This window comes from Molossus molossus, unplaced genomic scaffold (assembly GCF_014108415.1).
Source record: "Molossus molossus isolate mMolMol1 unplaced genomic scaffold, mMolMol1.p scaffold_m16_p_10, whole genome shotgun sequence".
NCBI lineage: Eukaryota > Metazoa > Chordata > Mammalia > Chiroptera > Molossidae > Molossus > Molossus molossus.
Window position 1 is genome coordinate 16858906 of NW_023425345.1, and position 72089 is coordinate 16930994.

The 72089-nt window shown below is 43.2% G+C and overlaps 1 protein-coding gene and 1 non-coding gene across 2 annotated transcripts; one reads left to right on the top strand and one right to left on the bottom strand.

The window, feature by feature from the left end:
- Positions 1-18578: 18578 nt before the first annotated feature.
- Positions 18579-18641, top strand: LOC118624845. Its single transcript, XR_004958509.1, has one exon. It is a non-coding gene; the product is annotated as a U7 small nuclear RNA (small nuclear RNA).
- A 40613-nt stretch (positions 18642-59254) lies between these two features.
- Positions 59255-59701, bottom strand: LOC118624361 (ferritin light chain-like). Its single transcript, XM_036252559.1, has one exon. It carries the CDS (start codon positions 59699-59701, stop codon positions 59255-59257), a length of 447 nt encoding a protein of 148 aa, XP_036108452.1.
- Positions 59702-72089: the final 12388 nt, after the last annotated feature.

Below are 72089 nucleotides of genomic sequence, written 5' to 3' on the forward strand. Positions count from 1 at the left end.
CCAGGTATGTGCCCCTTGACTTGGAATCAAACCCTCAACCCTTCTGTCCGCAAGCCAATGCTCAACTGTTGAGTCAAATCAGCCAGGGTAGAATATGTTTATTTTTTAAAAATTTAAAGTGTGTCATTTTTATTTTCTTGTAATAGTGATTGTGATAGTGTTGGTTGTCTTTCTTAACAATAGTTTCCTTCCTGTGTTCTGATTTTAGTTTGCAGGCCTTCTTGAATGGAAGATTTTATTCCTTTATTATTCTATCCTCTCCTCCCCACCCCCATACACCTTCTAGCAGTGCTGAGGTTTGTCTTTGCCTGGTCCATGGGGTCCCAGGTCTGGTATTGGCCGCTTGGTGCTCCCACTCCACAGTGATGTTGGGGATGTCGCACAGACAGCTGCCGAGCCCTTCGGTGACCAGTGTGGAACCCAAGGGGAGAGGCTGAGGCATGCCTTCCTAAGCTTTCAGCATCCCGAAGCCGTGGTCTCAGGCAGCCATCAGTGGCAGCCTTTCTCAGCCTCCTTTCTTGATCTGGGAGCCTCACATCAGCCCATGGTCTGGAGCCAGGAGCCCAGCCTCCTGCAGGGTATTCCTGTTCCTGTGGCCAGGAACAGCAGTCAGCCAGTGTGCTCTGGAGTGGCCCTATTGTGAGTTTACAGTCAGAGTCTGATCTAATTGGTTGCCGAATTTATTCTCACTAGTGGGTGTCTGTGCGAAGCTAGTCATTACTCACAGATGCTGAATTCCTAGACATCTCAGATTGCTTCTGACCTGGAGCCCAGAAGGCCAGGAGCTTCCATCCCATTTACTACTTTGCATTTTTGTTCCAGTTCTGGGCATATGTTCATTTTGGTTTAGAGCATGGCTATGATTTCCCCCCCTATAATTTATCTCTTATGCAAAGAAGCAGAGGAGAGGACCTAAAAATAAATACTATGTCATTTTGACAAGAAGTTTCTTAAAGATGTCATCCAGATTATTCAAGACATACATTAAAATGAAAATTAGGCCCTGGCCGGTTTGGCTCAGCAGTTAGAGTGTCGGCCTGAGGTCCTGAGAGACCCGGGTTCGGTTTCCGCTAAGGGTACGTACCTCGGTTGCAGTTTGTCCCCGGCCCTGGTCGGTTGTGCAGGTGGCAGCCACTCGATGTGTCCCTTTCACATCGATGTTTCTCTCTCTCTCTCTGTTCCTCTCTTTCCCTCCCACTCTACCTGAACAAAAAATGGAAAAATGTCCTCGGGTGAGGATTAAAAAAAAAAAAAGAAAATTAGAATATGAACAAGTTGGTGGAGAGTGCTGAAATTATTAAATAAAGTAACTGATTGGCTAATTGTAGATATTTACAAACCTGAGTAAATGTTAAAATTCTTTAAAATGAATATGTATTATTAAAATATATTTTCTAATAATGTAGTGTTATAATGTAATATAATAATAAACACTAGAACATGGAGATTGGTGAAAAGAAACAAATGCTACATAATTAATATACACATAGCAAGCGAAACCTAATGCACTTAGAAATGGATAAAAAAGAGGAAGAAATAATTTATTTAAATAATTCCTGGTTTGAAGTGGAAATTAAAAATCACAATTACAGCCCTGGCTGGTTTTCTCAGTGGTTAGAGCGTCGGCCTGCGGTCCAGAGAGACCTGGGTTCGGTTCCCACTAAGGGCATGTACCTCGGTTGCAGTTTGTCCCCGGCCCTGGTTGGGTCATGTGGGTGGCTGCCACTCAATGTGTCCCTTTCACGTCAATGTTTCTTCTTCTCTCTCTCCCTCCCACTCTGTCTGAATAAAAAATGGAAAAATGTCCTTGGGTGAGGATAAAAAAAAAGAAAAAGAAAAATCACAATTATAGATTATTTAGAAAATATGGATAATGAGAACACCCTAAGGGATGAGGCCAAAGTTGTATTTAGAAGCATATTGATATTCTCAAGGGAATTAATTATTTAACAAGCAAGCATTCAACCCAAGAAAACAACTGAACCAACTGGAAGAAAGCACTAGTAGAAATGAAGTATTAAAAAACTATTAACAGAATTCTTTGAGCTCAAAACCAGATATGCAGTAGAACTGATACAGTAATCTAAAAGTTGATTCACTGAGAAATCAGTATTGTTGTCAAGAAAAATTTCAGAGAAGAAAAGACAAAAAAAAAAGATAAAATTATAGACATAGACGATATTAAACTTTTATATAAAAAGTTCTTTTTTGTGGGAAGAATTACAGAAGTTTATATGGATGGGATAATAGAAAGTCTGAGATTAGTTTTAGAATATAGTGCTCCTTGGTTATAAGGTGAATAAGGTCTGAGGATCTAATGTATAACATGGTGACTATAGTTGATAATACTGTATCATATAATTGAAATTTGCTCAGAGAGTGGAACTTAAATGTTCTCTCACACACACAAAAAGTATGTGAGGCGATGGATGCATTAATGAACTAGATGGGGGATCCTTTCAGAATGCATGTGTACATATGTCAAATCATCATGATGTGCACTTTAAATGCCTTACAATTTTATTTGTTAAATGTACAACAAAACTGGAAAAAAAAATGATTCATTTAAAAAAGTGATAGAGAAATAAGTGAAGGAATATTGGCAAAAATGTTGGTTACTGTTGAAGCTGTGTAATGGATTGAGGGGGTTCATTGCACTATTCCCTCTCCTTTTTTATACGCTTTAAAATATTAATAATTAAAATTTGAGAAGTATATATAAGAGAATATTATGTCTGACTCAATGCTAATATATCTCGAAATCTTCATAATAAAGGGATGGTTTTCTGAGAAAACATATTACTAAAACAGACTCAAGAAGTGGAAAATGTGACTAGAATAACAACCCTGGAAGAAATTATAAAAGAATTACCTCCGAAAGAGACTCTAGGATCTGATTCTTATGCTCTGTAAAACACTGTCAATAAAAGGCACTGTCAAAAATTATTTTATAAAGTTAGCACAGCCTCACCACTAGGACCTGATATATGAACAATAAGAATATCAAAGTAGAGAACAGTTTTATGTGCAAATATATATGGGAAATGTCTAAGTGAAATGGAGAAATTAGTTGCATTCAGTTGAACAATCTCCACTTAAGCCATCAGATTAAGGAGAGTTCATCATTTCCTTTATAAAACACACTGTCTGATGTCCACAGAAGGATGAAAGCTCATGACCAATTTGCTCTGTGTGTTCTTGCAGTTTTGTTCTGATAATAACAGGTTTCTAAACGCGTTCTGGATCAGTTATGTAGTCTAATTAAATATTTATGTACACTGATGAAATATGAGTATAGAGAAAGGATTAGTCCTGTGACAGTTCAATTGACCATCTTGGAAGAATTCAGTACAAGTGACTCACTTAGGAGAAGATGACACAACTATAGAATTTGGAAAAAGTCACAAAAATATAGAAACATTCTGCAAGCATATTGCTTTATGAACAACTTACAATTATCTTCTTTAAAAAAACTAAATGGGAAATAGCAATGCATTATGGATTTAGGTAAAAAAGATGGTACAGAATTCTAGTTAGTGTACTGATGCTCAAAAGAAAAGGCAACACTGTGTATTAGGTAAGGAAACATTAGCTAGTTAAAGCAGCACTAGTTGCTGTAATAACCGCCAAACCTCAATGGCTAATACATGAAACAAAACAAAATCTTATTCAAACCAGTTTAACAATAAAGGACTCTTATTGGCACATATAAGGATGCTATTAAAAATATTTAACAACCTGTGCAGCATGGGTACTGAGCAATCCCTGACTAATAAGAATGGATGCAATCCATGTATAACCAGGATGGCCACTCCAATGAGTATATGTGAATATATATGACTGGGCTCATGTAATTGAAAATCCCAAAGCAGGCTTCCTTCAGGAGGCTTGATCTGGTAGCTCAACAATATTCCAAAATACTCGATCTCTCTGCTCTGCTTTTTTTTTTTCAATCCTCACCTGAGGATATTTTTCTGTTTATTTTCAGATAGAGTGGGAGGGAGGGAGCAAGAGGGAGGGAGAGAGCAACATCGACAGAGAAACATCTTTGTGAGAGGGACACATGGCTGCCTCTGGCAAGAGCCCTACCAGGGCTGGGGACAAACTGCAACCGAGGTATGTGCCCTTGATTGGAATTGAATCTGCAACTCATTGGTCCACAAGCTGACACTCGAACTGCTGAGCCAAACCAGCCAGGGCTCACCAGAAAATATTTTTATAGATTTTGGAGAGAAAAAGAGAGAGAGAGAAACATTGATGTGAGAGAGAAACAATAACCAGTTACCTTCCAAACATGCCCTGACCAGGGATTGAACCGCATTTTAGGTATCTGCTCTGACTGGGAATCAAACCTACAACCTTTTGGTGTACAGGACGATGCTCCAACCAACGGAGCCACTGGCCAGGGCAAGATACCAGGGAAATATAACAAAAATATATAGTGTTGACCAGAAACATTTTTGACTGTCACACTAGAGTTAAAAAATGCATAATATTCTATTTTTTTCCCACTGGAGATTCTATGCCTACATTGTTACAGGTAACCTAGCTGAAGACTTGGAGACCAACAGGAAAACTGTCACTCCCTGATCACAATTTCGGTGGCAATCTTTGAAATACATCTCTGTGCCTGCCACCCTGCTTTGAGGACTAAAACAACTGCAACCTGAACATGTCATGTCAGTGTGAATACTGAGGCCATCTTGTGGCCACTTAGAAAAGTTTCCAGTTTCTGACACCCAGTATTGTCTGTGTTCCACCACCGCAACCCCCCCCCACCTCGCTGAGGCATGACCTTGAAAATGAAGCAGCTACAGAGTGGTGAGGACCTTTGGTATTTCCTGAGTTAGATATTCTGGAATGAGTCCAAGAGTCAACTGCCAAATCCAAATTCCATCGTATGTGGGCTGGTTAGTGGTGTAGGAGTTCACGCTAGGCAAACTTGAGAACGCTACACTGTGATATTCACAGCCTGTGCTTGTCTACGTGGTTAGTGTGTATGCACAGTCGCGTCCTGCCTGTCACCTGTTTACAGACACACCCCGTTAAAGCAGAAAGTTGTAAAACACAGATTCTGCTGGAAACATAGTAACAGGGCCCTGTAACAGAAGCTGGGCCAGACTGGAAGGACAACACAGAGAGAAACATCTCTCCGGACTCTTCCTCATCTTCTCAGTCATTTGTGGATAATTTACACAGTCAGCTCCCAGAACATATTAACCCCTATGTGGATTAAAGAGAAATGTTATTAAAATGTAAAGAACAAGGTGAGTTGTATTTTTCTAAGAATTTTACTCTTTCCCTGGGCAAAGCCCTAGACAATGATGAAAATCTACTAGACTTATGACTTGTATTGTGATAAGCAAATTGATCTTTACTTAGCAATGATTTGCAAATACTGGGAACATCTCTTTGACCATTTTATCTCTCTATGCTGTGAACTCACACCTTCTATTTGACTCTCCATCCCTAATTAGCTTTATAAATGTAATTTTTTTTCAACCATTCTTAAATGCAGAAGGTAGAGTTTTCCTTTCCAGCTTTCAAGTTTTCTTATTTTACTGTTTATCTTCTCTTCTAAATTAAAATGTATTTTTTTTGTAGATTAGAGAAACAAAAAACAAAAAATATATTTTGAGCAAAAAGTGTTTTCCCTCCTTTCAGTCACGTAAGCTTTCTTGGACTGTCTTTTTGGGTTGAAATAGCACATACTGGCTTGAATAACTGTGAGTTATGAAACAAATGCAGACCTGTTCTTTGGCTACTTTGAGCTTGTGCAGGGAGATCAAAGGAACCCAAAGAGAAAACAAAAACCAAAGAGAATTGCAATGCATAGAAATCTGTCTGAAAGACAGTATCCAAATCCTAGAAAGCTGCACTGTGATATTAACAACCCGTGCTTGTCTGGCGATTTCGATTTAGTTTCTAAAGCACTTTCATGTCCAATCACTCAGGACCACCCTAAAGAGAAGGGCAGAACAGGCATTTTTGTTTGTTTGTTTCAAAGAAGAGCACAGACTTGGAAAGACTAAGTTGTAACACCTGTCCCCCCCCCCCCCCCATGAGATTGATAACTGGTATTTGAAGCTGGGTCAGCTGACCCCAAATCTTTCTGCTTCACTACAAATCCCACTGGCTTTGGTTAACCCTGGAAAGGGTCACACCTTCAGCTAGTAGGACTCAAGGCTTTTGATCTTGCATTCCTGGGTCCCCTCCAGCCCCACACCCTCCATCTGTGTACTGCAAATGCTTTTTCCGTGGAAGAACTTCAAATGGGGAAATAGTTTGGAACTGGTTAAATGCCAAACCCTACTTGTCATTTCTGCTTAGGCAATGAGGATTAAAGGTTTGACAATTTGACACGAAGGGTGACAGTTGTGAGTCTGTTTGTCATCCCTTCTTGGGGCAGCGGGGATGGGGATGGCAAGTCGGAGGGAGTTAGACCTCTCCAGCCCAGCTGCCAGGGCCCGAGCTGCCGACAGTGACAGTCGGAGGAGACCCAGCAGAGCGCTCTGAATCGGATTTCAGTGCTTCCACCTCGAATGGGACTTTCTCACGGGTCTGGCAAGAGCCATGCTGGATTTAAAGTGAAATTAAGCTTTGGTCTCTGGGGGAGAGCACAGGAAATTGCAAATAACAGCTGCTTGTCTCAATAGCCACATCTGGTCAAGAGGCCTGATCCTGGGCCCCTGTTATGTGAGGAATGGGGATACATTGGCATCCAGTTTTGAGCCCCAGGGGCAAATTGTTTTAGAGCCAAGCAGAGATTCAGGAGGTTTGCTCTATTTCTTTTGTATTGAATTTATTGGGGTGACATCGGTTAAGACAATTATATAGGTTTCAGGTGTACGATTCTATAATATATCCTCTGTATATTGTACTGTGTGTTCATTACCCTAAGACAAGTTTCCTTCCATAACCATTTATTCCTCCTTTACCTTCTTCTACCTTCCCCTACCCCCCTACCCCCTTTTCCTCTGGTAATCACCATACTGTTGTCTGTCTATGAGGTTTTTTTTTTTACTAGACTTATGATCTTGAATCAGACATATGGCTTCTCCAAGCCTTGGTTTGCTGATCTGTAGGAGAGTAATTAGAGAATAATCTATGGGAGAGTAATAATACTTGCCTCTCAAGGGTTTTGTGTGTGTGAAAAGCATTTTGTAAACTGTAAAATATTCTAAAAAATGCAGTTTGTTATTATTTTTATTATTTACAGGTTTGAGTTTCATGCAGGCTAAGGGAAGAGAGAAGCACAAGAAATAAGTGGGAGTATTGAAGAGAAGAAAAGGAACAGCAACAACACAATTAAAATCAATTTTTGAGTGTTCATATGCACCTAGGAGCCATCCAAAGAATGTAACTGAGATAAAATTGTCAATGCAAGGCTGTCGCAGGGAATGGCACAAAGCTGATGTGCAGTGGGATAGGGCTGGGAGTTAAGGAGGGGCAAGAAGTGACATCCAGGGAGCACCAGTCACTGTTGGAAACGCCATCATGTCCTTGAGCCTTTGCGTGAAGTGTGCACCGACCTCACGCTGGAGAGGAGGAAACCACTGTCAGAGACACTGAGTAATTTGCTCAAGGTCATGTGGCTAGTAAGTGACAGAGCTGTGTCCCCAGAGCACATCCTCAGACACAGACAAGTGAGTCAATAAACAAAGTATAAACTAGGTCATTCCCAGGACATGCTATCAAAAAGGCAGCCCTGACAGTCAGGGTGACCCACAAATCCCTGTTTGCCCATGACTTTTTCCATGCTAGGACCGAAAGTCCTGTGCTCCAGTCTTTCTGTCTGAGGCCTCAGTTCCAGGCAAACTGTGATGATTGGTCATCCCACTAGCTGGTAGCTAGGAGCTTAGTTGCTACCAATTGGGTCATATTGTTCCCTTGGTAAATGTAAGCAATTTCATGACTATCAGCATCAGATGAGAACTTTTGCGAATGTGGTGGGTAAAACAAAACAAAAAACAAGGCCACTCGGTAATTATGCCTGAACCAAAAGAGATACTGTGCAACCACACAAATGACCCAACACCCCCCTCTTCTGGCTAACAGGAGTGACTACTGCTCCTTCTTCAATGACACCTTTAGCCCTGATTCTTTCTTCCCGCCTACCAGATAAAAATTGAGATAATTAGTAAATTTCCCTGTTTTCTGACAGCTCCAATTCACTTCCTTGAGCTCTCTTCCAGATCAATAAATGCAGGCTCAACTCCTAGAACAAGCCCTTCCCGATACCCTGAGACTCTTGATGGATCCTCATGGTGTGAGGTGTCTCCACAGCATGGAGTAACCCCATCTCTATTTGACTTCAGATGTGTTCCTGGATGGTCTTTGACCAGAGGACATTGATGGGTCTTATATGAAGGCAGTGAATGAAAGAAGCCACCCATCACATGTGTGTTGTAACTCTCTGGGCCATCTCTGAAGCTAGACCAGATGCTTCTTCAGAGCAGAGTCACTTACTAAAAATGATGTCTAGCATTTATTGAGGACGTCTGCTTGGCAGGCACCATGCTAGGCTCTCTCCATGGATTGACTCACTGAAGGCTTGCCTGCACGTCCTGAAGCGGGTGCTGTAATTCTCACTGTACAGATGCCAAAGAGGAGGCTGAGTGCAACTGTGGAAATTGCCCAGAGTTAGAATGTGACAGAGCCAGGGTGCAGAACCACTGACTTTGACTCCAGAGCCCTGATGGCACCTGTGGAAACTTCAGTGTTTGGGGGAATAAATCGGTAACCAACTTGGGTTCAAACGAGTCAGAGAAAGTCTTGGAATAATGGTAATACTAAGGTCTCCTGCCCTGAGCCATACGCTGTTTTGAACACATTATGTGTATTAACTTACTTGACCTTTATGACAACTCCATCCAATTAGTACCATTATTACCTCAATTTTACAGATTGAAAAAAACAAAACTGGGGCCCAAAGAAGTATATAAGACATTTATGTAGAGCTTATCATGAATAAAATGTTTTTGCATTTGCATTTTCTAAGCCCTGTGATACTGTATTCCAGCGATCATAAGATACATGATTATTTTATGTGCCCCACGAAAAGAAGTTGCCAATGAGAATTTATAAGAAATCCTTGTTTATATCAAGTTTCCAGAGATGCTGAAATGCAGGGAAGATGTACATTTTAGAACTGATGAAATGGAGTAGGTATTTATCCTCACTATAGAGAAGCAGAACCTGAAGCTCAGAAATGAGTACATTTCTCAAGGTCATAAAAGGGGCAAAAGGAGGACTTGAATCTAGGTCCACAAAATAAGCTCTTTCTTTAGTGCTATTCTAAGCATCATGGGAAACGTTGACCCTGGAATTTAAAGGAGAGCTTATTGATTAGGGCCTCTGCCTAGGTTGTCCCAGAGACAGAGGGTTTTTAGGGCAAGGGAACACTTTTCGTGAAGTTTAGATCACATCTTGAGGGTGGCCAAGTACTTCATCTAAATGCAGGGTGAGCTTTTCTTCTTTGCTTTTTAACTTGGGGAGGACATCAGGTTTCTGTGGGTCCCCTGGTCAAAGAGCTTGCCTGAGTGAGCTCATCACACTTGGGAGACACTTCCCCTTTTCACGACTCTCCACAGAGATTCTCTGTGCAACACTCTCTCCCTCTCTCCCTGTGCTTTAGGTCTGAGACTCTCAACTTGCGTTTGGTGATCTTGGGTCAGGGATCTTGCCAGGATCCTGGCCCCATGTTCCGGTGTTCCACATGTGATGGCTGTAAGCCTCACCTCTTCTCCCCTCGCCCTACATGTCGGCCCGCTGATGAGAAGCCAGGTGCTCTCTCCTTCAGTGTGGGTGGGAGATGAAGGGCACACAGATCCCTGCAAGCTGTGGGAACCCTCCCCTGGCCCCACCCCCGTCCACAAACCTAACCCGACTCCACCTCCTTTCCCTGTGTTCTCAAGTCATGTTAGACTCGATGGGATTGCCTGCCCAGTTCTCCCCAGAAAAGCTCAATTATGTAAACGATAAACATGCTCATAAACTTTTGTTGTATGTGTGGCATCATCCGTCTTGACATCCAAACCAGACTTTGAGTGTGTGAGTGGGTTGTCCCCCCTGCTTTTGCAGAGTAGCCTTTCAGATCCCTCAGAGCAACTCAGCTGAAGGATACATTGTCTAAAAGCTTAAAGCATTTTTTAACAGGGAAAAATAATGATCATTTCTACCTAGCTCCTTTTTTATAATGAAGAGAGGTCATGCTCTGTGGGTACCTTTCAGCAGCCTTTTGCTGGGAGGCTGGCACTCAGGGATGGCTACGTGCCGTTAACCCATGCCCCACGGCTAGGACTTGCGAGGGATGATGTTCCATACTCTCAAGATGAAGAGAGTCTGGGTGGTTTTAAAAGGTTTTTTTTTGGAGCAAATGAGAAATGGAATGGATAAACCAGACAGGTTAAAAAGGAACCAAATAGACCAGTGAGCTACAGGGAGAGATTATGAAACTGAAGGAAAAATAGAGAGGAAAATTATAGATTAAAAGAAGAAAAAATGAAACACCAGCACTAACAAATGGCCAGAGAGGCCTGGTACATTAAGAAATGGGGCTCTGGCCAGTTTGGCTCAGTGATTAGAGCGTCGGCCTGCGGTGCAGAAAGACCTGGATTCAGTTCCCGCTAAGGGCACGTACCTCGGTTGCAGTTTGTCCTTGGCCCTGGTTGGTTGTGCAGGTGGCAGCCACTCGATGTGTCCCTTTCACGTCGATGTTCCCTCCCCCCCCCACACACTCTATCTGAACAAAAAAAAAATGGAAAAATGTCCTTGGGTGAGGATAAAAAAAAAAAGAAATGGGAGGAGAGCCCGGCTAATGTGGCTCAGTGGTTGAGCATCGACCCATGCACCAGGAGGTCGCTGGTTCGATTCCTGGTCAGGGCACATGCCCAGGTTGTGGGCCAAATCCCTAGTGGAGGGCATGCAGGAGGTGGCCAATTGATGTTCTCATTGATGTTTCTGTCTCTCTCCCTCTTCCTTCCTCTCTCTCTAAAAATCAATAAAGGAAAAAAAAATTTTTTTTAAATGGGAGGAGAAATAGAAAAGGACTAATTAAACAAGGAGAAGGCAGTAAACAAGATAAACAGTACTACAAGGAAATAATACTATCTTGTATAGGCTTTTAACCAAGAACCCAAAGTTCTACTGCATTAGGGTCAAAGTACACCCACTTCTGGGAGCTGGTATGAACAGGGTAAGCTAGTTGCTGTTTGCACACGATTCACAAAGTAATTACAAGGTCTAACAATGCTGTTCTCAAGACTGAATCATTAATCACCATTTCCGATGATGTTGGAACGGTAATGAGAAAACCCATACCAATGCTTTCCAGATCAATTTCAAGCTGTTATAAGAGGTGTGGAGAGAAATCGATGGCATATTATTTTCCTGATTCTGAGTCGACATTTCAAACAGCACAGCGTGAAAATATAAAGACAGTGCCCTTTTAAAGGTCAATAGTGATTTCCATTACAATCCTTGATTTATCATTCAGCCAGGAAGATTTATTCCAGGCTGGGGTGTAACATAAGAGTTTACTCTACAAGGGTAAAATCAAAGCAGAACTATATATATATTTTAAGTTTTAAGGGCCTTCCCCTACCACTCCCTTTCCTTTTTGTCCTTAAAGCTCAAAAGGTGGGTACCTGAAAAGACCAAATCTCCAAACATTTATTTTTGAGTTTTTCTCTGTTTTTGCCAAGTGAAAAATTCTCTTGAACCCCTCCACAGCAGCTCCCTCTGCTCCCAGTAGCCTGAGAGATCTTGGAAAAACATTCTTTAGAAGGTTTCTTCTTTTTGGCATTTTGCAAGTATTCTTGAACAATGTTCAGGGTCTCTTCCTTGTTCTCCACCTGCCTTCCTTTATCTGGCCAGGGAGCTCTGCTTCTGGAGAATTCCCAAGGCCCCGTAGCCATCCTGGAAAAGAATGATTTCAAAACGGGATCTCAAATATTTAAGAAAGGGCTATTTTATGTGGCTTCTGCTGACAAGGCAAAGTTCTTACCTTCCCTGGCAGCTCGGTGGCTGGGAGCTTTGGGCCCAATCAGAGCAAACAGGCTGGGCGGCTGCAGAGTCAGCCACATGGCCAAAGCTGGATTCATGAAAGGGGATAGAAATGACTATTTTGCTGTTTTTTTTTCCTCCTTAGTTATAATACTGGCCAATAGTAGTATTGTAGGTCTTCCAACTACAATGGAAAATGACTAAATTAACTTGGTTGCCTAGGCCTCTGGTTATTTTGTTGACTTGTGATGCTATTTGCTCTCTCTTCTACTCATTAACCTTGACCTGGTGGGCTTAACACACATGGGTAAATTCAGAATCTTTATAGAGTGAATCCGAAAACAGGTGTTTGGAGTCAAGTTTGGTTGGTTGTGGGAGGGGGGATAATTCCTCTCTACTCCTGCTTTTCCCTCCACAGGGGAGGCCGGGCATCCATAGTTTATTGGCCTCTGGTTTCCTCCCTCACTCTGCCTGTGGAAGGTGGGAAGATGCCTCTCATCAGTGGGTGTGGGGCCCGAACCCTTTGCCCTTGCTCATGGGGATGAATTGTCCACAGGGAACCTGTATCCTCCTGTGCTCTTCTCTGCCATAATTTTTCTTTTTTGTTTTCTCTTTTCCCCTCAAATTAAAAAAAATAATGGAAAACAAAACAACATTTATCATCTTAACCATTTTTAAGTGCACGATTCGCTGGCATTAAATACATTCTTGATGTTGCGCACCCATCACCGCCATCCATCTCCGGAACTGCTTCCATCTCGTACAGCTGGAACTCTGTGCCCACGAAGTAATAACTCCGCATCCGCTCCTTCCTCCAGCCCCGGCAACCGCCATTCTGACTTCTGTCTTTCTGCTTTTGACTGGTCAAGGCGCCTCATATAAGTAGAATCATATAGTATTTGTTTTTTTGTGGCCGGCTTATTTCCCTTAGAATAACGTCTTTAAAATTCATCCACGTTGTAGCATATACCAGAATTTTTTAAGGGAAGCTCCCATACCCCCAGGCAGAGATCACCCAGAAATTAGGGGTCAATTTTACATGATTTTAAGATTTAGTACCATGGGGTAATTTTCTAAGCTTTTTGATTTTAGCTTGATTGTTACTAAAAGTAAAATTTTGATTCTCTATCAACTTTCCCCCCCTCAATTCTTGACTGGTTCAAAAAGGGCAAAAGAATGGTATTTATTGGGCCCCCTTTAGGCCCAACAAGGCTGGAATTAAGACTTGACTTAACCACTGTGAAAATTTAATATAAATAGCTGGTGGAATGCGGAGATTCTATAAGATGGTTTGTCCCATGTGTATTGGCTTTTCTTGAACACATTGTTTTTTGAACATCTGCGTGTCAGGAGCTGCGCCTCAGCAATGAGCAAGACACACAAATATCTCTACCATCAAGAAATTCTAGTTGGAAAAAGAATAGCAACAACCAGAGGAAATTGCTATAAATTGTGATCATTCCTAGGATGGAAGTGAACAAAGGTCAAGAAGGCATAAGAGAGCCTGGCTGGTCTGGCTCAGTGGATTGAGTGTTGTCCCATGGACTGAGAGGTTCCGGTTCGATTCCCGGTCAGGGCACATGCCTGGGTTTCAGGCTTGATCCCCAGTAGGGGGCGTGCAGGAGGCAGCCGATAGATGTTTCTATCTCTCCCTTCCTTCCTCTCTAAATAATCAATAAAACATTAAAAAAAAAAAAAGAAAGCATAAGAGAGACTTCAGATAGAGTGGGTTTGTGAAACGCAGTGCTCACAATTGCATGTTCTACATCAATTAAAGTTGCTCATGAAGTTTGAATGGAGACAAAACCAGTAGTTAGTAAACTTGATATACGATATTACAATTTTTGGTCACCCCATAATTTACTAGACTTATTCCATATCATTATGCAATCATTAACTTGGTCAATGCATGTTTTATGCCAGGAGGGCTGGCTGGCGAGTGTATAAGGATGAATAAGACATTCTTGCTGCCCCAAGGAGTAAACTGCCCAGTTGAGAGAGCTGGTGACATAAGTGAATAATGATCATATGGTGAGATAAACCGTGGGAAGATCATGAGAACAGAGTAGGGAGTGATGTAGAAGTTGGGGAATTTCAGCTGAGTGGGCGGAGCGTCTGCAGAGACACCAGAGCGATGGCAAGCCTGGTGTCTCAGCTCAGCCCGAGTGAAGGGAGCTAAGGAGGGAGTGTGGCGAATGGACCAACATGCTGGAGAAGTCAGAGCACTTTCAGCATCCTCAGGTCCCGAGGGCCTCACCTCTTGCTTCGAAACTGTCCTTAAATCTTAGCTTAGTCATCATGCTATGTAGGTACATATGTATATATTTTACAAATTAAGGTGATCCCCCCCCCTTTTTTTTAATCCTCACGCGAAGACATATTTCCCATTGATTTTCTCAGAGAGAGTGGAAGGGAGAGAGGGAAGGGCAGCACGAGAGAAAAACGTTGATGTGAGAGACACATTGGTTGGTTGCCTCCAGCACATGCCCTAACCTGGCCCTGGATCCAACCTGCAACCCAGGTATGTCCCTTGACCGGGAATCAAACCCCTGACCCTTCGGTTCACGGGCTGATGATGTAACTACTGAGTCATACTGGCTACTATCATTGCTTTTTATTTTTAAGAGATAATGAACAATAAAAACGATATTTGGACATTTATCTAACGTTTATTATATCTATTTGAGAGGCAGACAGACCTATCCTCAGGCAGATAAGTGATTTGGCCAGGTCATATGGTTTGTGAGGAGCATAGCCAGGTTAGAATGATCATGAACATAAAATGGGTTTTATTAGTATTGATTTAGAGTTTATGGAAAGTCAGGTTAAGATAGATTTAAAAAAATAATGATCCCACAAAGTACACTTGCCTGTGTTACGTAAAATTTCTGCTTCATCTCCAGGAAAGTCTACAAAAGCTCACAAGCAGTTGTGGTTCTATCCGTGCCTGCTAATGAAATTACAATTATTTTTGGTGGGAGGGAGGGTCGCTATCCACTAAATTCTCAGCTGAAACATGACAGACAAAATTTAAGAGTGCAAGGGAGTGAGATTTAAAAACAAGGAAGCAAGTCAGTTTAATTATTATTTTGTTTTTGGCCTGGGTGCCAACAATTTCTTGCTTGAGCTTTGTCAGATTCAGTAAAAAGATATTTTCTAAACTATCCAAAGCAGCGTTTCGTGAGTTCGTCTTGGAATGTGTCTAAGAGGATAATTAGAGCGAAGGAGGGGTTTCACAGTGACCCTCGCACTACCTCCACTAATTATTTTTAATAAGGTGTGATTGGCGATGCAGAGAGCTACTTCCCCCTCCCTTCACGTGTCCAAAGCCAAAGCACTGTGCTGTGTGTGCTGAGGCATATCAAAGCCAGGCTACATCTTCCTTAGCAGGCCTGGTGGTTTGATGTCAGTTCAAAGGAAACCTCCAATCCCAAAGACTTCTATGTTTTTTTCTGCAAAATAAATTAAATGCAAAAAAGCCAATATAAACCTCTCTGTGCCTCTGCATGTGAGCGATATAACTAAGTTGTTTCTCTCCAAAGCGTTCTTTGGAAAGGTGTGCCTTTTTTGTGCACAGCATACATTTATCTGATATTCAAAATGTGATTCGGTCTCGGAAAGATGGACCAAGAGTATGGGGGCTGCTGTGGTGGTGGCTCTGCTCACCTTCCCTGGGGCTGGCTCAGGGTGGGGCACTGAGGGAGAACAAATGTATGGATACTGCAATAACTTATTCTCCACACTGAAGTTTTCTGCAGCACACATGTAAGCATGTTGTTCCCTCTCTGCTGAGTGAATAAAGAAAACATCCTTCATTTGACCCCTACTTCCCACAGGATTTGGCCCCTTCCTCCCTTTCCAGCCCCATGTGGTACCATCTTCATTCTCGTGTTCCTTCAGCTCATCCTGCCATGAGACCTTTCCACGACTATTTCTGTCTTCATGGAACACACTCTCCTGCCCCTTTTGCATTGGATAACGCTATTCCCATTCAGGTCTCAGGTATCATTACTGCTTTAGGCAAACCTTCTGTCATGTGCACATCTGATATTGTGATAGAACAAGAAATACAGATTTGGTCTTTGTCCCCAGTGTCTGGCACAGAGCTCCTAAAATCCTCGGGATTTCTGAGTGGTAGAGCTAAGAGGAGTGTCTTTTGTGGTGTTTTTGCATTTATTTGTGATCAGATAATTAATATCAGTCTCCCCCACTAGACTATACTCTCCATGGGAGCTGAGAATGAGTCTCTTTTTGCTCACTATTACATCTCCTGTGGCAAACATAGTAACATTGTAGGTGTTTAATAAATATTTCTTTTTTTAAAATTTATTTTTATTTTTATTTTAATTTTTATCAGATAGAGCAGGAAGGAGACAAAGAGAGGAAGAGAGAAAGAGAAACATCGATGTGAGAGAGACACATTGAGTGGTTGTCACCCACATGATCCCAACCAAGGCCGGGGACAAACTGCAACCGAGGCACGAGCCCTTAGTGGGAACCGACCTGGGACTCTGGTCCGCGGGCTAACGCTCCAACTGCTGAGCCAAACTGGCCAGGGCTAATACATATTTCTTGCATGAGGGAGAAAATGAATAACAGAGTCAGTGTGTTTCAGAAAGTTGGCTAGAAGCAGTTGGCATAGGGAAAGAGCACTGGACTGGAGTCAAGGCCCAGGGCTTTACATTTATTAAATCAATGAACCAATTATTTATTTTACCTCCTATGAATTAAGGTCAGTGAATGCCCAGATTGGTGAGAAGAGTAAGTCTCCATCCTTGACCTTGGGAACTTTACAGTCTAGAAAGGGAAACAGACACATAAACTGGCCCTTGAAATACATTTCAGTAGCCACCATAATGGAAGTATCAAAGTCTTTGCACATGTGTGTGTGCATAAGCAGTAGCATTAACCTTGACTCAGGGAGTAAGTTCAAGCATCATAGGGGAAGCCTCTTTTACTTGGGACTTAAAGGACAATAGGAGTTTGCTTTTTGACTCTGGGAAAATCATTAACCCTCATTCATTCCACAAATAATTTTCAGAACCAATCAATAGGGAAGGTAACTTAAGTTCCCCAAGACTCAGATTTTTCATCTACAGAAGTGGTGATGATACACATTTCCCTGCCTACCTCAGAGGCTGCTGGTGCGCAGTAAGTTGGAACTTATTATTGATCTTCTTATCCAACTTCTCTTTAGGGTGTCCTCCTGAACTGCAGAAGCTAGACAGTTAAATATGACATTTCCCAGACTCCCTTGCATCTAGGTCTCTCCAGCTAGATCCAACAGCTTATGATCTGGAAGATGGAAGTTAGGTAGAAGCCTTCCCAGAGGGCAAGAGGGCAAATTCAAACTCGTGGTGGGGAGTGTGGCCTCATAATTGCTATTGATAATGGTGATGCCAGTGACCATCCTCTGGGCTTCAGTTTTATCGATTAGTGACTTGAACCAGCTGGCCTATGACATCCTTTCTGCGCGTCTATGTTTTCATGAGTAAGAGGAATGAGAAACGGTAGGCTGAATAATAAATGACAAGTACAACTGACATTTAAATGTTAGCAATTCTGTGAATAGGGGTCATTATCCCAACTTACAGATAAGGAAACTGAGGTTCAGAAAAGTCAAGTGATCCACTCAAGAGGTTAGCAAATGGCAGAATTGAAATTCATCTTTCTTTTTCTTTTTTATCCTCACCTGAGGACATTTTTGCATTTATCTTCAGATAAGCAGGAGGGAGAGAAGGAGGAAGAGAGAGAGAGAGAGAGAGAGAGAGAGAGAAACATCGACGTGAAAGAGACACATTGAGTGGCTGCCACCCACATGACCCCAACCGGGGCTGGGGACAAACTGCAACCGAGGTATGTGCCCTTAGTACCCGAACCCAGGACTTTCTGTTCCGTGGGCCGATGCGCTAACTGCTGAGCCAGACTGGCCAGGGAGAAGTTCATCTTTCCAACACGACACTGGGTGGCATTTAGCGTTCCCTGACGTGTATTCACACTCACACCCTTCTATCTCTGCTCATCTCTCCTTTGCCTGAAACGTTCGCCCCATCAAAATGCCGTCTTCCAGATTGTCAGTCACTGTTCCGTCCTCCCAGAGCAGTGGTTCTCAACCTTCCTAATGCCGCGACCCTTTAATACAGTTCCTCATGTTGTGGTAACCTCCAGCCATAAAATTATTTTTGTTGCCACTTCATAACTGTAATTTTGCTACTGCTGTGAATCACTATCGGAAATATGTGTTTTCCGATGGTTTTAGGAGACCTCTGTGAAAGGGTCATTCGACCTCCAAAGGGGTCGCGATCCACAGGTTAAGACCTGCTGTCCTAGAGCATGTACTACAAACATGCCACATCACTGTATTTGTCCCCATATGACTGTCTCCTTTTTCCCTGCATTGGAAAATCCTTTAAGACAGAAGTTAGTTTTTATTTCCCTTTGTATTCCTAGTTTCTATCACATCATCCAACATATAGTGGGTTCTCAGCCAATAAGTGAGTACATGTGATGCACATTGCCCATCGGCCTGGCTGGGAAAAGAGGTGGATTTGAAGCGTATAAAAAAATTGGGGAAGTGAGCACAGCTCTTTTTGAATTTGTCTAGTAGGTCTTTCAGTTTTCACTGTAAGGCCCTAGGAAAAAAATAAAAATTGGGAGCTCAATTTGTTTTACAATGGGCCACATGAATCATTGTTTATATATGTATAAATAAATATATATTTTAAGCATCTCTGTCCCTGGAGTTTGTATAATACTTACTGAAACTCACCGAAAATTACAATATACCTTCTTTAGACGCTTTTACTGCTCAACATTTTCAAAGTGGCATTTGGAACCAGAATTACATCTGAAGGGTTAAATTTGATGAATATCATTCAATGCCAGATATTCCACAAAAGGAGACCAACACAAAATGATTTGTTGTGAATGATGTGTTCAACAGAGACCTACTTCTTCAGAGCCTGTTTTTATTTCTTTCTTATCCTGGGCTTATGGGTCATTTATTTTATCCCCCAAAGGTTCAATCTAATGCTTGTTTTAGGCTACTTTGATAGGATTTTAAATGTCATGGCTCTGTGCAGGAGGAGGTGATTCAAGGTTAATGAGAACCTCGACCACGCTGAGTGTAAATCTGGCTCTTTGGATTGACAGCCATGGGTGACAGAGACTGAAGATTCCAGTGCACGAACAGTGGATGTGGTTTGACCTTTACCTGGGGAAGGAAATGAGCTGACTCATTCTGAGCCTCGTGAGACTCTGCTGGGATTAAAGTTTCAGGAAGATCAACTTGAGAGCTAAAGGGGACCTTGAGAAAGTCTCTTGTGTATATATGTATGTATATATATATATATGTGTGTGTGTGTATATATGTATATATGTGCATATGTATATGTGTGCATGTGTGTGTACCCATTTCCATCTCCTTCTATGCTTAAGATAGTGGATCTGCAGAGACATACCTGCTGTAGAATGAATGTTTGTGTCCCCTCTCCTACCAAATTCGTATAAGGCCTAACCCTCTAATGTGATGATATTAAGAATTGGGGCCTTGGTGACGTAATTAGATTCAGATGAAGTCAAGAGGGTGGAGCCCTTATGGTGGGACAAGTGCCAATAGAAGAGAAAGAGACCAGAGGGTTCTCTCTCTCTCTCTCTCTCTCTTTCTATCCCACCAAAAAATGTGAGGCTACAGCAAGAAAGTGGCCGTCTGCAAACTAGGAAGCAGGTTCTCACCAGATAGACACTGAATCAGAGGGCACCTTGATCTTGAACTTCTCAGCCTCAAGAACCATGAGAAATAAATGCTGTTTAAGCCACCAGTGGATGGTGTTTTGCTTTAGCAGCCTGAGCCAACTAAGACAAAACTCAAGGGGTTTGCAAAGCCCATGGAAGTGTGCAAAATATAGTGTGCATCTGTATAACTTTCACCATCTTCTCAAAATCGCTCCCCGCGTGGCTCATTTCTTCCTTAACCTTCATTGTCTGTGGAGGACGAGGAGGGGATCGTCTCTGGTTGGAGAGTCTGTGTGTGCTCCTCAGGAGCCTCCCGGGCTTCTTTGTCATGGCCTCCGCCTGCCGCAGAGGCGGCCCAGCCTCATGGCTGTGCAACCTATGCTGTTGCACAGGTCCCTGGTCTAACGTTCTGCTGTTGCAATTGAGAAATTATGAACGATTTTCGAACAAGGGGCCCTGCTTTTCGCTTTGCACTGGTCCTTGCAAATTATTGTAGCTAGTCCTGGAGGGAAGGCACATTCTCATCAGCTCGAGGGGGAAGGTTCTGCACTTGCAAGGGGAGGCCTGCAGTTTGGGAGGGTTCATTTCAACTGAGCAGGGATGTTTTTAGGAAGACCATTTGGCCACAGAACCAAGGCCTACTCCCCAAGCAGCGTCATTGGCATGATCAGGGGTTTGAGAGGCAGTGTCTCATGGCGGTTGTGAGTGTGGCCCTGGCACACCTGCCGGATATAATCCTGGCTGCCATTTACTGACATGACCAGGGGCAAATGACTCAACTCCATAACCTTCAGTTTCCTATTCTTCAGATCTACTAAATGACTTAACATATCTCAGTACTATGGTTCCTAGAACATCGTACTATTAACAATTGCTATTGTATTTTGATCTTCATGACTCCTGTATTTTTTTGAAACTGGAATTCAGAAGGGGAAAACAGGGCATTATTTATTGGATTCTCTAAAAAAGGTTAAGAATCACTGATACATTTTCAAAGAAGGATCTTTCTCTGCCCTCCAGGAACCTGCAGATTCATAGCTGACCCTGACCCTACCACGTGAGAGCTGTGCAAAGGCTGAATGAAACCGCACAGCTGGCGGCAGGCGCACCCCCTCATCTCCAAACGAAGGCTCTTTTATCATCGCCTTGGCAATACCCTCCAAGGCACCGCAGACGGGCATTTTTCCTTCTCTAGATGATAGCCACAAGTACGTGTCTGAGATGTATTTATACGAAACTTGGTTTCCAACTCGATAAATCAGGTCCAGTACAGTGATTGGGTACAGCTATGCATCTATGACCGAGGTAGTGATCCTAGAGCATTATCTCGATTGTTCTCTGACTCCAAAGAGTGATGATTAGTTACTCTTTCACACCACCCTGACCTCAAGAAGCTTATGGGCTAGTGAGGCAACCAAAATGTAGATGGTCATTGATTATGCAGGGCATACAAGAGGGTAGAGGGAGGGTCTTACTCACTTTGGGCTGCTATAAGAAATTACCAAGGTTGGATACCTTAAACAAGAATTTATTTCTTTTAAACAATTTTTATTTTTTAATTGCAGTTGACATATAATATTCTATTGGTTTCAGGTTACAACCCAGTGATTAGACGTTTATATAACTTACGAAGTGATCACCTGATAAATCTAGTACCCATCTGTTATTATAATATTAGTGACTATATTCCCTATGCTATACTTTACACCCCTGTGACTATTTCATAACTACCAACCTGTGCTTCTAAATCCCTTTATCTTTTTCATCCATCCGCCCAACCCCCATTGCTCTGGCAACTGTCAAAATGTTTTCTGCATCAATGAGTCTGTTTTGTTTGTTTGTTTATTTTGTTCTTTAGAATACACACATAAGTGAAACCATATGGTACTTGTCTTTCTTTGTGTGATTTATTTCACTCAGTATAATATTCTCTAGGTTCCCCCATGTTGTCACAAATGGCAAGATTTCATTATTTTTTTTATGGCTGAGTAATATTCCATCATATATATGCATTCCTTCTTTATCCATTTGTCTATTGAGGGGCACTTAGGTTGCTTCCCTAACTTGGCTCTTGGAAATAATACTGCAATGTACATATAGATGCATATGTCTTTTCAAATTAGTGTTTTGGGTTTCTTTGGATACATACCCCAAAGTGGAATTGCTGGGTCCTTCTCTGTCTCTTGTTATACACATATATTTTGTCTGGTATAAATGCTGGTACCCCAGCTATTTCCATGAAATAAATTTTTCCACCCCTTTACTTTCAGTGTGTGTGTGTCTTTCAAACCTAAGTGAGCCTTTTGTAGGGAGCATACGTAAGGTCTTATTTTTTAATTCATTCAGCCACCCTACATCTTTTGACTGGAGCATTTAATCCATTTGCATTTACAGTAATTGTTGCTAGATATGTATTTATTGTTATTTTATTATTCATATTTTTAATATTTTTTTTCTTCTTCTTTTTAAAGAAGAGCCTTTAACATTTCTTGTAATAACTGGTTTGGTGGTGATGAACTCCTTTATCTTTTTCTTGTTTGGAAAGATCTTTATCTGTAGCTTTGATTCTAAATGCTAGCTTTGCTAGGGAAAAGTAGTCTTGGTTATAGGTTCTTGCTTTTCATCACTTTGAATATTTTGTGCCAATACCTCTGGCCTGAAAAGTTTCTGTTGAGAAATCAGCTGACAGTTTTATGGGAGCTCCCTTGTAGATAACTGTCTTTCTCTTGCTGTTTTTAAGATTCTCTCTTTGTCTTTAACCTTTGGCATTTTAGTTATGCTGTGTGTTGGAGTGGGCCTCTTTGGGTTCATCTTGTTTGGGACTCTCTGTGGTTCCCAGACTTGTATGTTTATTTCTTTTGCCAAGTTAGGAAAGTTTTCTGACATTATTTTTTAAAGTAGGTTTTCTTTTTTATTAAAACAATTTTTTTTCCTTTATTGATTTTAGAGAGAGAGAAATGAGAGGGAAAGAGAGATAGAAACATCAATGAGAGCAAACATTGATTGGCCACCTCCTGCATGTCCCCCACTGGGGATCAAGCCCACAACCTGGGCATGTGTCCTGACCGGGAATCAAACCTGTGACCTCTTGGTGCATGGGTCGACGTTCAACCCCTGAGTCACACCGGCCAGGCTTAAGTAGGTTTTTAATTTCTTGCTCTCTCTCTTCTCCTTCAGGCACTCTCACGATGAGAATGTTGGTACTCTTGGTACTGTCCCTGAAGCTCCTTAAACTATACTCATTTTTTTCCTTCCTTCCTTCCTTCCTTCCTTCCTTCCTTCCTTCCTTCCTTCCTTCCTTCCTTCCTTCTTTCCTTCCTTCCTTTTTTCTTTTTTTTTCTATTCCAATTGGGTGTGTTCTGCTTCCCCATTTTCCAAATTGCTGATTCAATCTTCTGCTTTATCTACTCCATGGTTGAGTTCTTCTAGTGTATTCTTCAATTCTGACTGGTGCTTTTGAATAGTTTCTATCTCTATTTTTATGTTTCCTATCTCTTTGTTGAAGTTATCAATGAATTTATTCTTCTTCTAAATTTGTTCAGTATCCTTATAACAAGTGTTTTGACTCTGCATCTGGTAGATTGCTAGTTTCCATTTTATTATTACTTTTTCTGGAGTTTTGTCCTGTCCTTTCATTTGGGACCTGTTTCCTTGTCTTCTCATCTTGTTGCCCCACTGTTTGTTTCTATGTACTTGGTGGAGCTGCTAAGTCTCCTGGTCTTGGAAGAGTGGCCTTATGTAGGAGGTGTCCTAGAGGCCCGGGCAGCCTCCCTGATCCCCTGAACTGGGTGTTCTCAGTGCCTCCCCCATGTGGTCTGTGTGCACCCTCTTGTTGCAGTAGAGCCTTGATTGCTGCTGGCACATCATTGGGAGGGACTGACCCTTAGGCCGACTGGTAGTGAGGATGGGTGGAGCCTACAGCAGAGAAGCTGCTGTGCAGGGGCTGACCCACAGAGCAGGGCTCACTTCAGCAGGGCTCTGGTGCCTGCCTAGTCCACCCCTGAGCGTGTCGCTCTGGAGACGACTGGGTGGTGCTCTGATGTGGTCTGAAGCTGTCCACTAGGTGTTCTGGCTCTGGGGTCTCTTGGGAGATGCAGGCCAAGGTCAGTTGCCACCTGTGCTCTGCCTGGGGCCACCCAGCATGAATTACAAAGTGATCTGCAGATGGTTGCCACTTGTGCTGGGCTTGGAGCTGCCCAGGAGAGGCCAAGCGGTGGACTGAGTCAGGCTGCCATGGGCTTGGGGCCTTAGCAAGTGGTACCGGGCATGCTGATACCAGACACTGCTTGTTTGGGTTCTGTGGGCCTTTGGGGGACTTCAGGGAGGTCCACAGCTGGAACCAAGAGAGGCTACTCACATGGAAACCACTCGAAGTGGTTTGATGGGCCTGGAAGTTGGGTGGGGAGGGGTCTCAGGGAATCACCAGGGCGGGGCAAACGGTGTTAGCAAGGTTGATGGAGATTCAGATTTGGTGCCAGCCTGCACCCGCAGAAAGAGGGCTCCACAAAGGAACAGTGGCCTCGCCAGCACCTCTGTCTGGGAGAGAGCTGCCCCTCCAGTTCTTGCCCTGAAGCCAGGCAATCCAGTTCCTGAATGTCCTTGGCGCCTTTCGGGTTGTGCCCCAGCGCTGGACCTCAGAGTGTGTCTCAGTGAGTCTGTGCACTGGCCCTTTAACAGGAAACGCCTGGGACTCCAGCAGCCCTTTGTCGCATTCAGCCACAGTCCCCACTGGGCTTCGTAGCCAGAGTTGTGGGGCCTTCTCTTCACAGCACAAACCCTGGGCCGAGGGACCTAGTGTGGGACGAACTCCACTCCTCAGAGGGGACCTCCACAGCTGAGATATCCCTTCTGATTCCCGACTGGCCCCCGAGGGTGTGGGGCCAGCCCATCTGCGTCTCCACCCCTCCTACCAGCATCTATGTGGCCTCCAAATATCCTTAGAAATAGGACTTCTGCTCAGCTGGACTTCAGGGGTTCTCAGTGATGGCTGTTCTGCAGGTTAGTGGCCGTTTTGATGCGGTTGTGAGTACTGTGTTTACCTTCGCTGCCATTGACTGGAGGCTCCCACTTTATTTCTGACAGTTCTGGAGGCTGGAAGTTTGAGATCAGGGTGCCAGGTGAGGACCCCCTTCCAGTTAGATGGCCGTCTCCTCACTGTGTCTTCATAGCTTGCTGAGTCCCAGCTAATTCTCTGGTCTCAGGGCACAAATCTCATTCGTGAAGGCTCCGCCCTCCTGCCCTAATCACCTACTGAGGTCTCCACCTCTGCGCTGTGGCACTGGGAGAGGGCCTCAGTACCTGACTTTCGGGGAGACATAAACTTTTAGTTCATTGCACAGGACCCACCTAAGGAGCCACCTGGAAGAGCTTCACAGGGGCGGTTTGTTGTGAACTCTCCTGAAATAAAAGAGGTTTCACAGTAGACCGAGGGGTGTGTGTGTGTGTGTGTGTGTGTGTGTGTGTATGAGATAAATCTTTTAAGAAACATAAGGGCCCATGTGGCTTAGTGGATTGAGCATTGTCCCATGGACTGAGAGGTCCTGGCCGGATTCCTGGTCAGGGCACATGCCCAGGTTGTGGGCTCGATCCCCAGTTGGTGGCCAGTAGGAGGCAGCCGATCAAGTGTCTCTCTCACATGGATGTTTCTCTCTCTCTCTCCCTTCCTCTCACTCTAAAATATCATCAAAAACCATATTTTAAAGAAACATAAGATGGTTGTAAAAGTATTAGTATGCAGATGTAGCCTGCTCTCACGGTGGCAATTACTTCAATTTTGGACTCATTGGTGCTGTAAATGAAAGTCTTAATTTAAATACTCTCCCCAATAAACATTCCCCTGCTCCTTCTTTTCCCCCACAATGGCTTTATGATTCCTTTTTTAAAAAAAATCTTTATTGTTGAATGTAAAATGTATTACAGATGTTCCTCATTTTTCCCCCTCCTCCCCACTCCCGCCCCACTCCCGCCTTTTCCCACACTATTGTCTGTGTCCATTGGTTATGCATATAAGTTCTTTGGTTTATTTCCCCCCCCCCTCCAAGCCCCTTTTCTTTGAGGTTTGTCAGTCTAGCAATGAATTTGTCCTTCTTTATCTCTTCACCTTTTTCACCCATTCCCCCAACCCCCCTCCCAACTGGCAACCAACAAAATGTTCTCTGTATCTATGAGAATGTTTCTGATCTACCTGTTCATTTTGTTTGTAGATTCCATTGTCGATAGATATGTATTCATTGCCATTTTGTTTGTTCATATATTTTATCTTTTTCTTCAAAAAGACCCTTCATCATTTCATATAATAACGGTTTGGTGGTGATGAACTCCTTTAACTTTTTCTTGTCTGGGAAAGTCTTTCTATGGCCATCGATTCTAAATGACAGCTTTGCAGGATAGAGTAATCTTGGTTGTAGGTTCTTGCTTTTCATCACTCTGAATATTTCTTGCCACTCCTTTCTGGCCTGCAAAGTTTCTTTTGAGAAATCAGCTGACAGCCTGATGGGAACTCCCTTGTAGGTAACTAGCTGCCTTTCTCTTGCTGCTTTTAAGATTCTCTCTTTGTCTTGAACCTTTTGCATTTTGATGATGATGTGTCTTGGTGTGGGCCTCTTGGGGTTCATCTTGTTTGGTACTCTCTGTGCTTCCTGGACTTGAATGTCTGTTTCCTTCACCAAGTTAGGAAAATTTTCTGCCATTATTGTTTCAAACAGGTTTTTGATTTGTTGTTCTCTCTCTTTTCCTTCTGGCACCCCCAAGATGCGAATGTTGGCACGCTTGAAGTTGTCCCAGAGGCTCCTTACACTATCCTCATTTTTTTGGATTCTTTTTTCTTTTCGGTGTTCTGACTGGTCCTTTTTTATGCTCTTGAGGCCCTCACTAAGTTCACTGAGGTTCTCACTAAGTTCATTGAGCATCCTTATAAGTAGTATTTTGAACTCAGCATCTGTTAGGTTGCTTATCTCCATTTCGTTTAGTTCTTTTCTTGGGGTTTGGTCCTGTTCTTTCATTTGGGACCTGTTTCTTTGTCTCCTCATTTTGGCTGCCTCCCTGTGTTTGTTTCAGTGTATTACTTAACGAGAGGTATGGGGCTAGCTGAGACCAGATGCTGCTCTTTTGAAAGAATTTAGGAAAACCTGAAGCAGGATCCAAGACAGGCCAATCCTATGGTTAAGCAAGTGGCAACAGCTTGGGTGGGCCTGCAAGGTGGGTGGGGCGGGGCCTCAGGGAATCACCAGGGCGGGGCTACCAGTGTGAGCCAGGTTGCTGGAGTCCCAGATATGGCTTCTGTCTGCCGCCCCAGGGAAGGGCTCACCAAAGGAACAAAGGCCTCTGACAGCACGTTTGTTCCGGAGAAAGCCCCCTCTCCAGCCCTCGCTCCAGTGCCAAACAGCTCAGTTCTTCCCTGTATGTCTCTGGTGCCCCTCATGCTGCCTCCCCTTCAAGCTTAGAGGGAGAGAGTCCGATAAGTCCGTGCGCGGGCCTTTAGGGAGCTGCCTGGGGCTCCAGCCGCCTCAGCCTCCCTGAGCCTCAGTTCCCGCTGGTTTTTCAGCCAGAAGTTATGGGGATTCTCTTCCTGGCACTGGAACCCTGAGTGGGGCACCTGGTGTGGGACGGGGACCCCTCAGTCCTCAGGGAGGACCTTCCCAGCCGAGGTATCCTCCTGATTTTTATCGGCCACACGTGGGTGTGGGACCAGCCCGTCTGCCTCTACCCCTCCTACCATCTGGATGTGGCTGCTGCTTTAATTCCGTAGTTGTAGGACTTCCATTCAGGATGATTTCAGGCAGTTTTGAATGATGGTTGTTCTGTAGTTTAGTTGTAACTTTGATGTGGTTGTGGGAGGACGCGATACCGCGTTTACCTACCCGCCGTCTTGACCGGAAGTCCCTTTTTTTTTTTTATTGTTGAAAGTATGACAGATGTCTCCCTTTTTCCCCCATTGACCCCCTCCTTCCTGCTCCCACCCCTCTCCTGCCTTTTTCAACCTGATGTCCATGCCGATTGGTTGTGCATATATGCATATACGTTCTTTGGTTTATCTCTTCCCACCCCTCCTGGCTTTATGTTTCTTTAAAAATCATCCTCATTTGTGATTCGTACCTGGTATAATAGAATTTCTCTCTGGGAGTTGGCCACTGGTAAATAGTTTTCTAGATGACTGTAACGGGATAGTTTTGAAAAGCTGCAAGATGCTTTTAAAGGGCTCTTTCTGCGTGCAGATGCCTGGCGGAGGAGTAGGAAGGAAGGGTGTCTCGCGGAGCCTGAGTACGCCTGGGGGACGTGGAGAGGCCCGGCCTTGCTGGGGCAGCTTCCGTACGGGGAGGGGGGGCCTGCAGCCAGAGGCCGCTCATAGCTTCCAGGGCAAAGGCAGCGATGAAACACCTCAAAGTCAGTCCCAGGTTAGAGTTCAGGACAATATCTCTTGAAACCGCGTGTCTGTGAGATTTGGAGGGGCCGTATTATGCCCCACCTGCTGGGAGTTTTCTAGGGGTGAAGGCAGTGGGACCTGTGGAGGACACCCGAGCCTGTGTCTCTGTGCTGCTGCAGAGTTTTGGTGTGACTCTGGCTAAGTCCTCCACAGCTGGAAAAGGGTGCCCTGTCTCATAGCAATCCCAAAGGAGAGGCTTGTAAACTGCAAAGTACTTTAGGCATTGTTGTTCCACATCATCATGTATTTATGTCACATTCTATAGTGTATTCTGCAGCCACCTAAGTGCATAAAGAAACTAGATCGAATCAAAACAAAACAAAGTCAAGGAAAAAGTGGGGATCTTTTTGAGGCTCCTATAACAAAAATACCACAGACTGGGTAGCTTTAACGACAGTCATTTATTTCTCAGTTCTGGAGTCTGGGAAGTCCAAGATCAGGGTGCCAATTGATTAGGTTCCTGGTGAGAACCTTCTTTCTAGTTTGCAGATGAGAGCTTCTTGCTGTGTCCTCCCCTGGCAGAGGGTGCTCTCACTTCTCTTCACCCTCATGACCTAATCACCTCTCAAAGGTATCTCCAAGTATCATCACATTAGGGAAGAGTGTTTTAACATATACATTTTTTGGGGGGGAGCACAAACCTTCAGTCCATACCAGGAGGAATTGGAGAGACTGTAACTGTCATACCCCTAGGGCCCACAGCCTAAGGATAATAGCAGAAACCCTGTTCAGGAGACCACAGGCCTGTGTTAAAACAGACAGGAGAAAGGGTTTCTAGTGGAATGTGCACCAATGCTGCAGTACAGATGCCTCTCTCCCTCCCTCTCTCCCTCTTCCTCTGCACTGCCTCCCTTCCTTCATTCTCTGTGTCTCTCCCTCTTGCTCTTATCTGTTATGTGACAGTTATGGTGCTGGGCACGAGGGGTGAAAGCCTCCCCTGAAAGTTCCCAGCCCGAAGGGGGCAGAGACCTGTAAGGCTACCCACACTGCGCGATGTAGATCTAACCAGAATGGGAGCGAAGTGTTTGAGGTGTAGTTGGACATCAAGGAAGGGGCTCCCGTGACCGATGGTGGCAGTTAGGAAACGGTTACTTCCATTCTGGCCTGTTTATTAAGGGTTTGAGTTTATATGTTACTTCTGAACATTTGTAGAGTGTTAGAAACTGGATTTATACTGTCGTTCTGGTAGACCACATCTGATCATCATCTGAGCTAGGGATGCACTATAGCCTGGCTTTTTTGGATCTTTCCTGATTAAACTACTTTTTCTTGAGAGTTGCAGGGATGATGTTTACCTTTGTTCTAAAATACCCTGTGCTTTTGTGGGTTCAGGAGTAGGTCATCAAACCCTGGTCATTGTTGCAATATAACCCTGTCCATTTTATGCTCCTTCAATTCACTTCACTCCAACTTAATTTAACTTAATTCAATTCAATCTGGTTCAAAACATTTATGAACATTTGTTAGACACTGGGCATCGGCTTTGTGCTTCCTGATCTTGACAATTACTCTGGTGGCCACGGGGTGGCAGTGTGTTCCATGAAATGTTCATTTTATGGGGCTGGAGCCTGGTCCCTCCCCCAATTCTAAGGCTCACAGATTGTTGCTCCTCACTTGGATTTGTTTAATGCACACTTCCAAATTGAACCGACAGCTTGTATTATAGCTGTGCGTGTGCAGTATATGTGCTTAATTATACTGTGGAATTAAATTCAAAAGGGTGAGAAAGTGGTTACATGTGTACATCTCCAAAGCCTGTTCTCGTTCACAGCTTTTTCCTGGGGCTCAGGCAGGGATGACGGAACTGTAGAGGGAGCCTCAAGCCCAAGGGCAGGTGGCATCTACTTGGAGCAAAGGCAACTGTACAAACTTTGCTTCCCGAGTCCCAAAGAGTACGACCCTGCGGTCCCTTCCCTGTCCACCTGCTGCCCCAGGTTCAGGTGCCCAGTCTCTGTGCTCTCTTCTGCTTCCAGCTGGGCTGCCTTGTGAGAGCTGGCCTTCAGGGGTCCAGCACTCTGCCCCATACCTCCCCCACACCTCCCAGCATCATCTATTTACTCCTACCCATCCACAGAATCCACAACCTTTATTCACTATGCGGTGTATCAGTGGCTTTAGAGTGCCTTTGCTAGACAAGGCTTTAATGTCCACGGAAGTCTCTAATGGTGCAATTCCAGGCACTGGAAACAATCACCGGAATGGAAAGGCCTCAAGGTTATCTTCGTAGCATCCCCAGCAAGCAGGTGTTCCACTGATGTTGAATACCTCCAGTGACGGGGATCTCACTATTTCACAAGCAGATTCTTTCCTTCCTGTTAGTTTGAATTATTTAAAAATGTCTTGCCCTGGCCGGTTTGGTTCAATGGTTAGAGCATTGGCCCGTGGACTAAAGGTTCGACGGTTTGATTCTGGTCAAGAGCATGTACCTGGGTTGCAGGCTTGATCCCCAGCCCCAGCCCCGGTCAGGGTCCTGCGGAAGGCAACCAATCGATGTGTCTCTCTCACATTGATGTTTCTCTTTCTCTCTCTCCCTCTCCCTTCCCTTCCACTCTATCTAAAAGAAATTAATCGTCAATGGGGGAAAAAGGAGAAACATTTGTAACAACAACAACAAAATAAAATAATTAATGGAAAAATATCCTCAGGTGATTAACAACAACAAAAAATTTCTCACTGTTATTGAGCTGAAATCTGGCCTCCTATAGCTTTCAACTAGTGACCTTCATTCTTTCCTCTAGAACTGGTTAGGTAAGATTTGTGGATCTTGTTAAACTGCACGTTCTGGTCTGGTGGATTTGAGGCAGGGCAAAGTTTCTACATCTCTAGCAAGCTCCCAGGTGATGCTCTCCCTGCTGGTTCAAGAACCACACTGTGAGTACTAGCAAGAGAGTAGAGGAAACACATTAGGCTTGAAATGATCCCTTGAACCCTGGCAGGCTTAGCTCAGCAGTTAGAGTGTTGCCCTGCAGACTGGGGTGTCCCTGGTTCGATTCCCGCTAGGGGCACGTACCTTGGTTGCAGTTTGTCTCTGATGTTTCTCTCTCTCTTCTTCCCTCTCTCCCTTCTGCTCTGTCTGAAGATAAATGCAGGGATGTCCTTGGGTGAGGATAAAAAAAAAAAAAAAAGATATTATCCCTTGTATCACTCTTCAACTCTGAGACCTTGGAAGAGTTACTCAAGTTCCAACCTGTAAAATGGGGATAATAAAACCTAAATAAATAATTCCTGATCATTTATTATTCTTGGGCAAAACAGACTAAATTTATCTTAGTAAACACTTCAGTGGTTCTAGTTAGGAAGTAGCAACTTCCTTTTCCAAGTGCTCTTAATACACCCCTTTCTTTTATAACCATGTCAGATCATTGTGACCCTGCCTTCTTTTGGAGAACTAGAATAACACATACTTGTCTCCAGGCACCTGCCAATAGCAACAAGGACTTTCCGTATCCAGCCACTCCCTACTTCAATTTTGAAAGGTTCTTTTGCTATTCACTGCTTTTATTTACAAATAATTAGCTAAATATTTTTCTTAATTTTAAAACTCTGAACATTTTCTATTTATTTTGTTGGAATTCTCATAGTTTTTATTTTTTCTCTTACTATCTTTATATAACCAGTTTAGTTCATTCAATAATTAGTTTTGGCCTTACTTTGACTATGGAGAGATTGCTGAGCCAATTAGGGTGCTATGAAAATTTTAAGGAATAGCTATAGAAAAAACATTATGAACACTTAGATAACTATTATTTCCCCTTGTGTTAATCTTCCTAATTTTATTCTTGTTCTTCTCTCCTTACTTCCATGATTCTGAAGTTGGGATTTGTCAATCTGTAAATTATTATTATTATTTTTAAAATCCTTACCTGAGGATATTCTTCCATTTATTTTTAGACAGAGTGGGAGGGAGAGATAGAGAGAGAGAGAGTCACTGATGCAAGAGAGACACATTGATTGGTTGCCTCCCACACACGACCTTGACCAAGGCCAGGGATAAACCGCAACCGAGGTACATGCCCTTGACTGGAATCGAACCTGCGACTCTTTGGTCTGTGGGCCGACGCTCTAACTGCTGAGCCAAATCGGCCAGGGCTGTAAATTATTATTATTTTTTAATTTATTTTTTATCCTCACCCAAGGACATTTTTTCTTTTTTTTTTGTTCAGATAGAGTGTGAGGGAGAGAGATTGAGAGAGAGAGAGAGAGAGAGAGAGAGAGAGAGAGAGAAACATCAACGTGAAAGGAGCACACCGAGTGGTTGCCACCTGCATGACCCAACCAGGGCCAGGGACAAACTGCAACCGAGGTACGTGCCCTTAGCGGGAACCGAACCCTGGTCTCTCTGGACCGCAGGCCGATGCTCTAACCGCTGAGACAAACCGGTCAGGGCATGAATTATTATTTTTTAACTTATACTATATATGCATGTATTTCTAAGTGATATACAGTATTGCCATGTTTTAAAATTTGATATAAATGGTATAATATTTTATTTAGCCTCTTGCACCTGCTTTTTACGAAATTTATTCCCAGCCCCCACCCCACCCCAGGCCTTCACTGCGCGATTGTCTATATTCATGGGCTCTGCATATATGTATGTAAGTTCTTTCTTTGGTTAATCTTTTCCTATCCCCACATCTTGCACCTACATTTTTAACTCAACGTTTGTCTTTGATATTTATCCATGTTGATGCATGTAACTCTGCTTTTAAGACTAATGTATGGTATTTCATTGTGTGATTATACCACACTATATTAATCCTCTTTCCTACGGATAAAATTGTATTTGTATTCATTTTTTTTGCCATTATAAACAATGCTGCAACGAACATTCTCACAATTGCCTTCTTGGGCATATGTGGATGAGTTTTCTAAATATGCTAAATTGTAGTAAAACATTGACCATCTTACTAGATATTGTGAAATTGTTCTCTGAAATTGTTGAAATAATTAAACACCCAGCAGCACTGCATGCGTGTTTTCCTGGGATGGTCAGACTTTTGTTAATTTTTTCCAAGATCGCAGGTGTAAAAGAGTATATAAATGTGATTTCAACTTGCATTTCCCTTTTACTTGTGAGGTTGTCCAACTTTTTATAAGTTTATTGGCCATTCCTTGTAAATGCTTATCTAATTTTCTTGCTCACATTTTAGTGTACCTATTTTTTTAAAATAGATATTTTGATGTATCTGCCAAAGACTTTCCATGATATTTCCAATAACAGCTAAGTTGCTTTGGCCTCAAGTAACAGAGTGCCAACAAACAGTAGCTTAAATAACAAAGACATGTCTATCTCATGTAACAAAAATCAGGACAGCAGGTGGCTCCAGGGTAGGTGTAGAGGCAGGTTTAGACCGGGCTCACCCTGTCTTTCTCCTCTGCCATCCTCAGCATGTTGGCTGCATTTCTTGGGTGGTCCCCTGACCACTGCTGCAGTTCCAAAGAGCATGTCCTCATACCACGGGCAGAAGCAGGAAGAAAGATGGTGGCGTTAAACCTGGGCTTTGCCTTTGGGTGCTCTCTTTTACCAGAGAACACATCCTTTCTTAGCGTCCCCCTGAAGCCTCCTGCTTCTCTCTCATTGGTCAGAAATGGTCACATGCCTGCATTAGATGACTTGTTGGCAATTGGGAATTAGACTTCAGGATGAATCCCAATTCATCCTGGGAGCTGGGAGACTGCAGCTCAAACCAAATCGAGCAGCATGAACGAAGAGGGAAATGGCTATTGTGTAGGCAGCCAAAAGTGCTCCTCTGTCCCCAAAGCAACAGGCAATCTGCCAGTTGCTATTTTCTTTCTCCTGGACACTTCTCTCTGTAGTCCTCTGTCCATCTGGTTCCTTCCATGGCCTGCCTCTCAGCCTTCTCCCTTGCACTTACCTTTAAAAAAAAAATTTTTTTTCTTTATTGATTTTGGAGAGAGAGGAAGGGAGAGGGAGAGAGAGAGAGAGGTAGAAACATTGATGAGTGAGAACATCGACTGGCTACCTCCTGCATGGGGATCGGGCCCACAGCCTGGGCATGTGCCCTGACAGGGAATCGAACTGGCGACCTCTTGGTGCACGGGTCAATGCTCAACCACTGAGCCACACCAGCTGGACTGGACTTACCTTTATAATTCTTTTGTGTTGGGTCCCTTTCCTGAATGCCATCTTTTCCTCTCTCTTGTGTTTTCCCTCCCCTTTTTCAGAAGCTCAATCCCTCAGTAACTGCCTAAGAAATAACGCACAGGAGATACATGCCCGGAACCCTGCTTGAGTGAAATTGTCTTTATTCCGTTTGATTCATCATTTAGTTGGCATCAAATGTTAGGCTTCAAATAATCTTCTTTCAGAATTTTGGAGGCATTGCTTTATTATATTTTAATTTTCAATGTCTTGAAATCCAAAGTCATCCTAATTCCTGGTTGCTTGATGAAAACCCTCCCCTTCTCCAAAGCTGTCTAGATCTCCCCTGCATCCCAGGCCTTCTGAATTCCCACAGAGCTGTATTGTGGTGCAGGGCACTCCGGAAGGCCTCTCGGCAGACTTCTCTCCTGCAGCCCTGGCAAATGTTCTTGTTTTATGCCTCTGATAGTTATTTCCTCTCCGTTTTCTGTGTGCTGAATTTCTGGAACTCCGGTTGGTTGCACAGCAGGTCACCGGATCAATCCCTCCGGCATTCTTAGTTTTTACCTGGTTTTTCTCTCTTTATCTTTTTGTTTTACTTTCTATGAGATTTTTCGTCTTGATTGTCCAAACTCCTTGTGAAGTCTTTTTATTTGCCTACTATTTTTAGTATCTAACAACTCTTTCTTGTTCTTTAATAAATTTCCTTTTATAGCATCCTATTTTAGGCATTAAACATCACTCTGAAGATATCTTTTTGAGACTTTCTCTTTCCCATGTTTTTTGTTGTCTCTAGGTTCCTTTTGTTTTGTTTTTAGTTTGCTTTTCTGTCTCTCATGGTGCAATCTTTGCTCATATGTATGATGGCTCCTTGTCTGTTCGTCCACATTGGAGAGGCAGGTACTGAAGTGCATGGGCTGGGCTTGTTGATGGTGGGGGAGGGACTTTACGGAGGATGACTAAAGTGTAAGATAACTTTTTGTTGGGATATCCTCAAAGTTGGACTATCTAGGCCTTTATTCTAGGACCATTTCCAATTTCGTCTTGATAAGACCTAATGGTAGGTTTCTGTAGCATCGGATTTCTGCAATGTTAACTCATTCGTATTTCTCAAGATCTCACACTTCTCTAGGCCTCAGTTTCCTTGTCTATGTGCAGATGGAATGGGGCTTGGTGGCCTCAGAGGACTCCTTCCATTCTATGGTTTTATAATACGAATCAGCGTAGAGATTAGTTAAGAGACGGAAACATATTAGAGGGAATCAACTATGCTAAAATATAAAAATCCTTTGAAGCTGTCAGGAGATGGCTCCTAAAAATCTAATAAAAATTTTGACTCACTGGGGACCTGACTCAGTGGAAGATAATTAGAAATAAACTTGGGAGGGAGGGCCGGAGGAGGGATAGTATTTAGTGTCACTGCTTTAATTAATTTTGCCTATGCCCTTGGGACGTTGAAGTCACCAAGTTTTGCAATCTACCTCTCAGAGCTGAATTGCACACGTCAGCTGGATGGTGCTGATTGAATGGGGCATTATAGATCCAGAGAGAAGGATGGAGTACTCATTAGATTTTAATTTATAATAACCCATCCAAGACTCTGGGTCTTAGACTGACAGAGGTCAACATCTTGGAAGATTTCTAAAATTATATTCTGTTTAAAAAATATTTTTATTGATTTTTTTAGAGAGAGAAGAAGGGAGAGGGAGAGAAACATCCATGTGATAGTGAATCCATCGGCCGCCTCCTGCATGCCCCGCTGGGGATTGAGCCCACAACCCGGGCATGTGCCCTGACAGGGAATCGAACCAGCAGCCTTTCGGTGCACAGGATGGCACCCAACCAACTGAGCCACACTGCCCAGGGCTAAAATTATATTCTTGTTCACTCCTAAAATGAAGCTGTGTTTTCCCCCTGGGGCTGCATGAGGTTAAGGGATCCTCAAAAGGTTACTCCGAGACTTAACATTTCTGCACAGGAATTTACTAGACTCTGACATGTGTGTATTCAAATTAAAACTACGCCTCAGTTTAAATTCTATTTGCTTACTTAGACTGTCAATTCCTGCAAAATTGGTGCCCGCATCTCCACTTTTTATGAGTCACTCATACAATGTGTGCAGTTGGTGTTTATCACACGTTTCAGTAAATGAATTTATTGAGAAGCAAACATGTCCTAGAAAACTGCTTCCTTTTCACCTACCTCTAACTCATGTTGAAACCCATAGGTGGTGACCCTGGAGTCACCATTCACGTTCAGCGTGTTCTAAGCAGGCTGAGCATCGGAACTGGGGCTTAGTTTAAAAGATAAAGGTACATTCAGCATCATTTGACAGAATTCCAATGTCACCAAATACCTTGAGGAATAATATCTGAGCCAGTACTCCTTACTTCAGCAGTGTGACTTGTCCTGCAGTCACCTCAATATCCTACTGCCTGAGAAGAAATATAGCTCACCTGTCATAATGGTATTTGCACAGAGCGTGGGAGAGAGTGATGGCGGGGGAGACATTTAGGAGAGATTTCCTGGATTTACGGTATTGATTTTTGTTCTTTGTATGAGGAAGAAATTAATATCCCTCCTCCTGGAAATATGTTCTCTGTAATGAGCCTAGTTAACTTCATGAAATACAGCTTACCAAGCTAGTGTTTGCCAAGAAGGGGGACTGGGTTAGGTTTAGAGGGGCAGGCAAGCTCACCGACAGATGGGGTTCTATTAAATTGCAGACAAGGATAGAGGGAACTTAGGATGCCTTTGGTTTTGATCAAGCTGATGAAAGACAAGCTTTATTTGGGGAAAGTTGTTTAAGATAAAGTTAGAGCAGAGACAGGATTTGCATAATAGCACAGACTTGGTGGTGACTTTTTATGTTTTTGTTTTGAATAAAGCCATTTTATTCATCTATTCATTCAAAAACATTACCAAGGCCAGCCAGACACCACCCTCAACACTAAGGATGTAAGGAATTACCTCTAGGGAGCTCAGGGACCAGAAGAGGGAGCCGTCAAAACCAGCCTCTTAGAGGCTGAGCACGGAGACTTGAACAATTTAGGAAATTCAGAATCTCCTCTGAGCATTATAAAATGGGAAACTTAGTTTAGGTTAAGCCTGATGTCTACGTATCATCTTTAGTTCTCCGGAAACTGTCACAGTATCTGGCTCAAACTTTGAAATCAGTCCTCCTAAAAATATGCCTTTCATCATTGTTTCCTTTCTTAGGGACCAGTGACTTCCTGGTTGCCCGATGAACTGAAGATCAAAAGCGTAGGCCTGAATTTTAAGGCTCCTTACAATTTAGTTTATCTTCTTTCCAACCACATGGGCATGGCCCCTGAGGGGTACCTTTCACCTTTCAAATTGCTCTCAGTCAGCTAGTATCCTCTGATAGAATCTTCAGCTTGTTACAATGTTGGCAGAGAGCTGCTGCCCCGAGGAGCACCCCTACCCTTCAACCCAGGTGCACCTTTGCCTGGGATCCGCCCACTCTTCCACAGCCCAGGAACTGAAGGGTTAATACCTGGCAGTGCGGGGAACACCAGACCCAGCACCACCCACCCTGCTGGTCTGAGCCTCAGCTGGACAGCTGGGGAAATACTTGCATCCGCCCTGCACAGCCCCATGAGACCCACCCTGCACTATTTCCACCCTCCATGCTTGCTCTTCCTTTTCTTTGCCTGTTTGGATACTTGTCATTTTTCAAGACCCAACACAGAAAACTCCTCCTGTGCATTTAACAACTATTTATCAAGGGTTTGAAATGGACACAATGGTACAAAACAGGCACTGTTGGGCCCTCATGGAGCCTGGAGTCCAGAATGGGGAGAGAAACATTCATCAGATAATTATCTGACGCAGCATTAGTTGTGTGATGTGGTTATAAGAGGCGGGGGTGGTGGGGCTTGTGGGAACCACACCTGGGTACCTGACAAGGCCTCTCTATCCAAGTCTTGGACCTGATCTGGGGTTAGGGAAGGGAAAAGGAAGTCAGGGGCACCTTCTCTGCAGTCTGGCTTTTGGGTTGAGGTGTGAAGTATGACTGGATATTAACTAGGCATAGAGGAGGGAAGGGAGTGTCACACAGTGAAAGTGGCATGTACAAAGGCCCTGGGGTAGAGGAAGCATGGCATGTCTGAGGAACTGACAAGAGCCAGCGTGGTGGCCTACAAGTTCCATTTTTCCCCATGGACTCCTCTAGAACTCATTAGGATTACGTCCTTATACCCTCTTGTTCACTTATTAATAAAGGGGTTGATGGCTTCAACAAGCATTCATTTAGGACTTGCGACATGCTGTGAAAACGCTGGGGGTGCAAAGCCTCCTGCAAACTCTCATAGTAGTTTTTAAAACTTTCCCCCTTTTTTAAAAATCCTCACCCGAGGACAGTTTTGCATTCATCTTCACATAGAGCAGGAGGGAGAGAGGAAGGAAGAGAGAGAGAGAAACATTGATGTGAGAGAGACACATTGACTGGCTGCCACCCACACAACGCCAACCAGGGCCAGGGACAAACTGCAACCGAGGTACGTGCCCTTAGCGGGAGCCGAACCCGGGTCTCTCTGGTCTGCAGGCTGACTCTCTAACCGCTGAGCCAAACTGGCCGGGGCAAAACTTTTCCCTTTTGTAATGCTCAGCCCACTTCTCAGTGTTACGCATCGCTTAGTCTCCCTCCCATGCACCCCATCAGAGGCTATGTTGCATTCTGTCTGTACCGCAGGCCGACACTTTAACCACTGAGCCAAACTGGCCAGGGCTATGTTGCATTCTGAAGTGATCGTCCTCTTTATTTGAGTACAGATGCCTGGTACAGAGCCTGGCACTTAGTAGGTGCTCAGTACATATTTGTTGAATGAAGACTTGTGTGGAGGTAAAGCCTGATGAGACATGGTTGCGACCTCAAGGAGCTTGTATCTGGTTACTGTTTTACACATTGCTTTGCATTATTCTTTAATTGTTTCGTGTGCAGAGGTCTTTCCCACTATACTGTAAGCCCTTAGCGAGCAGGACTGGTCAGTTAGGGGTCATCTGTGCGGCTTTCGTCTAAGAACTCATAAGAATGAAAAGATATGATTCAAGCCAGTGTCCAGCAGTTGATGGACAGAAGTGTGCAAAATAGAGTCTGTCACAATAACACAAAGTCCTTTGAAACTTCCAGGAGAAATTACTTTAAGAGATAAAGATGACGACAACGATGATGATAGTTGTAACTTAATTCTCTCTCGAAGGGCTGTGGTGCTTTTCCTGTAAATTCATGACTGTACAATACAGAGGCATGTACTTGTTGGCATTAAAGAAGGTATGTAACGTGCCAGGTAAGCACCATATATATGTTTTTGACATTTGAGAAGCAGAACAGATAGACCTCATCTCTGGCCACATCCCATCTCAGCAACCTAGGTCACTGCCTGAACTCTCACCTACAGAGGTGACATGAAAAGCCCCCCAAAACCTCTCAGCATGGCTTATTGCCTCCCTTAAAGGAAAAAGGTCTGTGATGGGAACTTGCAGTGGGGGATCTGAGGAAGCTGGCCTCAACCCCTGGGGAGGGCTGGGTCAATTCGTACCACTGTGAGCCTGATGCAGGAAATTGTTAGAGAGAAAACTCATCAGGCGTGGCACAGAAATCTATCTGGGGCTTTGCAGGTCTGAAATAACCCCTCTAGTGACCTCACCCAGACTCACAAAGCGGCCGGTTGTGCGGTGGCGGTGGGCCTTCTCGCCCGTGTTTCAGGCTGCGGCTCGGACAGAGAAGAGGGTGCGGTGCTTGGCAAGGATGGAGCCCAGAGGAGACTGCCAATTACTGCACCTGTCAGCGCGCAACAACAGATAAAATTAATTCAGAAACCCAAACAGTCTGCAGAAAACCGAACACAATTATCTAAGAAATTAAGTTATACCGTTGCCATGACCTTTAATCAATCATTCAACCGTTAATGTTAATTTTGTGATCTAAAAATCATAGTTCTATTTGCATTTTAATGGCTGCTAAATGAGTGTCATCAGAAAGAAATAATGGCAGGGTGGCCTTTTGCTACAAATTCTTCCTTCCTAATGGTGATGCGGAGAGCCAGGGAACAGCGCTCCGAGAAGGTTTTGTTTCGCCTTCTAGCAGATGTATGGAGCTGCCCTTCTCAAATGAAAAAACAAGCAATTCCCCACAAATACCACCACCTGTTGTTATCAATAAATCCAAGCTGTAAAATGGAGTGCAAGCTTAATGGCAAAATCATTACCAGCGTCCTCCCCGCCTCCCACCAACCCTTCATGATAGCCTCTTAACAACTTGTTTCTCAGTCATGTACCTTTTTAAGCTCTTCACCGGCCATCAGGCCCCATCCCGAACCGAGAGAAATAGCCTGTGGATTTGTGGCTAAAAATAAAAAGTTACCAACCTCGGGGAGAATGATCACATATATTCGTCTGTACAGTTTGAGCGGCTAGAAACTGGCTCCGTGCCACTCTATATTTCAGGTTTTCTTTAAATCTTAATCCAGACATCCAGTGGCACATTTCACAGCCAATGAAGCGACCCTTCAAGTAGGTGCACACAATCCTAATTAAATCAGGGCATCATGAGGTTATTGGCAGGCAGTTTATAATTCGGCGGAATCTCGCTTCTGTGAGTAGGTAGAGGGAAATTATAGAGCATTACAACTGGAATGTTGTACCTTTTACTGGTCCTCTTATCTATTTCCAAATTCCTCTGGCCTACAACAGACTGTATCCCGAAACTGAGTGTTGAGCAAGCCCAGAATATTACACTTACTAAAACATTGTGTCTCTTAACCTGAAACTCAGCTTCTTACTTTCAGTCTCCCGGGAGAAGACGTATATGAATGATTTCTTCTGATGAGAGAGGTCTTGAACTTACAAATTTGGGGGGAAAAAGCTTTAAAAATAAAGGGCTCCAGAGAATTTTTTTCAAGTACAGAACATTCAAATAGGGAAGAAGGAGGAAATATTCGAAATGAATGCTAACTTAGTTTTTCCTTCCAAGGAAATGCGGAGGAGGGGGACCGTGCCTGCCAAGGTTGCGAAACTCCATTTCGTGAAAGATTGATTAGCAATGACAGGCAGATTGCCGACTGGAACTCTGATAAATGGCTCCCTTTCCCCCGCTTTAAAATTATAGGTTCTGTCCATAAAGTACTGATTAATTCATATTCACTCAATGACATACCCTCTCTCCACCCGCCGAAGCAAAGACTGTGAGCATTTTACTTCAACAAATAAAGAGCTCTGGGTGGGATGCACACCGATTCATCCGGCTCTCCAATTTACACTGTGATGATGCCGCGAGTCCCAGCAAAGCAGGCAAGAATCTCCTCCTTGGCTAAGGCAAGGCCTGCCTACCTTCTGGCATGCCCCCCCCCCCCCTCCGGGATTATTAATCTCCAAACTTCACAAAACTGAAGGCTTGTCTAAGACACGGTGCCATCACACATACCAGCTCCCAAAGACAGACGTTTCTTTGCTTTCCTAAAAGACTGACTGTACCCATTGGAATCTTTTCTTATTCGAAGAATCCAGATAAAGTAACTCATGTCTGTTGTAAACGTCCAGAGGAAATTGGTTGGATTTTAAACACAGGATTTATTTCAGAACACTGGGTGGTTCAGGTTAAAAAAAAAAAAAAAAATGCAAAGTGCCTGGAGGGAAGAGTAGATGCTGCGTTTAAGGAAGACTCGGCAGTGGCTGCTAGCTCGGGAGTCTGCCTGGGAGAACGCAACACTGTTGCACCTGCTTCATCAGGTGGCTGACGAATTGCTCTCCTGTACTTCTCAGAGAGTCAGCAAGTATTTTTCAATTTTAATGAATTCTTAAATTATAAGGGTAATATGCTCCCATTTGAAATATTGGAAAAGTACTAGTGAAAGAATTACTTCACAAGCCTAGCACTGTGCTGGGTGAGCAAGGAGCTTGCCACAAAGGTTCCCTTGATTCTGCTCAGGAACTTCAGACGGTAACCTCCGTGAGGGCAGATAGCAGATCTGTCTTGTTCACCTGGCCTAGAGCTTGGCATATGAGAGATGCTCACCATCTGTTTGTTCAGGGAAATAAAGTTGTAATCAAATAGTAAAAACAGTATATGTCAAACTTTGATTTTCTTTGGATAATTTTGATGGAGAGACCTACAAATATTGGCGTGAGCAGCTCTCTGGCTGTTGAGTCATTTCTAAGTAGTTTTGCTAAGGATCTAGTTTACATAGGTAGAGAATGGGCAGATACCAAGTTGCAGTGAAGAAGGGAATGTTTCCATCAAAACTAATACTGACTTATTAAATGCTCCTATGTGCCAATGATGGACCTAAGCCTAACTTACTTCTTTCAATTCCACAGCAACTCTGGGAAGTATGCATTTTTCTCCCCTTTTTATAATTTGGTTCAGAAAGCTTTAGTACTTGTTCAAGATGTCATAGCTAGTAAGTGGCAGACATGGCATTTGAACTCTCCTTTGTGCAAATCCAGCACAGTGTTCATAACAGCCATGCTTTGCAGCCTGGAGTCTAGGTCAGCCGAAGATGCCAGCTAAATATAGGAGCACACCCAGGGTTGGCACGAGGGATTTTAGAAGATCTACCACAAGGAGCTGAGTCTAGAAGGAGAACATGTGGGATCTACTGAGGATCCAAATCTGGAAAATAATGTTGGGCTGAGACTCTCACAGCACTGAAGGGGTTGAGTTCTGATCATGTTGACAGTGAGCATTGAGAAAGCCAGGAAACAGAGGTCAGGGAGCTAATGACTGGCATTGAGGGACAGGAAACAGCCATTGAGGACTGGGGCATAAGAGACTGTGTTCAGATACTGAAAAGCTTGGGCTTTTGCAGCGAAAACTTGACATGCAAAATGAGGTCTAAGCTACTGGTAGAAACAGGATGAATTATGATTGACTTTATAAGGCACCCTGGTGACAAGAGAGGTCATCTTATTTGTCTTATTTGGGGATAAAATTAGTACCAATGCCTGGAATAGAACCCAAAGGGAATCCAGCTGACTCAGTTACCAGGATTAGAAGGTATGATTCAGTGAGGAGCAAACTATTGCATGTTTGTCTGACCTCAGGAAATAGTTGCTCCTAATATAGGAGACTCAAGTTCACTTCTGTCAAAATTAATTGATATGTTGCATATTTCAAGCTTTCTGCTTCAATAATAATGAGTGTTAATATTTATTGCACATCTAGTATGTGTCAGGAACAATGCAGAGCACTATTCTTGCATCTTATTTAATCTTCACCACAATTTTGGGTGGTTAGCACTGTTATCATCATCCTCATTTTACAAATAAATGAAACGAAGGCTTAGAAGTACTAAGTAATTTGTGTAAGGTCATGTATCCAGGCAGTGTGGGCTAAATGTCTCGATGTACAAGAACAGCTGGACACATCATTAAGATACTGAAATTTTCCTATTCTAGTGGGTAAGTAGTCATTACAAGCCCCTCTAAGTGTCTACCCACCCCAGAGACCCCCTTCCCTCCAGATTGCCTCATGATCAACCAACCAAAGAGGGGTTAGGACAGCAGGAGGTCTCCAGGGTCAGAGTCTGTTCTCATTGGTCGGTCCCTCTGCTGAACTAAGTGCACATATTTTGAATATCATTCCTGAGTGGAGGTAGTTTTCATGGTTCACATCTCATGGGGCAGGCTAGGGCTCAGTAAGCCTAACCATTCTATAAGAGAATGTATGAATCAGCGTGAGGGGGCTTCAGATGTAGAAGCTCGTTCTGGTGTTCCTTCATCAGCAGTTGCTTCAAGGTGGGGGAGGGGTTGCTCATCTTTCCTGCCATTAACCCAACTGTTCTCAGCTTTTTGGACTTTGCCCTTTGTAAAGGTGCTGGCCCTATTAAAACCCACTTATACTTCCTGCCATTGCTTTTGGTGGGAAGGGTGGTGGAATAATGGAGGGCAGGTAGTGCATTTCAAGAATGTTGAGTTATTTCAGCGCAGATCAATGAAAAGATTGGAATCTGAAGGTGGCTGACTGGAGATCAAGTCTTGGCTCCATCAATTACTGTCTCTATGACCTTGTCTAGTCTACCAAACCTCGTTGGGTCTCTTCATTTGTAAAATGAGGGTACTTTTACCCACCCCTCCTAGATTCCTACCACCCTTTAAAACCCTTTCACCAGGGAAGACATAAATTAATATCACAGTGGATATAGTCTACTGTGCAATGTATTTGTCTAGTCCTTGAGGGGATTGAAAAGTTGGCAGAGCAGGTTATTAATAGTTTCCAAGATAGAATTCACACCATATGCTGCACTATTCTCTGCCTCCAAAAAGCAGATAAACGTTTTCTGTCTTATTTGTTGTGATGGGTTTGTTTACTGAAGCTCTTCTTTTAGAACTGTCTAGAACTTTTCCAATTTAAGTGATTCTGAAGTGACATTTCCAAAACCAGCCTGAGACTTTTCTCTGTTCTCCCTAGCTAACTTCACATCCCCATGAAAGCACACCCAGACTTCATTACCTTTACCAAGATAGACCCAAGTAAATCCTACTGTAGATAAACAACCCATAAAATTAACCATGGGTGAGCAGACTGCCTCTGAATGCACTCTGCAAAGGGCATGCTCTTTAAGAGGAGAAACCAACCAGGGAACGGATTTGCAGATAATTTGTGTGTTGCAGGTGTGACCTGATAAGGCACTAAAAAGCTCAACTTTATGATTGTGGAAACTCAGTATGCCCATCAGCAATGTAGCCTACATAAGCAAAGTCGTTTATTAGAGCAAGATAAACAGCTCACTTTGTCAGGAGTCAAAAAAAGGATAGGTACAAAAAATTATAATATAGTAAAATTTGCTAAGTACTTGTTATATACATCATTTCTTTTAGTTCTGAAAGCTACGCCAAGCTAATCTTGTTTTACAAACAAGAAAATTATCCCCCACAGGGGTTTATTCAGCTCAGTTTCCATAGCTGAGAGTTGCATGAGTGGTTCTTACCCCCCAGGAGACATTTAGCAATGTATGGAGATATTTTTGGTTGTCACAACCTGAAGGAAAAGTTCTTGGAATCTAGAAGGTAGAGGCTGGAGACGCTGCTAAACATCCTACAATGCATAGGACATCTCTCCGTCTCCCATCACAGAATTATATGACACCAACTGCCAATCATGCCAAGGTTGAGAAACCCTGAGTTGGAGGGAGTGGCAATGAACCCAGGATTTAAACATTCTAAATTCAAGGCTTATTTCTCTGCAAGTTTTCAAAGGTAACAGTGTAGTGGAACTGTCATTGATCATAAGTTTCCCCAGGCCAGTGTTGCTCTGGTAGAGGCCGGTTTCAGCTGGCTTTATTTCGATGGGTCATTGTGTCCTTTCTGATGGGTCCTGCGCAGCAGGTTGTTAACTATTTTGAATATCACCTCTGGTGTCACATAATCAAATGTGGCAGGTGATAGAGGAGGAATCTCCTTGTCACAGAGCAAAGAGGATACATTGAGGAAAAAAACGAACTGGGGATTTTGTTTCAAAGGCTCTCCTTTGGCCCATCCATGTAAATAATAATAATGCCACACCTCATGTATTTAGTGCTTTATAATTTTCAAAGCACTTTCATATTCCTTCAACGAGTACTTATCAAGGAGCAAAGAAGTGCCAGGTTCTTTTCCAGTTCGGAGCGTACAGTAGTGACCGATACAAAGGCTCTTGGCCTCTGGGAACAAGGTACGAGGGCCAAGGGATACAGACAATAAGGAAGCACGTGAGCATGTAATATGCTGTGGAAAGAATCAAGCAAAGTCAGCATAATGGGGAGTGTGGAGTCGCGGTCTATCGGGTTAGGTGGTGTTTTTGCAGAGCCATGGAGGGTGGATGAGAGTAAATCATGTGGATATCAGATGGAGGAGATTTTCAGGCAGAGAGAACAGTGAATGCTCTGGGGTTGGCGTGTGCTTGACAGAGTCAAGGAACAGAGGTCAGTGTGGCTGGAGCTGAGTAGTGGGAAGGGCGTGGGAGGAGCTGGGATAGCAGCTGGGAGACGCTGAGAGCCACTGCAGACTTGAGCTTTACTCTGATTGAGATAGGGAGCCACCGAGGAGTTTTGAGCAGAGGAGTGATAGCATCAGACATAATTTAAAAGAACATTCTGGCTGCTGTGTTGTGACTAAACTAGAGGGCCAAAGGTCAAAGCCAGGAAACCAGTTTCACGGCAGCTGCAATTATCAGATAAAGGGAACGATAGTGGTTGGTGCTGGAGATGTAGCATTGGAGGAGGTGAAATTACCCTGATTCTGGGTATCTTTTGCAAGTTAATTCAACAGTGTTTGCATCATATGTGAGATAGGAGAGAAAGAAAGGAAACAGATAGCACTAAGGATTCTGACCTGAGAAACTCCCCATTTTGAGATGGGGCAGCTATGGGAGGAGCCAGTTAGAGGTGAAAAAAATTAGGAGTTCTGGCTAATAAGCACCTTACACTAAACATGTAGAGTTATATTATGTCATGTAGCATATTACATTTCCAGTGTTGTGTCAGATCTCTGACCGAAGGCCAGTGTTTAATTTACATGCCCATGGCTATAATGTCATGAAACTGGATGACATCACACTCCATTTGATTTTAAGACCAATGTCCTTCTACTGATAGAAAGTTCTAGATATAAATCAGCATAAAGAAAGACGTCTCTAATAGCAACAGTTTCTAAAAACTGTCTTTAAATTGTGCTTCTTTATGGCCTTCCCTAAAAGATGGTCACATTTGGAGAGAGGCACAGAGCACATCAAAATAAGTTGACTTCCTGGTGTGGCCCTTGGAATTATTATCCAAGTCATGAAAAGAGCAGAACAAAGAAGCCAAAATAACTCAGATTCTGCCTACTTCAAATATCACTTTTTAAAAAGCTTCCTTTCTCTTTACTCATCTTTAGAGTTGACAAAAAATGAAATCTTACTTTATATACTTGTTTGGTTTATTTTGGCCAACCTTTTATTTTTCCCCTCGAGTTTTTCTTATAAAAATTTTAGGCCTACAGAATTGTTCATAAACATCCATATATCTACCTCCTAGCTCCCACAATTAGTATTTCCCTGTATCTATCCACCCACCCCCTGAGTCTATCTTTTTTTTTTTTTTTTTATGCATTCTATGGTAAGTTGTAGCCATCAGTACACTTCACCCCTAAAGAAGTCAACATGCATATCATTAACCAGATTCCACATTAAACCCTGTAGTTTTTACACATGCAGATCATTTGGTTTTGGTTTTCAGTGGCTCTCATAAACAACATGTAGTTAGAATTTGAATTTAGATACATTCTGAGAGTGTATATCTTTTACTTATTTATTAAAAGATTTTTTTAATTGATTTTAGAGGGAGAGGAAGAGAGAGATAGAAACATTGATGAGAGAGAACATCGATTGGTTACCTCCTGCATGCCCCCCACTGGGGATCAGGCCCATAACCTGGGCATGTGCCCTGACTGAGAATTGAATCAGTGACCTCTTGGTGCATGAGTCGATGCTCAACCACTCACCAGCTGCACAAGAGTGTATGTCTTTTAAAGAGGCATCTATTGAATGGATAAAAAAGTTGTGGTACATATACACAATGGAGTGCTATGCAGCAGTAAGAAAGAAAGTTCTCTTATCCTTTGAGAGGACATGGAGGGACCTGGAAAGTATTATCCTAAGTGAAAGAAGCCAAGCAGAAAAAGACAAATACCACATGATCTCACTTATATACGGAATATAATGAACATAACAGTCTGAGGAATACAGTAGACCCAGAAACATGGAAGTAGGGCACAGACTGACATCCCTCAGAAGAGGGGGTGGGGGGGTGGGAAGAGATAAACCACAGAACTTATATGCATGTATGCGTGATCAATGGACTTGGACAACTAAGCTGGGGACGGGGCAGGGGTGGGGTGGGGAGGGGGGTGCCAATGGGGTAAAAAAGGTAAAATATCTGTAACAAAAAAAAAAAAATTAAAAAAAAAAAAAAAAAAAAAAAAGAGGCATCTATGACCTCATCACATTGATTGTGATTGTGAAATCTCGGTTCTTACTTCTGTCTTCTAATTTTATGTCTTTCTTTGTGTATGTCTCCTTAACATTTCCCCTTTTATTCTTATGTAATCTTTAGTCATTTATTCAACCTCTCTTTGGTCTTATCCCTTCAGTGGACATATTCAATTTTTTTTTTCCCAACTAGTAGTTACCTTTAAATTAAAACAAATACTGAGTCTAAAATTTTATATTCACATTAAGAATAAAACAGCATCTTTCTGGTGAGATGAGATCATCGAAAGTCTTGCTTCCCTTAGCTGCTGAACCATTTCAAAGTTTTGGCCCAATAAATCACAGACTCAGAACATGTTAGGCTCTCGTTTTGCAAAAGGGGGAAAATGAGGCCCAGAGGGGGAAAAAGATTTTCTCCTGAAAAATTCCAGCTTTTGAGTGGAAAAATGAGAGAGCAAGCCTAAACACAGGTCATCTAGTCTACCTGCACCTTTAGCTCAGACAACAACACTTAACAGCTCCCAGACAGATAAGAAAATATACTAATTTTAGAGGATTAGAGAAAATGGATTTCTCAGTTGTAGAAGTTTCAAAGCCTTCCAAGAAGTCCTACCATCTTCATAATAACAAAAATTTAGTCTACATTCTATTAATCTTCATGTTCACAATGGAAAAGCCTTTTGCTTAATAATATACCCTCAAATATTTGAAGACTATTCTTAAGTTTCCCCATAGACTCCTTTTCTTGAGAATAAATAATCCAAATTCCTTTAGACTTTTCTCATTCATTTTCTTCCTATTCTTTCATTAATCTTTATAACGTTCCATGAGTTTTCTTCAAATTTTCTATCTTGCTTCTCAATTGTGAAGCCAGAAATAACGAAGTACTATAATACTGATTATTGAGTTAGGCCAAACTGTGAGTCCCTTGAGGGCAGGGGTCATTTCTTACTCAAATTTATTTTCCTAGATTAGGGGTCAGCAAACTTTTTTTTTCTTTTCTCAAAAGGTCCAGATAGTAAATATTTTAGGTTTTGTAGGCTAAGAGGCAATTTCCTCTACTTTTGAAAAGCTCTTCTCTCTGAAAGCTAATACTCTTTTTTTAAAAAATGTTTTTATTGTTTTTTTTAGAGAGAGACAAAAGGAGAAAGAGATAGAAACATTGAGGTGAGAGAGAAACATCAATTGGCTGCCTCCTGCATGCCCCCCACTGGGGATTGAGCCTACAACCAGGGCATGTGTCCTGACCAGAAATAGAAAGGGACTTCTCAGTCCATGGTATTATCCTCAATCCATTTAGCCACATCGGCGGGGCCTCATACTCTGTTTTATATTTTACATAATAGAAATGTGAAAATCATTCTCAGACAAAGGGTCATGTAAACAGGTGGTAGGTCAAATTTGGCCTATAGGTGCTGTTTGTTGATTCCTGCTCTAGATTCTTGCACAGGGCATGGTACAGAGTGGACATTTAGTAGAGCTTATTGAGTAAAATAATGCATAAATCTATGAAAATCACTTTATAATTTCTGTCTTCTATATTCTTGTTTAGCACTTTTGTTGAATTGCTGGCTCAACAAACTTGTCCATTAAGACCTTCAGATCTTCCTCTGCCGTATACTTTCACATGCTGTTTGTACTTGGATGGTTTTATTGTTCTTCCCTTAGCCTAAATTTTATTTGAATCTAGTTTTATTGTTTCTTCCTTAATCTAAGTTTTGTTTTAATCTACTTTTATTGCTCTTCCTTTACTGCTAAAATGTGGTAGGGGCCCTCTATTAACCTTTATTTGCTGGTGACCTTGGATCTCACCTTTAATTTAGTAAAGCCATTTTGAACTTTTGTTTTTCCAGTGTGTTCAGCAGCTGCCCTAGTTACAAATGATCTGTGTGGACCCAGTTCAACCACCTCAACCAGAGGCCCCAAGCTCTATTTCCATTCTTATGGCTTCTCCCTGCTCTGCAGGGTTTGGGAGGCTCATTTCTACTCATTGTCCTGGACTAGATGGGAAGGAATCAGACAGACTCTCAGAGAAGACTGGCACTAATGGCAAAAGGAAAAAACCTTCCTTTCTTTTTCCTTACTTTTTGGGCCTGTAGAGAAGGCTTGTCACAGCCTGAGGGCGTGTGGAGTTCTGTATTAGTTAGAAGAATTACCATTCCGAGCTGAATTTGGATGAAGCAGTCATGAGCAGCACAAATCCACAGCATCAGGGGACTCTAGCTGCTTTACGGAATGCCTGGAGGCTGATCCCTGAGATGGAGCCCATCATTCCTGCCCTCCCACCCCGCTCTGTGCCACTCCCTGGTTCAGATGGATTGATTCCTGGGTCCAGAGGTGCCCTTCGGAGAAAAGCCTTTGTTTACCTACAGTGATCTTGTGTGGGTATCTGCTGTTCATTTTGACCAGCGTCCAGTGGAACCACCTCTGAACTGACAATGGGTCAACAAGGAGACACGCCTCTTCTGTCCTCAGCATCCTGCCTTGGGACTGTGGGAGGCTATTAGATTTAGGCAGATGTGACATCGAGTCCGATAGAAAAGATGGCAGGGAGGGCTCCTTTCCCTCCAAGATGTAGAGGTGGTTATAATGTCAATCCAGGTGAGCTGGGAGAACATTTACCTGGTTCCCTAAGGGTGATAACCATTGTCCAAGGCAGTCCTCTTTTTATCCAGTCCTCTCCTTACCTCTTTCCTCTCCTCTCCATGCTGCTGAAATTGCCGTGATTGCTACCATTTAAAACGTCAAGGAAAGCCTCATTTATTTACGACGACTTCCTTCTTAACCAGCTGGGGGAGGTTGCAAAACAGCCAACCCAGTGGTGGATCAATCTTTAACATTTCTTTCAAATGTCGAAGTAAAGGAAATGATGACAATTTTAAGGCTCTATTAGGTGGCAATGATCTATGAGGGACAGTGGGCGGCTGAAGGTCACAAATCAGGTGGCTGCCTGGGGCTTGGTGATTGAGAAGGAGTGTGGAGAGCAATGGGAAGTGTGCCAAGTGTGTCCCCGAGTTTCATAAGAGCCTAAGTTTGGGGATTTATCAGTGTGTGCCTGGGATTTGCTGCAATGGGCCTCTTCACTCCTCTCATAAAGCAAACCTGTGTCTGATTAAAAGCTGGCTGGCCTTCCGTAGATAAATGAATTCATTTTGATATTACAGGGGGAAATATTACACCTTTGTCTGGCTTACCTGGTAAATAGCCTCACTTGCAGGTGGGGCTCATGCTATTTCCCATCTAGTTAAAAGAACAATGTCAGTAACATCGAATTTGCACATTTTGCATCGTTAATGTTTGGAGAGAGTCTTTCAAGGCATTTTCGATTCTGGGTATACCTTCTCTTTTTCTATTTTTTGTGACAGACTCTTCTCTACCCTGTATGTCAGTCAGGGTGGGCTTGGTCACGCCGGGTAGGAAAAACACTTCAAAATCTTGGTGACTTAAAACAATCAAGGTGTATTTCATTCTTGTGCTACGTGTCCGTCGTGCCCAGCATGGGCTGTGCTTCATGATTTTTCTCTCACGGACCCCACCACCCATAGCAGGGATTGGCAAACTTTTTCTGTAAAAGGTCAGATGGTAAATATTTTAGGCTTTGAGGGCCATATGAACTCTGTTATAGCTACTCAACTCTGCCTTTGCAATGCGCAAACAGGCACAGACAATATGTAAAGAGATGGGCATGGCTGTGTTCCAATAAAACTTTATTTATAAAAACTGGCAGTGGGCTGGATGTGGTGTGCCCACCCTGTGGTAGGGAGAGGAAGGAAAAGTGGAGAATGTTGCACCGACTCTTTCAGGCTTAACTTCCTCTCTCGCTTCATTGGCCTCCGCAAGCCGCGTGGCCACACGGAACTTCACGGCCGTCCGGAAAGTGCAGTCCTCATCTGTGCCCAGAAGAAATTAAAATATCGGTGAACGGCACCAATGATCATACACATCCTTCCTTATTTTTTTTTTTTAGAGAAGCCAGTATTTCCTCAACTTCTAGGCCACCACTTCTTAAAGCATTTAAAAAATGCAATCTATATATTTTATAACTCAATTGCTTTGATGGGAACTAAACACATTCAGGAGATAAACAGGATTTAATTTCCAGGAGCCATTCTAAGCATTAAGGGGGTGACATTTTTTCTTTAAGCCCATCAGATTCTGTTTGAGTCCCAGCACCAATCTGAAGTGAGATTAAATTCATCCATCTAGCTTATTCTCAGGAGTGCAGATTTCTGGTTAGATGTCTGGAATCCAGAGTGACCACATCCTCCCCTTGGCTTAAAAAAAGTTATCTTCATTGTTGAAAATTTTACAGCTATCCTCCCTTCCCCTCCTCATTGACCCTGTCCACCCCACTCCTGCCCCACTCCCAGGCCTTCACTGCACTACTGTCTGTGTCCATGGATTCCACATATATACACATAAATTCTTTAGTTAATCCCCCTAACCCCCGCCCCAAGATTTGTCAGTCTGTTCCTTATGTCCATGTCTCTGCATCTATTTTGTTCATCACTTTATTTTGCTCACTACATTCCACATATAAGTGAGATCATGTGGTACTTGTCTTTGTCTGGTTTATTTCGCTTATTATGATATTCTCCAAGTCCCTCCATGCTGTCTCAAAGGGTACTTTTTTCTTTATAGTCATAGAAGTTGGGGGTTCTCTCACCTTTCACTGGGACAGGATTGGGCCCTGGTCTGGCTGACTACCTTGAATACCCCTCTTTGTGGTCCCAGGGGAGACCAGCAATCCCTGCCATGCGGGGCTCCTGGAGCCTTCCCTTGTCCTTTTTAGCATCCATTTCGTTATCTTTAAGCCTTGCAAAGAAAGAAGTCACTTCACCCAGGAGAGGGCACTGTGTGCAAAGTCTAGGATACTCAGTTCCTTCTGGTAGAGGCACAAATGAAGGATTGATGAAACTCATATTCAAACGCTGAAACTATAGCGCCTATCATAAAGCATAAACCAAAACACCACACTAGGAATCTCTATAAAAAGAGAAGAAATGCAATTTATTAATAACTTGTACAATTCATAAGGTACAAACTGCCTTGTTAAATCAAACATTTTTAATGGCTGTTCCTCTGCTTTTCTTACAATACACAAACCTGAGCTCTTTGAAACAAAGGCTGCCCTACTGTTGGCTGCTTAGATGAGGTCCAGTGACCTTGGGGGCTGAGGAGAGATGGGGAAGTTAGATTCTGTTGAAAAAAGGATACTTGGGCTCTTTCAGGAATCTTCTCCCATAGAAAAGTGAATAACACTTCAGAGAAACGTAATGCAAAATTTAGGAAGCAAATATAGCTCCATACTAATGGTTCTCTAAGTGTTGAAATGGAAGATCCCAGCATTTCATCAACAGGAAAATTTGGAAAGACAGCTTGGTAGTTAGCAACTTTTTGTGCCACTCTCTCGGTTTATTTGTTCCTAAGCATCCCTTTTTGCTGCAACTTTCTACTTGGATGCTAAGCTTTCTCCCTGGATCCTGACCAGGACCAGAAGGTCATAACCCTCTCTACCTCAGTGTACTTGTAGGTCATGCAGGTGTAATTACAGGGCCTGCCTCAGAGGATGTCATGAGATCCTCATTTTGTGTTCTTTTGTGGTCCCTTCAGCAGCAGCGATGAAAGCATACACAGAGACCCAAGTGGATGTTTGAGAGAGCTGGAGGGTAGGTCACCGCAGTAGCAAATTACAAAAGCTATAGAAATGCACTTGATCATTTGATGAAGTCAGTTGATCAGTTTGTCTTCGCAATGAGCAATTTCCAGACAGAGAGACTGACAATTCTCTGCAGGAGGCATGTCAACTCAGATAAAAAGAAAAAAAGACTAGTCAGTCTCGAACCTGTGTAAATCAGTAAGGGAAGCAGATGGGTGTGGCTCATGAAGAAGAAAGAGCATAGCCCAGAGAAAATTCCTGGTGACCAGTGTGGACGTACATGAAGACCAGTAAAATGAGTACAAGCCACGGCTATAGCAAGGGAGTCAGCCACTGTCCCTTGCATTCGGTAGCCCCAAAGGCACGCAGAGAAGTGGGAAACCTTTATAGTTGGGGGAGAGGGGGGAGAAAGAGAAGGCTTCAGGATGCTCTGATTGAAGGATGTTAGCATGAGGACACTGTAGGCACGAGGAAGCTGTAGGCGGATTAACTAGAAGTGGGATATCCTCTGTGATTTGTTATGAGTATATATTTGGTTCTTTCTAGTTGGTGCTAAGTTGGAAGTGGGGACAAAGATTAGGGAAGCTGTCAGTTACTAATCAAGTCCTGGCCTTTTGGGGCCAGTTGTATCAAGGGTTATGGTTTAGCTTCTTGGGCCGGTTGCTAGAGAAGGTGTTCTGACTTCCTATAAGTCTGTCTTGTCTCTTCCCACTGCTCAGAAGCCTCTACCTTATGGCTGCTTCCTCATTCACACGGCTCTGCCTGTCCTCCCCCTCGGCCAGTGTTCCTCCAGGGATCAGAAACAGTCCAGCTGCTGCTCACGCTGGGGTTTTTCAGTCCCACTAGTTCACGAATGTCTTCAAATACCATTAGGTGAAAAATAAAATTGGCATAAATCTGGGCAGGTAACCTCTTAGCCAGAAAGTGTGGATTTGGTCCTAAATTGCCTTATTTGTCAGGGCACCCACTCTTCACTCTGGGTTGCACAGAGCTGGTTTTATAGTGTGGGCCGCTTCATGAACACTTAAGATGTGTCAGGAATTGCAGTGAGACTAAGGAAACGAAGATGAATGAGACCCTGGTCCCTGGTAGAGAGACGTAGAAGGTAGGTGACAACGTAAGGCCTTATGTTCTGAGTGTGGGATTAACTGCTCCTCTTTATTGGCACCAATGACCATGGGTCTCAGCCACTCCTAGCACCTGTCACAGTGCAATAAAGTTGAAGGCACATTTCCGTGTACCTCAATGGACTGTGATCCCTCAAGGACAGGAACTCACACACCTGCTGTGTTGCCAACATCTCAGCTGGTAGCTGGTTCATTGTAGGAAGGTTAACAGGATGAGCTATTTGTACAGAACCAGACTCAAGTTCTAGTTCTTCTGCATATTAACCGTGAGAACAGGGGCAAGTTACTTAACCTTTTTTAGGCCCTGTGTTTTTATCCATAAAATGGGGATAAGAATAATTATAGCAATCTACTCTACTTCATAGATCATATTCACTTGATTGGCACATATTAGACATTCAATAAATATCTTCTGCACAATTATGAATTCAATGGCCTTGAAATGGCAGTAATACATTTACACAATGGAATACTACTCAGCTGTAAAAAAGAAGGAAATCTTACTCTTAGTGACAGCCTGGATGAACCTGGAGAGCTTTATGCTAAGTGAAATAAGCCAGCCAGAGAAAGACAAGCATCATATGATGTCACTTACATGTGGAATCTAAACAAAATAAACTAACAAACAACATAGAAACAGACTTATAGATAGAGAGCAGGTTGACAGCTGTTGGAGGGGAGGGAGGGTTGTGGGGCTGGGCAATAAGCAACCCCCCCCAAAAAAACCCCCAAAACCAACAAAACAAAACTCATAGACACAGACAACAGGTAATTGTGATTACCAGAGGGAAAGAGGGATGGAGGGAGGTAGAAGATGGTAAAAAAGAAAAAAAAAGAAAGAAAATTTATTGACATAGATGATACATACTCCAGAGTGGAGAAGAGGCAGGACTTACTGAAGCCCGTCCTGCAAGTTGGGTGCTTTTCTGGGGCGGAAGCCAAGAGAATCCATACCAATGTGATGGAGTTAGAGCGATATCATCGTGTGGTTCTTCTGAACAGCACACAGTAAAATAAAACATCTCGTTAATCATAGGGCACGAAGACCTTGAATTCATGACTTAAAACAAGGAACTGAGACCTTTGGGAATTTCTGTTCCACATTGCAAATATTGGCAATCACCTTTCCACAGACGCTTGGTGAAGTCCTGATTTAATTACTGGTGCTACAGAAAAAGGAGAGTTGAATAGGGGTTGTTTATAGATTCTAAGGAGGAGAAGAATTTTGTTAAATACATTTCATAGGGGAGAAAACTAAGAGGGGCTCTAAGCTCGAATGTTCCAGTTTCATGTATCTGCTGTGAATCTTCGTTTCCCCGAGTGATGATAATACCTTGTTGTGGGAACCAAACAAGATGACAAATGTGAAAGTGCCCACACAATGCCCAATATTTTTTGAATACTGGAAATAGTCAAATTTTTATTTTCCTTTTTTTATACTTCTAGTGATAGAAAACGTCACATTTGGAAATGTACAGTATGCTAGAACAGTTATTCAATGATGGGAAATGAATGTATAAAATAACATTGTTTTACTTAGGAATGGTGTGGCTGAGTTTGGTGATTATCCCCCAAATCCATTCCCTCTTTCTCCTGCTGTAATAGAATCCCTGTTGTTAGATGGGCTCATCGCTGCTCGGAATAATGACTGTATTTTCTAGCCTCTTTTAGAGGAGGCGTGGCCATGGATGACGGCTGAAATGGGAAGTGGGGTGTGCAATCCGTCAGAGGTTTTTTTTGAGAGAGATTATATGCTCCCTTCCTTCTCTTCCCTCCTCTGCTGCCTGGAATGTGCGATGGCTGGACCTTCATAGGGCGTTCGTCTAGACTCTGAGACGCGGGCCTCGTTTGAGGATGGAGGCGCCTGGGTCCTTTATGACTGTGGAGCTACCGCATCAGCTCTGGACTGCCCATGCTTATGCGAGCGAGAACGCACTTTGATCTTTGTTTGGGCTTTTGGTCACTTGCAGCAAAATCCAGTCCTAATAATTATGTCATCATTGAGAGACATGACTTTCAGGACCTGAACATTTTAGGAGATAAAGTAAAGGCCCCAAAAGAGTGTGAGTTCCTCACAAGAACTTATTATTTATTTATTTATTTATTTATTTATTTATTTATTTACTTACTTACTTATTTATTTTTATCCTCACCTGAGGACATTTTTTTGCATTTATCTTCAGAAAGAACGGGAGGGAGGAAGGGAGGAAGAGAGAGAAACATCGATATGAGAGAGACACATCGACTGGTTGCCACCCACATGACCCCAACCGGGGCTGGGGACAAACTGCAACTGAGGTACGTGCCCTTAGCGGGAACCGAATCTGGGTCTCTCTGGTCCTCAGCTTGATGCTCTGACCTCTGAGCCAAACCAGCCAGGGCAGCACAAGAACTTATTTAAAAAATACCATCCAATCAGAATAAGAAAGAAAAACAACCAAGCTTATTGGTTTCCAGTATAAAGTCTGGCTGAGTCAAAGCTTTGATTTCACATTGCTCACCAGTGAAAAGACGTGGACAGTGTCAGCATGCTAAACTCCCGAGTCGCTCTGTACCGTGACGTGGAGAGTGTCAGCATGCTAAACTCCCGAGTCGCTCTGTACCGTGATGTGGAGAGTGTCAGCATGCTAAACTCCCGAGTCGCTCTGTACCGTGATGTGGAGAGTGTCAGCATGCTAAACTCCCGAGTCGCTCTGTACCGTGATGTGGAGAGTGTCAGCATGCTAAACTCCCGAGTCGCTCTGTACCGTGATGTGGACAGTGTCAGCATGCTAAACTCCCGAGTCGCTCTGTACCGTGACAGTCTAGAATTGCTAAGAATCCTGATCAGAGTCTTGCTACCATAAAGGACTTCTCTTTAGACTGGGTATTGGGATGATGTGTAGCAGTGCAGTAACTCTTACCTATATATATTTGGTGTTTGTACTAAAACACACATTTAAAAAGTTAGTGTTCTACCCACAGCATAATCATATCACTTTGCATGTGCATCTTCTTACTGATGGTTTTGTGTTTAATGATTTGATAAGATTCAAAAGAAACTGGTGTAAAATTTTTTCCTCTCCAGTCTCTTGAATGATAATTTTCTAATGTTTATCTGATGTCCACAGTGCAATTGCTGGCTCACCTCTTAGGGAATGAGCCCACCTTAACTCTATTACCAGATGCCAAGAGGTGTTAGTTAACCTGGAGGCTAAGGTCAATGGGAATTATTTTGTTACATGAGTCTTCCCTTTCTGTGTGGATCTTGGCTAATTTGTAGCCTATGCATCTCTTTAAAATTAATTAATTAATTTTTAAAAATTGAGGTGTAATTGACATATGACATATTAGTGTCAGGTGTACAACGTAATGATTTGATGTTTGTATATATTGTGAATGGTCACCACAATAAGTCTAGTTAAGACCTGTCACCATATATAGTTACAATTTTTTTCCTGTGATGAAAACTTTTAAGATCTACTCTCTTAGTAACTTTCAAATATGCAATACAGTATTATTATTAATGATGGCCACCATGCTGTTCATTATACCCCCATGATTTATTTATTTATTTTGTAACTGGAAGTTTCCACTTTTTGATTCTTTTCACTCATTTTGTTCATTCCCCACTCCAAAATCCTCTGGCAACCTCAATCTGCTCTTTATATCTATGCCTTCATTGTTCTTTCTTTCTCTTTTTTAGATTCCACTTAGGAAATCATATGGTGTTTGTCTCTCTTTGTCTGACTTATTTCACTTAGCATAATGCCTTCAAGGCCCATCCATGTTATTGTAAATAGCAAGATTTACTTCTTTTTGTTTTTTATGGCTGAATAACATTCCTCTTTTTCCTTATCTATTCATGCACTGATTGACCCTAAGGTTGTTTCCATAAGCACCTCTTAATAAGGAGATCCCTTGGAAGTTATTCAAGCAGCTGATAGAGTTAGGTCTACAATCCCCTTCTCCTGTAAAGTCTTCTTCAGTCCACCAGCTGCAAGTAGTTCTGAATGGCTTTTAATAGCTATAGTTGGTACTGCTCAACTTGCCCTTAAATTTACTTTAGTTTTCTCTTCACGACATGGGAGAGGGCTCCAGGGTGGTTAAAAGGATGCCTCATGGTTTCAGGTAAAAGCCAGGGGCCTACAGAGGGGCCCCTGAAAGGCCTCTGGGCTCCGAGTCATGTTTGAGGGTGAGCCTTTCGAAGAGACACTGGCCCAGCCCAGCCGGGGGCCCACCAGCCTGGGAAGGTTAGTCAGGTGTCACCCATCTTCTTGATGAGGTTCACCTCCTCACCCAGGAAGTGGTTCCCCAGGAAGTCAGAGAGATGAGGGTCTGTGCAGGTAGAACCCAGGGCCTGCAGATCCAAAAGGGCCTGGTTCGGATTCTTCTCCAGGACCACGGTGACTTCCATGGCATCCTGAGTTTTGCCCCACTCATCCTGGGAAGGCTTCAGCGTGTCCTGGGAGGGAATACGGCCACCACGCTGGTTTTGCATCTTCAAGAGCTGTTCAGAGACCCTGCACTTCTCCTTGGCCAACCCCAGGAAGAAGTGGCCCACGCCCTCCAGAGCTGCATTGTTGAGGTTGAAATAGAAGCCGGGAGAGAGGTAGGTGTAGGAGCCCCGCAGACGCAGGTTGGCCAGGGGGTTGATGGCAGCCTCCACCTCAGTGGAATAATTCTGATGAATTTGGGAGCTCATGGCTGTTCGGCAATAAGAAGTTAAGCTAAAAAAAAATGGTGTTTGTTCGCTGGTCTCGGCGGCTGAGGTTGCCTGAGATGGTGGAGATGGTTCTGAAGGTGATGACTGAAAAGTTGGAGGTTGTCAGAGGCTGGAAGAAGGTGCATCCCTGGGTCTGTCCTGTCCAAACACTGCTGAAGCAAGAGACAGATCTGGGGGACTGCGGAGGCACTGCCCAAACTTAGTACTCTCATTACCATCCACAGCACCAAGATGTGTACCATGCTTTGTGTGTATGCATTTTTAATTTATATAACTGGTACTGTGTAAATGGTGCCGCTATAAATCTCATTTTGTTTCTTATTTCTTTCACTCAGCACTTTGCCTTTAAGAAGAACCCATGTTGCTTTGTCCACTTTTGATCCATCCTACCATTGGCTGCACCCAAGGTGAACATCTTTCACTTAACTGCCTCTCTACTCTCCCAGTGATGATACTCCAATTTCCTGCCTCTACACAAAATCTGAAATGCACATCCTCCCTCAGGACATGGGGGGCAGTTTTCCTGTATGTAGTAAGTTTGTGCCTCCTAGGAAACAGGAAGCTGGTAGATTTAGAGTCTTTTATAAAAGTGTTGCCTCTGGCATTGCAGTCATGTCTCAGGCACTGTCCCAGATGTAAGACCATGTCAGGGTGGAGCACAGATAGTCATGTCTGTGTGATCAGAATCCCTTTCTTCACTAAATGTTTATCCATGCCACTCACATGCCAGTCAGTGCTGGAGGGTGACACAAGGATTCCAAGACCTCGTTGGTCCCAACAGAGTGAAGAGTAAGGCCGTGCACTTGGATTTGGAGTGATACAGGTGCAGAGACTACCCTCTTAATCATACCTGTGCAAGCTCGTGTGCAAATTTCTTAAACCCTCCAAGGGCAGTTTTCTCAGGTTTAAACTGGGATCATAGTAGGTTATTATAGGAATTAAGTTCTTCATGTTTAAAATAGGAATCATTGCTGTTTGTTGTGAGGATTAAATAAGATAATGTATGTGGAGGGACAAGTGTAGAGCATGGCATAAAATAAGTGCTCATAAAGATGGGATAATTCCTGCCCTTGAGAAGCTCCTGCCTAGAGGAGGAGACAGATGTGGACCCAGGTATTCACAATGTGCTCTACAAGGACGCTGACAGCAACATGCACAAAGTGTGATGGGAGCAGCAAGGAGCGGACACTGAAGACATTAATAGTTACCATTAATTTCATGCCTGCCTTGTTCTAGACACTGTCTATATTGAATTTATTTTGTCCTGGCCTCCTAAGGGGGATAATACTATTTCTGTTTAATAGAAGTAGAAACCAAGGCTCAATGACAGCATGCCATTCAAAGTCACTTAGCCAGTTATGGTGCAGAAAAGATCTGAATCCCTGTCTGCTCACCCTAAGGCCTGCATTTGTTTCAACGACACTGAAGAGGAGCAGGCATCTGACCTGGGTCCTGAAGGATGAGCGCTTTCTATGTGGGCAGGGTATGCAAATATTTATTTGGCACTTTGACTTTAGGGTCTTTCCAAAGACCCACATTATTTTATTTATTCATTGATAGCACACGTATTTTCCCAGAATTTACTCTGGCTGGATGCTAGAAATGCAAAGACTAAGAGATGAGATCTCTGATGGAGCTTATAATCCCATCAGACAAATCGGTTATACACACATACACCATCCCTAACCAGATGCTACAAGGTTGCATAAGTTACATTCCCAGAAAATGATGCAGGTATCCAGAGAGGCCAGAGAAGGGAGAGATTGTGGAGGACTCTGTGTCACAGGCAGCACTGAAGAGTCGGTGGGACTGCAATTGTGCATTGGGATAGACAGGGCATTGGGTTGGGCACTCAGACTAGGTCCAGCAGTGTCATGTGTAATGCCAGAGTTGCATTTGAAAGAGGGGCACCTAAACATAAATTCACGGCAAATCAGATTTTACCATTAAACTCCCTTAAATAGACAACAAAGTATAGGCTCCTGTATGGATTCTGTGGGGTGCAGGCTCAGCACAATCACTTTTCCCTGCAGCATTAGCACAAATTGCTCCTTCTTTGGACTACAGAACCTCTTCCAGCCCTCAAATTCCTATAGTTGTCTTGTTTGGCATGGTGTTGAACAAAAATAGCACTGCTTAAATCACTAGAGTCAAACTGGTGAGGAAAAATGCTTGTGATGTTGGGAATATGAGGCAACGGAAGGTCGTTGAAGCACAAGGAGGTGGTCCTTTGGCTCTGTGCTTAGTGCTTTGGTGTTTCCAAGCTCTATCTCAACTTGCTGAGGACAAGGCCAGGTGAGTTCAAGGGTGGAGGAGTGATCACACTTACGTTTCTGATGCCCAAGCTAATTGGCATTTAGGGCCAAGAAATGGTGACAGAAAAGAATAGGAACCAGCACAAAAGCGACATTGTGGAGAAAAAGGAGGGCATTGTGAGCCTGAGTGACACTAGGAACAGTCACCTCTACGTCAGAATCACCAACTCCAACATAAATACAGGATGCAGCTGGCATCTTGAAGTTGAAGGGGATCCCTGAGTAAAAAAACCATTGAGAAATAGATGTAGAACTTAGAAGCAGGCAACATCTTGGATTTCTTGCCAGCAGCAGCGGACTGGAGGACATGGCTTTGGACCATTGTAAAAAGGTCTCCTATCTAGACCTTGGGACAATGCATTGCAGGGAGAGTCTAAGCGACTGCTCTGGCTATGGCTGTGGGGCCCCTGATAGTGTAGACAGAGGAACCACAGAAGCTGGAACCCACCCGGGTCGTAAACGTGGACTCCTCCCACCATCCAATGAGATGTCTGAATACTTCTTGTTTGGAGAGGACTAATCAAGGGGTAAGACAGGTGGAGAAGTTTCACTTGATAGGAAGGGTGCACTAATGTGCAGATTTGTAAGAAGAAGGAAATGGATGTCCCTATCATTGCTGGACGTAATTAAAGATGAGAATAGAATCCGGAGTGGAATCTGTGGCCTAGGCTACCCCACAGGAATGATTTAATGAACTGGTTTTGTCTATTTAAAGGCAAAAACTAAAGTGTACACCAGCAATCTCAGGAAGAAGCACAAAGGATCAGTGACTGGTTTAGGAAAAGGCCATATGGGGGTGTCCTGGTTAACCACTGATCTGCTCCCCCATGGGAACTCCATCGTCTCTTCACACTCTTTGGTTGACTACCACCAGGATGCTTAAATCTGGTGGGTTAAGGGAGCAAAATCTTTGGAATCACAGGGGAAAGCATTTTCCTTCTCCTGTTTTTTTTTTTGCCTTGATCCATAAAGTAGAAACTTCCACCTTGTGAAAGAATGGAAAACTAGGGAAGAAAGACTTTGTCCTTTTTTCTGTCCCCTTCCCTGTCTGGGAAGAGGGTCATGGTGTGTGAAGAGAGCCCCTTGGGTTCTCTCTTCCCCAGCTTGTCCTCACCACCGTCCATTCTTTGCCCCTGGACCATAATCTCAACAAGGCGGCTCTGCCTTTTGGAGGTCAGGTGGGTGTTCTGGTTGGAAATTGGTTCTAGTTACAGGTGAGGGCAAGTTCTCCAAGGCAGCCTTGCTGTAAATAAAGCTGATCATTTCAACTCTCTTGATCTGGGGCTATCTCCTCAGTGGTTCACTGTCCATAAGGAAAGTGATTAATTATCATAATCCCTTAAATTCCAACATCCATGTCAAGATAAAAATCCCAATTTTGAGATTCTTTGGAATTTTCTTTTCTTCTTCTCTCTTTTTCAAAAACATTTACTGAACTGAGTGACCACCGTGAGCTTTGTCTATTCTTTTAAATAGCCCTGGCTGGGCCCTGGCTGGTGTGACTCAAATGTTTGAGCATCGTCCCATGCACTGAGAGGTAGCTGGTTCAATTCCCCATCAGGGCACATGCTTGGGTTGTGTCCTTGATCCCCAGTAGGGGGCATGCCTACTGGGGATCAAGGACACAACATATTAAAACATATTAAAAACACATTACACATATTAAAAACACATTAAAAATAGCTATGGTTGGCCTTGATACAATGCATAGGGCCAAATGGATACACATACTCACAAAATGTGGGTATAAATACTCACAAATATAATACATTTGTATATAATGAATGCTCTTGAATCCCAGGGTCTATAAAAGACCCTGCAGATCATATGTCTATATGGCTATATGTGTGCACACTCTTGTGTTTACATACCTACGCCATGCAAACACATACACACACCATGAACACACCCAAATCACAACATGAATGCACATCATACACACCCACACAGTACATACGATGATGACACACACAAACACATACCTCACATCTGCACCCCACATGCACATACACAGCTCACAAACACTCCCTATGAACACACACACCACATGTACACTACCTACTACATACAGACCACTCACACAAACCCCCTACTCCATTGTATATGCATGGACATACAGATATACCACTGCATGCACTTGTAACCCCAGGGCCTACGTGGAACTATAGAAAGCTTCCTGACACATGTTCATATTCTCTATCTATTATCTATCTATCTATCATCTATCTATCTATCTCTCTATCTCTCTATCTCTCTATCTCTCTATCTCTATCTCTATCTCTCTATATCATCTATATCTATATCTTCTTTTCTCTCTCAATCCTGGGGTCCATATATTTGAGACTATACAAAGCACATGCACAGACACAGAGCAAAACTCTGAACTCACCTAAAAATAACCACCAAGACCCTGGGAAGCTCAGCCTTTGTGCAGAAGCCACTACTCTTGTGGACCCCTCCCCTCCCCAGAAATGCACCCCAGCAAAGAAGCACCTGCACCCGAGCCCGACAGCTTGCTTTCTTTCCGCCTCTGATTAAGTCTCACAATAAAATGGCACACCAAGGGGCAAGCCATTACAGTGTCATTAGAGTGAACATTTCACAAGGAGCGTTGCCTGAACTGAGATGCTCCTGATGTTTTTATTTTTGCTGAATCTTTGAGACCATCAGATGGAAACATGTACTGTGACCAGAGCTTGAGGAGGCCAGCATCACTGGAGAGGCGAGCTGGTCAGGCTACCCTGGGCCCCGACCTAACTTCCTCCGGAAAAGGGAAAAGAGTTGAAGGGCTTGATGCATAATCAACAAACAGGGCTCACAGAGCGACACACACATGCTATGCTTGACAGAATGTTAACATAATTACAAAGAAAGTCAGCCTTGTAAAGTACAGCAACACAACTCAATTCCTTTTTCCTACTCTTTATAATCGTGGATTTCCATGATTTCCCTCTCAAATGTGTGTGCGCGCACACACACACGCTTCTGCTTCAGTTTTTAAGAAGAAGGGAGAGAGAGAAAAACATCGAGTTGTTCCATTTATTTGTGCATTCATTAGTTACTCTTTTTTTTTTTTATCCTCACCTGAGGACATTTTTGCATTTATCTTCAGATAGAGCAGGAGGAAAAGAGGGAGGAAGAGAGAGAGAGAGAAACATTGAAGTGAGAGAGACACACCAACTGGTTGCCACCCACACAACCCAACCTGGCGGGGATAAACTGCAACTGAGGTACCTGCCCTTAGAGGGAACTGAACCCGGGACTCTCTGGTCTGTGGGATGATGCTCTAACTGCTAAGCCAAACTGACCAGGGCCATTGGTTACTTCTTGTATGTGCCCTGACTGGGAATTGAACCTGTAACCTTTGCATATCTGGATGATGCTCTGAACAACTGAGATCCCGGCCAGGGCTAAGTACTTTTTAAAGGCAAATCTGATACGAACTGCAGTGTGTGCTAAAGAAAACCCTTGAACGTGTGTACTCCGTGAATTTGGGGCTTTCCAGACTCCGTGCTTCTGCCAAAATGGCCCCTGTTCATAGATGAGACACCATCCTCCTCCCGTTCATGTTATTAGCAAGCAGAGCAGCAGCATCTACAAAGCTCAGAGCAGAGAAATGGTACCCAGGGGAACCACACGGTGCCAAACAAATGTGAGGTGATTGACTATTTTCATCACTACCTCCACAGCAGGCTGGAGCCCATTTGCAGAGGGCACTCGGACAATCCCAAGGTAGTTTCCATTGTCCTCGAAGACACATTGTCTCCAGGAACAAAACCCGGGGTCACACCACTTGTCCTGAAGAAACTCCTGATTAATTTTTCTTTTCTTTTCTTTCTTTCTTTTTTTTTTTTTTAAAGCTTATTTTCTTTGGTTAGCTATAATAAAAGCTTCTCCTTCTAAATATATGTTCTCACACATTAACAGCCCAAGGTGAAAAATTCCTTGTCATTTGCAAAGAATAGTGTCTCTTTGTGACTTGTTATCTGTTGAACTGGATGCTAGGGGTCTCTTTGAGGGCTACTCTCTGATAGTAGATAGAAAATTCTGTCTCTTGTGACAAACACATTTGAAGGCACAATTGCAGGGTGTGGGCTGGGGTGACCAGCACATTCTCTTAGAAGACCAGATAGTCTGTGGGCTTGGATACAGAAAACTTCCTGTCCTTTATATATATTCAGTGGAAACAGGGCTGACAGCAAATGATAAGCTGTTCCTATGGTGGATTTGAGAAGCTTCTGTCTTTGTGATCTGGTCTGTATTTGCAAACAGCTGTCTTCTGTTGTTCAGTATTAAGCAGTTCATTCTAAAATCAAAATTAGAATCAACTGCATAATATTTGAATTGTTGAAAAGCTTTTAGATTGTAGTTAATTTTGTGTTAGAAAACAAAAACGAAATACTTGAAAGAAAAAGGTCCTGATTAAAAAAACAGACTTGATTTAAAAATTATAAGGGGGTAGGGGGTGGGGTGGGAATAGGGAGCTATTGTTTAAAGGGTACAGAGTTTCAGTTTTGCAAGATGGAAAGAGGTCTGGAAATGGATGGTAGTGACGATTACACAACAATGTGCATGTACCCAATGCCAGTGAACTGTATACTTAAGCATGATTAAAATGGTAAATTAAATATTATGTGTATTTCACCACAATTAAAAAGTTATAATGCTTAGGTAAGTGCTGGTGATAGAATAAACACAGGTTTGTTTGTTTTTTATCCTCACCCGAGGATATTTTTCCATTTTTTGTTCAGATAGAGTGGGAGGGAGAGAGAGGAAGAAAGAGAGAGAGGAACATTGATGTGAAGGGGACACATTGAGTGGCTGCCACCCACACGACCAACCAGGGTCGGGGACAAATTGCAACCGAGGCACACACCCTAGTGGGAACTGAACCCGGCTCTCTCTGGACTGTAGGCCAACTCTCTAACCGCTGAGACAAACCGGTCAGGGCTAAACACAGGTTTTATTATTATTTTTTGGTGTGTACTGTATTAAAAATCTTGCTCCCTAAATGTCCTGTTTCTTTTATCTTGCAGTAACAGGTTGATGAGGCTCCCTGAAACTGACTCATGAATGTCGCTCTGTGGATAGAGGACTGTGCAATTGCTAATGTGATCTTTTGTTTTAACCTGATGTAAACTGTGCTACTTGAACCAAATCTTTTGAGATTTAATTATGCAGGAAAATATTCTTAACCCCTCTCATTTTAAGTCAGCTGGGTTGCTACTCATTTATCTTTTAAAATAAAACCTTTGGCTTCTTTTAGCTTTCTTTTGCTACTTTGCTCAGCTATATGTCACAATACTCTCCCTCTTCATGAAACACTTTAACCTATACCCTTTACATGTTGACTTTATAAAGATAACTTTTTTTTTTTTTTTTTTGTCAATTGAGAGGCTGTTGGGAATAGGGGAAGTAGCAATGGATGTGGAGACAGGGGACCTGGAGCAGCGTTCCAGCTTTGTGAACTGTGAACTACTGGCCTATTTCTTGAGGTCTCACTTTCCTTATCTGTAACTGGAGGTAACACCTATCCTACCTGTAGAGCTATCGGGAAGTTCAAGTCACATAATAATAAGAGCTACTGTTTATTGAGTGCTTACTATGTGTTAAGCACTGTCCCAAGTTACTTATAGATATCAGCCACATCAGTGAACCCTTACAATAACATGGTAGAACTATTGTTATATCCATTTTACAGATGAGGGACTTAGGCACAGAGAGGTATGGAAACTACCCACAGTCATAAAGTGGGTCAGTAGTAGAGCTTGGGTTTGAACCCAGGCAGCCTGATGGCTGAGGCTGTTCTTAGTCACAATGCCACCTTTCCTCTACACAAATGTGAAAACGCCATGCACTGTACTTTAAAGCAAGATATGAAGTGGTATAAGTGAGCAGAGTTGACTTTTTCGAGATTTACTTTCCATGGAGAATGTTACCAATGTTGGTTCTGTGTTCACTAGATCACCTCAGTACATCTCCCTTCAATCCAAGGCCCCAGTGTGCCAAGGATATAAACAACCTGGAACATCATAGCAATTATCGTTGTGACAATATCAATAATTATCTATGTAATTATATATTTAATATTTTTGCTTCTACACTGTAAACTCCATAAGGTCAGGGACAATGTATAGCCATGACTTTGCCAATAACTAGTACAATGCCCAGAATATACTAGGAGTTTAATAATAATGAGAGCAGATATTTGTTGAGAGCTTATCACATGCCTGGTGCCAAGGACTTTATGTACATCAACTCATTCAATGCTCACAGCAGCTCCAGGAGGAGGGTAGTATGATTACCATTTCCATTTTACAGGGGAAGAAACTGAGGCTCAGGGCACTGAAGTAACGTGTCCAAGGTCACACTGTAGTAAATGGTGGTGTCTGGATAGCAACCAGGCCATCTCCCTCCAGAGCCTGCACCCTATTTCAGTTCCTGAGATGTAAAGCAGTGGAACCGGGATCCTTTCTAATCTGGAACTGGAAGTAAGTCTAAAACATTCCTGTAAACCCCCTAGAAATAGCCGATCTTGACTTCCTGGGCAGGTGCCGAGTTTTGGGCAGCAGGAACGAAGAGACGACAAGCTGGGAAGCTGTTGACCCTTCTTATGATGTGGTGAAACATTTAGTGAACAATTGCCTGTGACAACCTTGGTGGTGAGACTGAGTGTCTCCTCAGCCTTTTCCTCTAGGGGAAGTGGCTGAAAAAGGTCAGAATGTTGGTTTTGGCTGCTGCTTGACACTTTTAGCAAACTTCTATGAGAAGGCGATCTGCCCAGCTTTAAGCAAAGAGGAACAGTCATTGAGCTGTGCCAAGGAGGCTCTGCCTGCTCTGCCCGTGGCCTGAACTGGCTGAGGGCCTGGTCATGTGAGGCCCTGCAGGACTGAAATAGCCAATCGCTTCTGCACTCCAAAGAGCAGGAGGTAAGATTCAGTCCAAGCTCTTTTCAGAGCCTCCCATTTCTTTCATTGCTTTTGGAGAGGGCCAGATACATTGGTGCTGAGGCTTGGAAGCTTATAGCCATAGCCACTACATGCAGAAGCACTTTACAAACCCACTTTATCCCATTTATGTGGTCACAGTGACCCCTGAGATAAGTCCTCTTATCCCACATCACAGATGCTCAGAGAGGGTAAATAACCTGGTGGAGTTGGGACCTGAACCCACATTGGACTGATTTCAAAATCTAGGCTTTCCCCTTCTGCTAAAAATGAAGCGTCCTTCCTGGAGCAAGACAGTGGTGTGGTGAGGCCATGTCGTTCTGTGCCGTAGCTTCCTGGTGGCCATGACCGAGAGGCTGTCCCCTCCGGCCTCCTTTCTGTAGGAGCTCTGCGGTGCGCGCTGGTCTGTGTCAGACGCGGAGCGGTTCCTGCTGCTGTCCAGGGTGCTGAAGCCGCTGGCTGTGCTGGGAGCTGCCGAGGGGCGCACACATCGCAGTTCTTATCAAGTGCCAAGCCCTCCTGCCGAGCACAGCACGGCTCTGAGCTGGGATCTGCCAGGAGGGCTGAGTATTTTCTTCCTCAGGAAAAAAAAAATCATTTTTATTGACACCTAGGAGAGAAACATTCCATTTTTATGCATAATTAAGGAATTTATTTTCCATTTCAAGGAACATAGCAGAGGAAAGATTAGAGTGGAAGGGTGCCGGCGGGGCTGGGACGAGTGACACGCAACAAAGGAAATCAGCCGTATTTCCTCGCTATCAGGTCCTGAAGGTAAACGGAAATGATTGTCCTTGGGGCAAACACACACCTGTTTGCTGCTAACCTTTATTATCCACTTAACTATGTGTCAAGCTCCCTTCTTAGCAGTTCTCTCATTCAGTCTTCATGAACTGGTACTACCGCGACCCATGAATAGACGCAGAAGCGGAAGCACAGAGTGGTTAGGTGCTTGCCCAAAGTAACACAGCGGGTAAGTGGTAAGGTCAGAATATATATCCAGGACGCATGGCTCCAGGACTTCAACTCTTAGCCATTATGCTATAAGCTTTTTATGTCATTCATCACTGTGACAGAATTTCTCAGCCCTCAATTGTCAGGGGGCAATAATTGTGCATTTACTATTTTGATGAAATGCAGTCAGACTTTGGTTCTCAAATATCCCCTATCTTGAACAATTCAGTTCTCGACCAAGTTGTTCACGAAAAAATGTCTCAGTTGTGGAACAAAATTTTGGTTTCCCACCTGACAGCGCTTTCGTGCTGATACTTCAGCATGACAAAAAGCGTCTCTCAGGCAACAAACAAAGGAGAGGATGCTCTTGTTGGCAAAATGGAGGATTAGCACAATTTTAAACTTAAAGGGGCCATCGAGAGTGCTAATGTTGCTAAGGGTGTGAAAGTGCTCACAAAACAACAATTACAGGCAAGTGAAGAGGTAGAAAAATTGTTGTTGATTTGGATAAAGAAAAAGCAGTTAGCTGGTGATAGCATTTCTGAAGCAGTGATATGTGAAAAAGCAACGATACTGCATACTGACCTCCTGAAAGACACACCTGGCAGGAGTGGTTCGTTGAAGGCTAGTAGGCAGTGGTTTGAAAAATTTAAGAAGTGTTTATTTATAGATTAAATAGTACTTTAGACATGTACTGTGTATAAGAAAGGTTAAAACAGGGAATCATTTATGGGTCTGGAGCGAATGAATTCAACGTACACTATTTCTAATGGGAAAAAATGATTCCGTTTTCTAACAAATCGCTTCTGGAACTGTCTTCTGGAATGAATTAAGTTCGAGAACCAGGTTCCACTGAAGTGTATTTAACCTCATGACAACACAGGCAGATAGCTTGTATTAATACTCTCCGATTTCAGAGATGAAAAAACTGAGGTTCTGAGAAGTTGAGGGTGTTGTGTGGATGCTACAGCTGGGATTCACATCCCATCTGCTGGACTTCCAGTCTGCTCCTAAAGCACAGAATCTGCCCTTGCTCTTCCACACATAAACCTGTGCCTGAAGAATATTTTAGAACATTAATAATAATAGAAATAATGCAAGTTTTAATTATATGCACTGATTTATATGGGAAGAATTCTGAATTTTAGTTTGCTGAAGAAACTCACTGCCTCAGAATATTTACATTTATAACTCTTCTTCTCTAGAAACAATAAAATAACCTCTTGACATGGGTAATTAACGGAACCATAAAACATTCCCACAAATGGCATCTGCAGAAACAAGGTGAAATGAAGAGCTGTCACCGGAGCCAACCCCATTTGAAACTCATTTCAAAACATTTAACCAAAGGGAGATAAGGGAGAGATGCGTGGCTGTTGGTTGCAGGATCATTTAACTAACAGCAGTGTGCTTCCAAATTAAAACTTCCATTTAGAAATGCTGAATGTGTGTGTGTGTGTGTGTGTGTGTGTGTGTGTGTGCGCGCGCGCGCGCGCGCGTGTGCATGAGCACATGCACATGTGTGTGTCTCTGATTATATGAGCAAGTTGCATTAATTATATGGAGATAGATTTTTTAGCCCTTTTAAAGCAGGCAGCCTGTCTTCCCTGGTCCTGTGAACATTGTCCATGAGGGACTTCTGTGCTATGAATACCTTGGGTATATATGCCTCCCAAGTTCTCTGGGCTTTGGTTTTTCACTTTGTAGAATAGATTTCTGCAAACTTGTGAGGGAGATAGATGAGCAAACAGGTAAAGTATGACAGAGTAGTTTTAGATGTGTGCTAGAACGCCACCAAAATGAAACAGACAACATCAAGTGTGGTGAGGCTGTGGGGCAAAGGTAACTCTCATACATTGCTGGTAGAAATGTAAATTGGCACAGCCACTTTGGAAAGCTGTTGAGTATTGTCTTCTAAAGACCAAAGAACACATACCTTATGACCCAGTACCTCCATCACTGGGCATATACCAACAGAAATATGTACATGCGTTCAACCAAAGACTTGCACAAGGATGTCATAGTAGCACATAGCCTCACAATGGAAGCAAAACAAATAAAAATCTATGATTAATTAGAAAAATATATGAAGGAATATTTACTTAATGGGATACTGTACAACAATGAGGAAAAATGAACTCCAACAACATG

Coding starts and splice junctions, on each gene's coding strand:
- LOC118624361 (XM_036252559.1), bottom strand. CDS start 59,701: ATGAGCTCCCAAATTCATCAGAATTATTCCACTGAGGTGGAGGCTGCC.